The sequence below is a fragment of the Pollachius pollachius genome (assembly GCF_949987615.1).
Source record: "Pollachius pollachius genome assembly, chromosome: 7".
NCBI lineage: Eukaryota > Metazoa > Chordata > Actinopteri > Gadiformes > Gadidae > Pollachius > Pollachius pollachius.
The window spans coordinates 12161334-12233422 of NC_136940.1; the positions used below are offsets into that span (position 1 = coordinate 12161334).

The 72089-nt window shown below is 41.8% G+C and overlaps 3 protein-coding genes across 8 annotated transcripts; 2 read left to right on the forward strand and 1 right to left on the reverse strand.

Annotated features, from left to right (window-relative positions):
- Window positions 1-22342: 22342 nt before the first annotated feature.
- exoc1 (exocyst complex component 1) lies at window positions 22343-33954 on the forward strand. Of its 3 annotated transcripts, none has more exons than XM_079740540.1 (19): window positions 22343-22389; window positions 23009-23140; window positions 23328-23458; window positions 23643-23802; window positions 24839-25026; window positions 25867-26094; window positions 26324-26456; window positions 26584-26693; window positions 27864-28013; window positions 28242-28350; window positions 28954-28998; window positions 29400-29563; window positions 29663-29776; window positions 31406-31485; window positions 31734-31962; window positions 32382-32565; window positions 32665-32864; window positions 33163-33357; window positions 33440-33954. In XM_079740540.1, the coding sequence occupies exons 2-19, from the start codon at window positions 23017-23019 to the stop codon at window positions 33527-33529; spliced, it is 2634 nt and encodes an 877-aa protein (XP_079596666.1). In that variant the 5' UTR covers window positions 22343-22389; window positions 23009-23016; the 3' UTR covers window positions 33530-33954. The 3 variants fall into 3 exon arrangements, with proteins under 3 accessions (XP_079596666.1, XP_079596664.1, XP_079596665.1); XM_079740538.1 differs by having other exon boundaries at window positions 33469-33954; XM_079740539.1 differs by lacking the exon at window positions 28954-28998 and having other exon boundaries at window positions 33469-33954.
- On the forward strand, window positions 33900-52866 carry cep135 (centrosomal protein 135). Of its 4 annotated transcripts, XM_079740536.1 has the most exons (26): window positions 33900-34023; window positions 34506-34627; window positions 34741-34931; window positions 36400-36567; window positions 37130-37271; window positions 37550-37634; window positions 37802-37930; window positions 39665-39880; window positions 40316-40381; window positions 40529-40679; window positions 40846-41075; window positions 43982-44134; window positions 44406-44546; window positions 44870-44947; window positions 45122-45273; window positions 46024-46139; window positions 46429-46583; window positions 46675-46730; window positions 48448-48616; window positions 48824-48934; window positions 49255-49440; window positions 49734-49943; window positions 50211-50413; window positions 51404-51508; window positions 52282-52425; window positions 52519-52866. In XM_079740536.1, exons 1-26 carry the CDS (start codon window positions 33928-33930, stop codon window positions 52538-52540), a joined length of 3597 nt encoding a protein of 1198 aa, XP_079596662.1. In that variant the 5' UTR covers window positions 33900-33927; the 3' UTR covers window positions 52541-52866. The 4 variants fall into 4 exon arrangements, with proteins under 4 accessions (XP_079596662.1, XP_079596660.1, XP_079596663.1 ...); XM_079740534.1 differs by having other exon boundaries at window positions 52282-52866; XM_079740537.1 differs by lacking the exon at window positions 52519-52866 and having other exon boundaries at window positions 51409-51508; window positions 52282-52421.
- Window positions 52867-53016: 150 nt separating this feature from the next.
- Window positions 53017-55331, reverse strand: chst14 (carbohydrate (N-acetylgalactosamine 4-0) sulfotransferase 14). The gene is made up of 2 exons (XM_079740541.1): window positions 54904-55331; window positions 53017-54397 (listed from the first exon to the last, which is right to left on the reverse strand). Exons 1-2 carry the CDS (start codon window positions 55189-55191, stop codon window positions 53567-53569), a joined length of 1119 nt encoding a protein of 372 aa, XP_079596667.1. The 5' UTR covers window positions 55192-55331; the 3' UTR covers window positions 53017-53566.
- Between the last annotated feature and the right edge of the window lie 16758 nt (window positions 55332-72089).

Here is a 72089-nt window from a genome sequence, read left to right on the forward strand (position 1 = left end):
TTCCACCTTGGATCTGCAGGCCTTCCTAATATGTCCCCGCTTGCCACAATTATGACAGTGTTCTGTAGCAAATTTGCATTCCACATTTAAACCGTTGCACGATTTCACTCGGCTTCCCTGTAAGCTCTTCATAAGTTTTATCCTTGTGCGTTTGGGGGCAAACTAAACTTCTTAACAAACTAAAAGTGGCTTCACCACTCCACTGCTTTCCGTTTGTCTGAGAAACACCATCAAAAGGAGTTAACGTTCCGATCACCGCTGCCATTGTTGTAACCGTAGGCTGAGGTTCGGCGCTCTCGTACCCCTCATCTGAATTCACTGAGTCTGCCACTTTGCAGTTCTTTTGACGTCTGGTCTTAATTAACCGGCTTTAATCCTCGATGCCAATTGTTTGATATCCTAGTGCCAAGGATTCACCACACGTTTTAAGGTTCTTAACTGTCTTAATTCAACACTGAACACACGCATAAAGGGTAGAACAAGCTCATGGCTAACTTCTTACTCAGCGTATTGTTTTCTACTGGCTTGTCTTAACTCCCGCACGACAGCTCCCTGTAAAGGATACTTAAATGTATGCTTTCACATTTACATTACAGTGACCAAGGTGGGCAAAGTTGTCAAAGAGGTATGACGGCATGAACATTCAACTTCCTGTGAGAGCTCTTACACAAACAAGTAGCTATTCATTCACCCAGGTAAGAGACTCCGAGTTCAAATCCGTCAACCACCTGTCCTTGATGGTTACATCAGCACAACACACACTACTCCATCTAAGCGGAAGGCGGTAGGCTATCTGGTAAATGTTGACTCCGAAACGGGGACTCTGATCTGTAGGCCTACTTTGTAGTTTTCTTTTTGCTCCAGATCAGGTATGGATACAGTAAAATGGCAACAGGTCTTGGGTTGAAAATAATAATAATATTAATTATTCATTTAATTTATATAGCTCCTTTTTTTCTGGAACCTCAAAGCGCTTACAGCAGTGGCGTATCCAGGGGTGTGCCTGGGACAGCCAAGCGTGGTCCTGGCACACAGACATTTTCAGAATGAAATCATTACCATCTCGCCATCACTCTTTATTTTGGCCTTAGAACCTCTAGTATGTGCTATCCGAGCAGAGAGGAAAATCATTGGTATCCAGATTGGGGGTCATGATTTTAAAGCTAATCAATTTGCTGATGATTTGTTATTAACTTTATCACAACCACATAAGTCAATCCCGCAAGTGATGAAATTATTTGAGGTTTTTGGGAAGTTTTCAGGGTATAAGGTGAATTTTAATAAGAGTGAAGCCATCCCATTAAATCCTATGACCTACTCTTCACACCTTGGTTCAGCCCCCATTCAATGGAAGCCACGAGGTATGAGATATCTATGAATCAACATTAAGACTCCCATAGAGGACATATTTGATATAAATGGCCCTCTCCTCCTCAAAACCATTTGGGAGGACATTAAGAGATGGACAGTTCTTCCCATTTCATTATGGGGCAGAGAAGAAGTGCTGAAAATTAATATTTTACCAAGATTATTATTTCTTATATCAGCAATTCCTCTTAAATTCCCACTTTACTGGTTCAAAGAAATTAATAAATGATTCACTGATTTCTTGTGGAGTAATAAAAACCAAGAATCAGCAACAAAAGATTATCCAGATCGAGGAAAGGAGGTGGATTGGGAATCCCAGATGTTTATTCTTATTATCTTGCTTATAATGCTAGGTTTCCTTTGTTGCTGGCCTATACAGGCCAGAGTGAGTAAGGGAGTTGGAAATGGGTTGAGGAAACAATTTTAGCCAACTAAGACAAATCTTTCTTCCTAATCGCTTTATGGTATTACCCCAAAACCAATTTGAAAATAGCCAATCCTCTTATTATATTTTCCTGTAAGGTAGTAAAGATTATACAGAAGCGTCTCCCTTTCAATGGAGCATCATGCCCTATATGGAGTAACCCCGTATTAAAAGCGGGTGGAAAAACATTAACAAATCATGGCAACATAGAGGTATAAACCAAGTGGGTCAGATAGTGATAGATGGGTATATGGTACCCATTAATGTATTAAAAACACAATATGATTTTAAAGATGTCGACATTTTTGCATATATACAATTAAAATCAATTTTGGGGTTACTTATTTCAAAAGAACACAGAGTACAGGATTTAGATCTGGGCAAAAAACTGAGGGAGATTGCATCAGGGAGGAGAACAGTGTCAAGATTATACGAGTTGTTGACCATTGCATCCTTTGACAGCCCATCATCTATTCAACACAAGTGGGAGCAGGACTTGGGCATACCCCTGAGTAATGCACAGTGGGATAAACTTACCAAACACACAAGTCTTTTCCAAATGTGTAAGATATAAAATTCTTCAAATAAGAATCTTGCACAGGGCATATATAACACCAAGCAGATTAAAGAAAATGGACAAGTCCCTCTCCCATTGTGTTGGCATGATTGCGAAGAGGCAGGAACATTGATACATCTAATGTGGCATTGCCCCTCAGTAGAGAGTTTTTGGAAAGATGTGATCTGTAACTTGTCTTATATTCTGAAAGTGAAAATAGCACTCTGCCCACTAATTTGCCTTTTAGGCAGTAGAGTAGAAAATATCGAGTCAACTCTTTATAGCTTTAGCCTTTTTGTCAGTTAAATGAACTGACAAAAACTCCCATCATGCTGGGTTTCACCCAGCATGATGGGAGTGGGGGGAGCTGCGATTCTCCTGAAGTCCACCACCATGTCCACTGTGTTCCACGCGTTGAGCTCCAGGTTGTTGCAGCTGCACCAGCTCTGTAGCCGCTCAATCTCCCTCCTGTATGCAGACTCGTCCCCCCTGGAGATGAGGCCCACCAGGGTGGTGTCGTCTGCAAACTTCAGGAGCTTGACCAACGGTTGGAGGGAGCTGTTGGTGTACAGGGAAAACAGGGCGGGAGACAGGAAGCAGTCCTGCGGGGAGCCAGTGCTTGTGGACCTGGAGCTGGAAATGCTTTTCCCCAGCTTTACCCGCTGAGACCTGTTGGTCAGGAAGTCGGTAATCCACTTACAGGTAGAGACCGGCACCTGCAGCAGGGATAGCTGGCACTCCAGGGTGTGAGGAATGATGGTATTGAAGGCCCAGCTAAAGTCCACAAATAGCATCTCTGTGACAGAGAGGGGGTGTGAGGAAGAGGGAGAGAGGGGATGGAGGGGAGGGGGTGGTGGGGGAGTTGCAGGGGGATCGATGGACCTGCTGGGATGCAGGGGTGGTTGTGGCCCGGGGGTGTGGAGGGAGTGATCCGGGGGAAACTCCTTCTCGAATCTGCAGTAGAACTCATTGAGCTTGTTGGCAAGGGGAGGCTGTCGGGTGCCTGCGGGGCTTTGGTTTGTAGTGGTGATCTTCTTGAGGCCTTTCCAGACGGAGGTGGGATTCCCTTCAAAAAGCTGTTGCTGCAGTCTCTCCGCGTGTTTTTCCTCCTTCACCGCTTTGGCGAACTTGTACTTGGCCTGCTTGAACAGATCACCGTCCCCCCCGCGCCTGGCCGCCTCCTTCTCCTGCCTCAGCCGCTTGACTTTGGGTGAGAACCATTATTGTACGACTTCCTCAAGCGGAGGGGGACACACACCTCCTCACAGAAGCCAATGAACGATACCACAGTATCTGTGATTTCATCCAGGTTGTTTACAGCCTCTGGCCACACCCACTCAAAGTCCTGGTCACAGCCTGCCCACTCCAACCAGGCGTGTAGTCGCTCACATGCTTCACCGGACCACACTCTGAACCGTTTCACTACAGGTTTTGAGAGTTTCAATCTCTGCCTATAGCGGGGGATCAGGGGAATTAGATTGGGTCACTGTTGCCCAGTGCAGCACGTCGGACAGAATGGTAGGCCTGTCAGAATGTGTAGTAGCAGTGATCAAGGGTGTTCTCTCCACGGGTGGTGCATGTGACTTGCTGCCTGTGCTACCTTTAAGTTGCCCAAGACCTTATTTAAACACTTCATCATGTATTTCAAGTACCCCCTTCAGCTGTAATGGAGGTGCTGTCTCCACCTTGTTCACCCTCCCATGGCCAGCTCCTGTAGCCAGCTTCGCCCTAGTAGGTTAGGTCCTTCACCTTCGACTAACACCATGGGTAATGTCTTTGCTGTGCTTTCTCTCTGCAACTGCACTTGTGCCATGCCCAGCACTCAGAGCCTCTCACCTGTGTCAGTTTATAGTTTAAGTGAACAAGGTTTCAGTTCTGACATGGGTGTTTTCTTCCACAGCTGCCTGTATTGCTGATTGCTCACTATTGTCACCCCACAGCCAGTGCCCATTTCAAATGTTAACTTCATTCCATCGATGTTCAATGTGCGAGTGATGGGAGCCAACTTGGTTTATTCCTGCGACATGCTGTAGTAGATGGTGTGAGTGCTACTGTCATCCGAGTCACTCTCTCTCTGTACTCTTAGCAAATGTGTTTGCCGTGCCGTCCGATAGCCTCTGCCATCGCCTTTTTATCCTTGTGCATTGCCTTCTGTATATTTGGAATTTCCACCTTGGATCTGCAGGCCTTCCTAATATGTCCCCGCTTGCCACAATTATGACAGTGTTCTGTAGCAAATTTGCATTCCACATTTAAACCGTTGCACGATTTCACTCGGCTTCCCTGTAAGCTCTTCATAAGTTTTATCCTTGTGCGTTTGGGGGCAAACTAAACTTCTTAACAAACTAAAAGTGGCTTCACCACTCCACTGCTTTCCGTTTGTCTGAGAAACACCATCAAAAGGAGTTAACGTTCCGATCACCGCTGCCATTGTTGTAACCGTAGGCTGAGGTTCGGCGCTCTCGTACCCCTCATCTGAATTCACTGAGTCTGCCACTTTGCAGTTCTTTTGACGTCTGGTCTTAATTAACCGGCTTTAATCCTCGATGCCAATTGTTTGATATCCTAGTGCCAAGGATTCACCACACGTTTTAAGGTTCTTAACTGTCTTAATTCAACACTGAACACACGCATAAAGGGTAGAACAAGCTCATGGCTAACTTCTTACTCAGCGTATTGTTTTCTACTGGCTTGTCTTAACTCCCGCACGACAGCTCCCTGTAAAGGATACTTAAATGTATGCTTTCACATTTACATTACAGTGACCAAGGTGGGCAAAGTTGTCAAAGAGGTATGACGGCATGAACATTCAACTTCCTGTGAGAGCTCTTACACAAACAAGTAGCTATTCATTCACCCAGGTAAGAGACTCCGAGTTCAAATCCGTCAACCACCTGTCCTTGATGGTTACATCAGCACAACACACACTACTCCATCTAAGCGGAAGGCGGTAGGCTATCTGGTAAATGTTGACTCCGAAACGGGGACTCTGATCTGTAGGCCTACTTTGTAGTTTTCTTTTTGCTCCAGATCAGGTATGGATACAGTAAAATGGCAACAGGTCTTGGGTTGAAAATAATAATAATATTAATTATTCATTTAATTTATATAGCTCCTTTTTTTCTGGAACCTCAAAGCGCTTACAGCAGTGGCGTATCCAGGGGTGTGCCTGGGACAGCCAAGCGTGGTCCTGGCACACAGACATTTTCAGAATGAAATCATTACCATCTCGCCATCACTCTTTATTTTGGCCTTAGAACCTCTAGTATGTGCTATCCGAGCAGAGAGGAAAATCATTGGTATCCAGATTGGGGGTCATGATTTTAAAGCTAATCAATTTGCTGATGATTTGTTATTAACTTTATCACAACCACATAAGTCAATCCCGCAAGTGATGAAATTATTTGAGGTTTTTGGGAAGTTTTCAGGGTATAAGGTGAATTTTAATAAGAGTGAAGCCATCCCATTAAATCCTATGACCTACTCTTCACACCTTGGTTCAGCCCCCATTCAATGGAAGCCACGAGGTATGAGATATCTATGAATCAACATTAAGACTCCCATAGAGGACATATTTGATATAAATGGCCCTCTCCTCCTCAAAACCATTTGGGAGGACATTAAGAGATGGACAGTTCTTCCCATTTCATTATGGGGCAGAGAAGAAGTGCTGAAAATTAATATTTTACCAAGATTATTATTTCTTATATCAGCAATTCCTCTTAAATTCCCACTTTACTGGTTCAAAGAAATTAATAAATGATTCACTGATTTCTTGTGGAGTAATAAAAACCAAGAATCAGCAACAAAAGATTATCCAGATCGAGGAAAGGAGGTGGATTGGGAATCCCAGATGTTTATTCTTATTATCTTGCTTATAATGCTAGGTTTCCTTTGTTGCTGGCCTATACAGGCCAGAGTGAGTAAGGGAGTTGGAAATGGGTTGAGGAAACAATTTTAGCCAACTAAGACAAATCTTTCTTCCTAATCGCTTTATGGTATTACCCCAAAACCAATTTGAAAATAGCCAATCCTCTTATTATATTTTCCTGTAAGGTAGTAAAGATTATACAGAAGCGTCTCCCTTTCAATGGAGCATCATGCCCTATATGGAGTAACCCCGTATTAAAAGCGGGTGGAAAAACATTAACAAATCATGGCAACATAGAGGTATAAACCAAGTGGGTCAGATAGTGATAGATGGGTATATGGTACCCATTAATGTATTAAAAACACAATATGATTTTAAAGATGTCGACATTTTTGCATATATACAATTAAAATCAATTTTGGGGTTACTTATTTCAAAAGAACACAGAGTACAGGATTTAGATCTGGGCAAAAAACTGAGGGAGATTGCATCAGGGAGGAGAACAGTGTCAAGATTATACGAGTTGTTGACCATTGCATCCTTTGACAGCCCATCATCTATTCAACACAAGTGGGAGCAGGACTTGGGCATACCCCTGAGTAATGCACAGTGGGATAAACTTACCAAACACACAAGTCTTTTCCAAATGTGTAAGATATAAAATTCTTCAAATAAGAATCTTGCACAGGGCATATATAACACCAAGCAGATTAAAGAAAATGGACAAGTCCCTCTCCCATTGTGTTGGCATGATTGCGAAGAGGCAGGAACATTGATACATCTAATGTGGCATTGCCCCTCAGTAGAGAGTTTTTGGAAAGATGTGATCTGTAACTTGTCTTATATTCTGAAAGTGAAAATAGCACTCTGCCCACTAATTTGCCTTTTAGGCAGTAGAGTAGAAAATATCGAGTCAACTCTTTATAGCTTTAGCCTTTTTGTCAGTTAAATGAATCATTATGATGAATTGGAAAGTACAAAAACCAAATTGCTTCAACACTGACAATTGGTTAAAATACTTTATGGATCTCCTGTCAATGGAACGTGCAACCTCGTTCCTCAATGATCTTGACCGTTGAGATGAAGGTCCATGGATTTTAATAAGACTTTATAAGACTATATTTGAGAAACTGGGCATTTAAATGAATTTATTGAATATTATGGATCTGCCCCCCCCCCCCCCTGTTGTACTGTGTATTGTTTTGTAATGTCCTGTGAGTTTTGTTATCTTGTGATGCATATATATGAGGTTTGTGATTGTTTTGTTTGTTGTTTTGTTTTGTGTTTAAAAAAAAAAAAAAAATGAAACAAGTGCACCAGTGCTGCGTTTAGGATGGTTTGGGGCAGCCTCCAGAGGTTCCTAATGATGGACCATGGTTTGATTGAAAGTGGTTGTCTCTGATCTGGGGTCTGATCAGTTCTCAGCGGTTCTCTATCCATACCTGTTTGTTGTAACATTTGTCATTTATTTTATTTTGTTAATTCATACCATCGTATAAGGTCTCAAATAACCAACCGGGGTCCTTGTACTGCATTTGATAAGAGTCGGCCGAGCCTAATTGAATCAGTGCTCCCGTTATTGCAGCAAGTATCGAGCGCTCCAGACCCTGGCTTCCACCGGACACTTGCAGCAGTTATTCTAACAGTGTTCCAGGAAAATCACTGTGAACTTGAGGCCACCCAAAATCTCACAGGTGCACCTTAATTATAATTTCTGGCTACGCCCCTGGCTTACAGTGAAGGGGGGAACCTCACTAACCACCACCAATGTGTAGCACCCACTTGGGTGATTCACGGCAGCCAATCGGTGCCAGAACGCTCACCACACACCAGCTTGAGGTGGAGAGTGAGGGAATTAATGAATCAGCCAATTAAACAGGGGGATGATTAAGGGGCCAAAATGAATGAGCCTGGTTGGACAGTTCTTAGCCGGTAGGTTTGGACCTGAAAACACTGTCCACCTGTATCACGTTGTTGTAATGCAATATCACCTATTTGAGAAGTTCGCAAAATCTTTTGAATACTGTAGCTAATCTGCACTCCAGTCCAGTTGATTTCAGTCCAGTTGCCATGTTTTTCCTTCGCAGTCACTTTTGGATACAGCATCTGATAAAGGATCGTAAATTAAATAGATGACTGATAATTTTAGATCAGGAAAAACATTTTGTTCCCGTGAAGACCTGATTTCTGTAAAGAAGATCATTATCTTTATAGGTCCCAGCTTTAGTTAAAATGGGTTCCAGGTTTCATGAGGCAACAGCAATTAAACATATTTACACAAAACAATCTATGATGCAATACATCTTAAATCATATTAAAAGGGCCACACCAAATGCCATTGTGATAGAATCTCAAACATTTCAGATTCCATTAGACAATAGAATGACTGTCAAGCTTCAGCCACCAATGTAAATGTCATTGTAGATTACACAGATGCAATCACCCTCCCAAGACAATGGCGGTTCCGTTGTAGAAAGCTATCTTGTTGTCAAATGACATCTGCATGTTGTTCTTAATGCATGTCACTGGGGCTCCCTCACCTGCATAGTGGTCCCCTTGATAGAGCCACCTCCGCCCCCGGAGAACAGCTTTCATATGGAGATGGTTGGCGTCACATCCACAACAGTTTTTGGATCAGATTGAATTGATGATTCAAATAAATTTTCTTTCTGACCAAATCTGCTATAACTTTCCTATTTCTGTGTCAACACGTTATCCTCTAAAAGCTGTATGTGAAATTGCACCAACAAAACCTTTGACATTCATGAAATATATAAATATATAGACAGGAAGTATTTGCAGGAAAATAGAGGATGATTCATGACTAAAGGCTAGATCAACACGTGGTAAAAAGAATGTGTGTGTGCGTACGTGTGTGCGTATGTCTGTGTTTGTGTCTATGAAAGTGTGTGTCTTTGCAACCATATATATATATATATATATATATATAAAGCTGCTGCCATAGTCAGTATATCTACATCTGCCATGACAAACATATTCATTGTTTGGGATCGCAACTACTTTATTGTACGTATATGTCAGTGAATTATCTAGTGGTGTTGATATAAATGTTACTGATTGAAGAAGTGAATAGGATGAGGTAAATGAGCAGATTAAAAATAAAGTTACTGTCTCTCATCTGTTTTCAACATGTATTCCAAATCTGTGGTAGTACAGAGTGTGCTGTACTAGTCATATCACAAATATTCAAACTAAATGTATTTAATAAACCCTCATTCTGCTGCTTCCGATATATTCATTGTATTTTATCTCAAAGAATCAGTATCTGCTTTCCAAATGAGATTGTTTTGATTGTACTATATAACATAATCTTATGTTTGAAATAATTCAATGATTACAATGATAACAAGCTACAATACTAAAAACAAAATCAGGAATATTATATATATAATATATAATATATATAATATATAATATAATAAAGTATTGTATAATAGTATAGTCTTTTTCAGTTTTGATTAAGGGATGGTCTAGATTTTATGGCTGACCCGAGAACCTAGAGCCATAGTTTCCTAAGACAAATGTAAGATGGTGAATAGATTGAAGGAATGATGCATGCATGAATGTATAGATGGGTGGAAGGATAGAGGGATTCATGGATTCATGGACAAACGAATTGATGGATGGCTAGACATATATCTCCATGTTAGTGCTCTATACTGCCTTAAAAGTATATAAATATTATACATACTATAATACTATATACTGCATACGATATTTTAAGGTTAAAGTATAATGAAGTTCTTATAACTGTGACCAAGATAATCATAAAAAAGCCCAATATGATGAATATGATTCGTGGATAATTTATACATCTATGTATTACGCAGTACACACGACAGACCTCAAACGTCAAGCAGTCACGCCTTTCTGATGATGAAACGATGAATGTAACCATTGCTGACAGCTCTGAAGGATGTTGACAGTCAATTGCTAAGCTTGAACATTCTCGTCCTCGAGGTAAATGATTCATTCAATGTCTTCCAGGCTTAATCCCATTTGACACAAACCATCACAAGGATTCCGATGTAGAATCTTGGTTTTCAAAGAATCTACGAGACTAAATAAAGACTAGAAAATGCATTTCCTGCAGAAAATGCGGTGAGTGCTGTAGTGCAAAGTGAAGTTGAAAACATTTTTTTTTAATAAAGCCACATAGATTACATAAAGAAACGTCAAATGGCTTTGCTACATTGCTAAAAATGCAGAAATGTAAAATGAATTGAACTGAAGAATCTGAAAGGTCAAATGTATTGCCCTGCACTGCTGGTGTGTGTGTGTGTGTGTGTGTGTGTGTGTTTGTTTTTATCACCTTGTGAGGACATGCGCTTGTAAAACTAGCCAACGTGTTAGGACCATGTGACAAAGTTAGGACCTATACCATGGTTACTGAAGATTACGGTCAGTAATCAGTCTAGTAGGCTTTTCCATTTCATTAACAGCAAATGTTTATGTTGGGCTTTCATGGTATTGGTGTATAACGCCTGTCAATGGTGGTATTGTTATGGTTACATGCCGTTTCTGAAGTCAACAGATTCTCAGATATCATACTAGTTGGCTACATCCCTTGATGCAATGTATGATGCACAGTGGAGGCAACACTCGGCTAGTATGTCGTATATACAGTAGGCTATGTCATTTTGGAAATGGCAATTAAGAATTATTTTTGTTGGCCAAAAAAGCATCCTGGTCATGCTCTTCATGGAAATTCAGAAATATACCACGGTATGAGAAAATGACCCATTGCCCTGATAAAGCCTGTACAGGTAGGTCAAGTCAGGCACATCCCGAGCTCAATCCTCGATGCTATCCCAAACATTTGTCATAATCGCGGTCTTCTATTTATCAAGTTGAGCGTTTGCGCTTTTGTGCGCACTCAATTCTGACAGATTGGGGATTGATAGTAGTCAACTTTATTATCAATATTATTTTTCGCTCGGTGAATGTGAAGGATGTTTGGTTGGATAGTTATGACGAAGAATATTTTAGGTCTCGAAAGAAATATATTAACATGGTTGCTATGATGGTTGCTATGGACGCTGAAACCAGCAGCTTGCATGCCGTTTAAATCATGGCTGTTTCATTGTCTTTGCTGATTGTTATTTTATGTAACTGTGTAATGATGTTATTTTATTTAACAACTTTAAAAAAAACTTTAAGTCCTGTGGGAAAAGATAATACACCGCCGGAAGCCGGGAAGGCCCATGCAAGTGAACGGAGCGTTCCACAGCATTGAGAAGAGCCGTGTAATAAATAAATAAATTTATTTATTTATTTATTGTATACGGAGACCACCAGACTTCCTCGAAGCAACGAGAATGGTCTATTAAATTCAAGATGGGGGTATAGGGATATAGTGCCATACGTCAATATGAATTTCATTCATAGAATTTCCGAGTTGATGGTCAATGGTCAGATACAGGTCTTGTTATAATCATAATTGAATAAAAGCTATGGTCTACTTATAATATTATAACTAAATAAATGTATATTTATACATATAATATATATTTTAATATTTAATTAATTAAATACAATAACGGCTTTAAACATGTCACATGCCTACGTTTTTTGGCCTTTTCTTTTCAATGGGCCTGCGTCCACGTCACGACCACTTTCATGGTTGCTATGGTAGTTGCCAGCCCCCTTCTGCTCCTTACATGGCTCCAAACAATCCCCCAGGAACAGTGCATACTTCCGCAATCCACCAGTGCTCAGCGGCCAAACCTGGTATTGCAGCTGTTTAAGCGGGCTGTGGACGGGTCCCTCGATTCAAGGGGCCCAGAAGCAGATATCTCCGTTCACTCCAATACAAGTGGGGAACAGGAATGTGTCGCCGCAAAAAATGTCTGGATATCAATCAAAGGCTCATAATTATCTTTATACCATGTACTAAACAAATGTTGTTTCGGCCCGGCATCCGACAGAGCTCAGTTAACTTCTCGTGTCCGAGGTTTTTCCTTTTATTTAACATGAATGACGTTGATGGTTTTTAGGCACTGTGTTGACTTTTTACAAATGTTGTTTCGGCCCGGCATCCGACAGAGCTCAGTTAACTTCTCGTGTCCGAGGTTTTTCCTTTTATTTAACATGAATGACGTTGATGGTTTTTAGGCACTGTGTTGACTTTTTATCACTTTAAATCGCCGAGGGATGTGTAGACAGACCTCTTGCTTATGATGCTACAATACTAGACAACGAGAATATTTCTGCATCCGGTACATCATGCACTAGGGCGTGGCTGGCTCCCATGATGCGGAAGCAAATCTCTCCTTGATGTTGCCCTGCGCCATTGAGCAGTTTTCATAGGAATGAATGGGCGCCATTTTTTAATCCGCTGTCCTTTCCTTAATAGGTCCATGGCTCCAAACCACGTTGGTTAAGGGTGGCAACGGAGCTGCCGTCAATTGTGTTGTTTTTGTCGTAAACTAGGGTCCGCTGGTTAGGAAATAGACATATTCCAAGGCTTCCTTCAAAAGGCACCTTGGAATATGTTTCTATTTTCCGCAGTTTAGACTTGTAATTAATAAGTTACTTTTTTAATGAACCTGACTCGTTTTCTTTTAATCGCTGTCTGGTGGCTTGTTACATCACTCTGAGAGATGAGTATGGACAGGTTTTATAGTGACACAGCCTTAAACCTATTCTTGAAAGCAAAACACCAGGCTCATTGATTTAACGAGGCAGGGTTATTTGAAACAATTAATTAAATTAATTGTTCCCCCCCCCCCCCCCCCCCCATATCGATATGGACAATTGTTGCCAGGTCCCAGTGGTGGTGGTGTCATATATATGAAAGAGGGCATTCAAATATACTACAATGATCAATTAGGAGGCCGAAGCCCTAAAGGAAGTGATGCAATAGGTGACTGAGTCGAGGACAAGTAAGCTATAGACCTGGGGTATCTTTTATATCAAAAGCAGAAGATTTAGTCTATTGCTCAGAATGATAACCTGAATGGGAATACTCTAGAAATGTCTTGATATCATCTTTCGCTTAATTAATGAAGGCTTAAAACAACAGTCTCAGTCCGAGAACGTTAAAATATGAATCAATCCATTAGAAGTATGAAAATATCTTCCCGGTGGCGTAACGGGGCAAACAAGGTGTCCTTTGACAACTACGTTTCGAGGCGATTGCAACGGTGCCACATGACCATATTTGAATATGTTTTGGGGTAGTAATTAGCTGTCGATTTTGGAGGCATTTATCAATGACCAGCTATAGATTTGCTTCCCGATGGAGATTTTTGACAAATTACATGTTATTTAGCATGTACACGTTGAGCTGAGTCTAATGAGATCAAGCTTGACCTTGTGCCACACCGAGATCATGTCCTAGACCATAGGTGTACCATGTAAAATACATGTTACCGTTTTGCTAGAGTGGCATGCTTGGTGTCATTGGACTCAGCTCAACGTGTAGATGCTAAATAACATGTCATTTGTCACAAATTTCTATCGGGAAGCTAATCAATAGCTGGTCATTATTGATTAAGGCCTCCAATCTCGACAGTTAATTACTACCATTAAACATCGAATATGCTCATGTGTGGCACCGTTGCAATCGCCTGGAAGCGTAGATGTTGAAGGACACCTTGTTCGCCCTCTTACGCCAACGGGAAGATATTTACATACTTCTGATTGACTAATGAATTGATTCAGCTATTTTAAGAGACCGCTGTTGTGTCAGGCAGTAGCAGTCCAGGTGCAGGGGGGGAAGGGGCCCTTCCCTTGATGGGCCATCAATTAAGGCTGAGCTGAAGGCAGAAATGCACCACAGTATTCTCCACTGCTGAACTCTGACTCACAGGCCCAGTCCAGTGTTACAAATACATAAATTGTATTTATATATTTAATTGTATTATATATATTTATATAATAAATAAATTAAGAGAGAGAGAGATTTTCACACAAGTCATATTCCGAGGTGGAGAAAATAAGTGGTTAATAGGATTATTCTTAGGGTTAAAAAACGTTCAGCAATCACTGTATTACTAGGAGCCTTCCACCAAATAAATGGCTCTTTCGCCAATAAGCCAATCAGAGCTCTCCATGAGCGAGGTGAAAAGTTAATTTCAATTAAGTATGTGTATTACGTCTACCTGCAACTTCAACTTCTTCAACTAGGCGCATGGAGCACTTTACAAGAAGAATGAAGAAATTATGATCTCACAACCAAATGTGTGAAAATAGATATGCTACAGCCCAGCTAAGCAATTTCCTTTTATTTTTGTCCGCATTAGTAGAATTAAAATGCCAGACATGAGGGTCAAAACCCGGGAAAAAGGTTTAGACGTGAATGTTACGATGTCCCGGTTTTAACGGTAGTAACACGCCCGACATCACGGTCAAAATCAATGCCATTTTATCACTGTTACTGAAATAAGTCCCCAATTTAGAGAAAAAAGGTAAAATCCTCTGTTTTTGCAATTCTCCCCAAAGCACGTGGCGTTCTTTTCGTGAGTGGCGGCGCGGTTTGTGTGGGCGTGTTGAGCTCTGTCTGGGCAGATCTGTATCTAGACATTGACCATCGTCTCGGAAATTCTATGAATGAAATTCATATTGACGGTATGGCACTATATCCCTATTCTTGCACACCCATCTTGAATTTAATAGACCATTCTCGTTGCTTCGATGAAGTCTGGTAGTCTCCGTATATAATAAATAAATATATATATATTTATTACATGGCTCTTCTCAATGCTGTGGAACTCTCTGTTCACTTGCATGGGCCTTCCTGACTTCCGTCGGTGCATTATTTTTTCCTTCAGGGCGAAGCATGGACCTGCCCCGTTCGCCCTGTTGGGGCTTACTTCTTACCCGATAATGACCTGCTTAAAGTTTTTTTTTAAAGTTGTTAAATAACATAACATCATTACACGGTAACATAAAATAACATAATCAGCAAAGACAATGGTTGTATAGTCATGATTTAAACGGCATGCAGCGTCCATAGCAACCATCATAGCAACCATGTTATTATATTTCTGTCGAGACCTGAAATATTTTTCTTCAAACCAAACATCCTTCACATTCACTGAGCAAAGATTCTGAAGGTAAAATGCACATTTCTCTCTAAAAATGTTTACATAAACACACTAATGGCGTAACTATACTAAAATATTATATTTTCCACCCAGAATAAAAAGGATGTCCGCCATTTTCACAGAAAAATATCCTTAAAACTATCGAATAGGGCAGATGCACCCGCTCTGAACGTCCAACATCGCCGGGGATGGCATTATATTGTAATGAATTGAACCCCCTCTCCATCTGCAGATGATGCCGAAGGGTACCTTTCCCGTCAGCGACCGACGCCGAAGGGTACCTTTCCCCTCAGCGACCGGCGCCGAAGGGTACCTTTCCTGTCAGCGACCAACGCTAAAGTGCCTTTGCCGAGAGTCGGTTTTTGACGTTCTCGGAGTGAGACTGTGTTGATGTGACATGTACCACATGTACCATTCATACAATATGGAAAAAGGCTGTCATTAACAACCTTACCCACAGGAAAATAAAGATTTTAGACCGGTAGAACTGACACCAATAGTGATGAAATCACTTGAACGCATAATGGTAGGGACCTACGAGGTGAGGTACAACAGCTACTACTACTACTTTAGCTACTACTACTACTTCAGTTACTACTACTTATACTCAACTACTATTTCTTCAGCTACTACCTACTACTTCAGCTACTACTACTACAGCTACTACTACTACTTCAGCTACTACCTACTATTTCAGCTACTACCACTTCAGCTTCTACCTGCTACTTCAGCTTCTACTACTTCAGCTTCTACTTCAGCTACTACTACTTCAGCAACTACTACTACTCCTACTTCAACTACTACTACTCCTACTTCAGCTACTACCTACTACTTCAGCTACTACCTACTACTTCAGCTACTACTACTTCTTCAGCTACTACTTTCAGATTCTTCAGTTCATTTCATTTTACATATCTTAATTTTCAGCAATGCTTTGCGCTTTTCATTCAGCCGTCAGCATTCACACGCGTTTTCTGCAGGAAATGCAATTTCTAGATCATCCTTCATCCTCTTCAATAACTTAAGACATCATAACTTGGTCAAATTCCAACCGTTTACCATCATTCAAACAATTAAACAGATCTACACATTTGTATCTTCAATAATATCTAAGAATTTCGATATAATTTATACTTTTTTCAGATTCACAGTTTTAGTTTTAAACTGTCATATTCAACAGTTGGTCCCATCGAAACCGTCTGCCAATTCTGACACATTACTAAAGATATCGTAAATAAATCATTTTTCAACCGTTTACCATCGTTCAAACAATTAAACAAATCTACACATTTGTATCTTCAATAATATCTAAACAGAATTTCGATATCCTTTATACTTTTTTCAGATTCACAGTTTTAGTTCCAAACCATCATATTCTTCAGTTGGTCCTATTGAAGCCGTCCAGTCAACTTCTGACAATTCAACAAATCGTAACCAAATAATTTTTCAACCGTGTACCTTCGTTCACCAAGTTGTTCAACCATTGAACAAATCTACACACTTGTATCTTCAATAATATCTAAACTAAATTTCAATAGCTTTTATAGTTTTTTCAGAATCCCAGTTTTAGTTTCTTACCGGCATAGTTTTCAGTTAATATCATTGTGCCAGAGCGCGAGGACGTTCAGGCAAACACACACACGCAACCACAGACAGTCCTGCTCATTGCCAGTAGCGTAGTAGGCCATTATTGGTTGATGGCCAACCTAGTATTTCCAAGCTAGTGTGCCTTCATCACCAATGCCATGTTAAGAAGATGTTTTGATTTTAAAGTGTTAATTGCTACGTTTATTTTCAGATTACTTTGTACTATACATGCATACATGCACGCACACACGCAATTGCTCCGCCATTCTCTTAAAGAGACACACACAATTGCTCCGCCATTCTCTTTAGACACACACACACACACACACACAAGTAATGTTTGGAACTCTATTCTACAGATTATATTCTACCTTCAAAATGTTTATCAGATTTCCTAGATTCAGTGTAATGATTCAACCTTCAGCCTCAGCAGTGTAGCGGAGCATTTCAGCGTCAGCAGACGTTAGCAGTATGACTTCAAAACCCTTCAACTCATTCATACTTAATTCTACAGACTTCATTCTGCATTCAAAATGTTCAGCGGATTTCCTAGATTCAGTGTAATGATTCTTCGACGTTCAGCTTCAGCAGCGTAGCGGAGCATTTCAGCGACAGCACAGCAGAAATTAGCAGTATGATTTCAAAACCCTTCAAATCATTCATACTTCATTCTACAGACTTCATTCTACATTCAAAATTTTAAGCAGATTTCCTAGATTCAGTGTAATGATTCTTCAACGTTTAGCTTCAGGAGTGTAGAGGAGCATTTCAGCATCAGCAGACATTAGCAATATGACTTCAAAAGCCTTCAACTCATTCATAGTTCATCCTACAGACTTCATTCTACATTCAAAATGTTCCTCAGATTTCCTAGATTCAGTGTAATGATTCTTCAACATTCAGCTTCAGCAGTGTAGCGGAACATTTCAGCGTCAGCATTCACACCGCAATACCTTCAGGGATTGCAATTCTAGTTGGTGTGAATGCTGCAAGCATTTACATCTTAGAAATGCTACATATTTATTTTTATTGGTGTGAATGCTGAAATCATTCATGTTGATATATGTATGACATATGTATGATTGCATGTAACTGTAGTTACCTGTTCAGAACCAAAAGGAGGCGCTGTTGCGCCATGTCTGTGACCATATAAGGGAATGTCGCAGACATTTTCCCTCTCTCTGCACTTGGCTCTAGGCGAGCGTGCGTCTGTTCGCGGTTCACAAATAAACTACACCAGTTCGGCTAAAGAGAGAAATGTATTAGAATTATTGTTTCGCCGTGAGAGTGTGACTCTGCTAACAATTCACGTCTTAGAAATGCTACATATTTATTATTCTCTTTATTTCGCCACCTTTTTCCGTTCGCGACTCCTTCAACATACTGCAACGTCGAAACATTGTTCAAACATTAAAACGTTCAGCTCCGTTAGTACCATTACGCTATTATTTTCTGTATTCATATTATTCATAATTCCCAAGATATTCAAGTTTATTCACCCAAAATTCCCCCATTCATTCCCATTGGAGAATTCAAAAAACGCTGATTCATCCTTCATCCTCTTCAACAACTTATGACATCATAACTTGGTCAAATTTCAACCGTTTACCATCATTTAAACAATTACACAAATCTACACATTTGTATCTTCAATTATATCTAAACAGAATTTCGATATCATTTATACTTTTTTCAGATTCACAGTTTTAGTTTCAAACCGTCATATTCTTCAGTTGGTCCTATTGAAGCCATCTGGTCAACCTCTGACAATTCAACACATCGTAACCAGTGGCGGTGGGTCAATAGAGGGCGGTAGGGCGCCGCCCCTCCGTGAAATATTCACTTGAATATATTTGCCAACTATTATCAATACGAAATAAATCAACAAAAATACATAGCGTTTATCCTCGTTTAATTGTGTGATAGACTGTACTTGTCACTGCCAGCAACCATTTGCGTCTTGACGTCTATATTTGGGCTAGGCTAGTTATTGGTCATTCAAAATAAAGCCCTCCTCCAAGTCAGGGGCGCCGGCCACGTTGAAGTCAATGTAAGCTTGCTAACTTTTCGGTGTCTATCAAGCAGAGACAGCTTTTCATTGGCGCAAGAAAATTCGCCCTCGGGTTACCCCAGGCCAATGGTATCGCTTTTCTTTGGCTATTTCAGCTACTACTACTACTTCAGCTACTACCTCCTAATTCAGCTTCTACTACTACCACCTACTACTTCAGCTACTACTACTACTACTACTACTACTACTACTACTTCAGCTACTACTACTACTTCAGCTACTACTACTACTTCAGCTTCTACTACTAATACTACTTCGTCTTCTACTACTACATCAGCAATTACTACTACTTCAGCAACTACTACGTTGTAACCCTTGTCCCATGTAGTTAAATAATAAATCTAGAGTGGTTAATACAATAAGACTGGGCCTGGGCTCGTTGTAGGAAATTACAACTTTGATTCATATGTTACTTTTAGATAATTTTAATAAATGACCACCACAACTGTATTTTAAATGTAAAAGTATTCATTCAAATATTTATTCACAAAATGAAATACTAGTTGAATGTATTTTAGGAAAAGAAACAAATAAAATCAGATGCACGGGATTCTCCAATTTACAACAATGCAAACTCAATGTACCACACACAATCAAATTAACAACACACTTTAAATGAGGTTAACCCGTTGCAGGCCTGTTATTTGAAGCTTGTGTGCGGTGGGGCCTAAAAACTGTACTGGCCGCTTCACTCAGCGTTGAGCTCAAAATAAAAGCACGTGCATGTGTAGGTCAGTACTCACGAAATCCAGGGTGTAATTAGTAGGGGCAGAAAGGGTTTGGGGGATGATATTCTCACGAAGATAATGGCAATGGCGGTGGCAATCCAAACACACACGCGGGCAATGGCGGTGGCGAAGTCACAAGGAAGAAAACACAGAAACAGCAGGGCCATCTGCTGGAAACCCCTCTCTCTCCAACGTCCAGCTCCTTTAAGCATATTATCAGATGAGCCACAATATCAAACACTATTTCATATCGAACTAGCATTAGCTTTGCGTTAACTTAAGTCACAATACAAAACTACGATATGCGGGCACATTAGCACAGAATGCTACCGCTAACTAGCACGTCGCTAACCGCGTTACACATCCAGTACTCTTCGTTACTATAACAGTTCGATATAGCACAATGGAGGCATACACATCGTATTCACCTTTTGCAGGTCACAAAGAAGTTTAAATCAGGACCACGAGTAGTCGACCTCACGATAAAACTTAACTGCTTCCCACACTACGATGCCTCCTCTTAGCTCTCAGGTCAGGTCAGGTTTCTTTCTCTACATGTGCTCACTACTCCCCACACTAACCTGCTGCACTAGTCCCGCCCGTTACACGGTGAGACTTTATTCGGATTGGCTTGTGAGGTTTTAATACAACCAAAGGCAAAACAGAAATTAAATGATTTACGTGTGACAGGCAACAGGTTAAGTTAAACATAAACACGGCTTCTTCCTCTTTTATATCCTGAATTCACAAATATTTTAGACTTGATAACTTAAAGACCTTTATATTAATTTATCTTTTAACTGTAAATAGTTTTATTAAACGTATTATATTTATGCTTTTAACCCGCACACATTTTAACCCATTTTATTATTATGAACTCTAATTATTTATGAACATTTAACACAGCATTTTATTATACTGTTAATTATTTTTTATGCTCTGTAACTTATGGTTTTTGTACAGGGCTACACTTCAACTACTACTACTTATACCTCAGCTACTACTACTTCAGCTACTACTTTCAGATTCTTCAGTTCATTTTACATTTTTTCATTTTCAGCAACGCTTTGCGCTTTTCACTCAGCCATCAGCATTCACACACATTTTCTGCCGGAAATGCAATTTCTAGTTCTTTCTATCTTTATTATTCTCTTCAAATTTTGGGACCTATCTCCTTTCTCAATTTTTCACCTAGAGACTCAATTCTAATTGTAAAATATTCGGAATAGCTTGGAATCACTCGCTTCTTTTCAGATTTTTTAAATATTTTATACTTTTATTTAAATATATTCTACTTTTAAAATAATATATATATATTTTTAACATGGGAGTCAATGGGAGGACAGCGGAGCCGTCCTCTGGTACTTCAACTGTTTAAGACGTAACTAAATCAATTTTCAACCGTTTATCTTCGTTCAAACCATTTAACAAATCTACACACTTGTATCTTCAATAATATCTAAACGGAATTTCGATATAAATTAAACTTTCTTCAGAATCACAGTTTTAGTTTCATACCGGCTTCGTTTTCAGTGGGCTCATTGATTTACGTTGACGCTGGAGCGTGAGGACGGTCAGCAGTGTTGCCAGATTGGGCAGTTTCTCCCGCCAGATTGGGCTACTTTTGGAGTACGTTCAGGCAGTGTTGCCAGATTGGACTGTTTTTCCCGCTCTTTTGGGCTACTTTTAATCACGCACCGGCTCGCTATTCTCTTAAAGACTTAAAGACACACACACACACACACATACACACACACACACACACACACACACACACACACACACACACACACACACACACACACACACACACACACACACACACACACACACCAGCAGTGCAGGGCAATACATTTGACCTTTCAGATTCTTCAGTTCAATTCATTTTACATTTCTGCAATTTTAGCAATGCTTTGCGCTTTTCATTCAGCTGTCAATTTATTTGTTTACAACCATTTACATTTCCTTGAATGGTGTGCATGTTTACATTGTTTTCTCCATTTAGACTTTTGAACTTTTGTTCAAATCCCTTCACTTGATTTAAGCCATTTAACGTTTCTTTATGTCTTAATCTATGTGGCTTCATGAAAAAATGTTTTCAACCTCACTTTGGACTACAGCACTGACCGCATTTTCTAGTTATAACTCTAGTTCTATGATTGTAGGCGTAGCCGTCTAGTTTCCCACCTGCTGTTCCCTCCAATTGCTGAAAGAATAACGTGGAAGACGAGCGCTGCTCTGCGCTACTTTATGTACACGGTGCCGTGGGGCATGTGGGCGGTGCCCACGTTGATTGGTGCATAGCTGAAATTTTCAGGGCGCGTGCTCGCGCGCACTGAGCACGCGCACGGGACAAGCCACGCCTACAATCATAGAACTAGAGTCTAGATTATAATAACATAACTATCGTTCATCATGCTACTAATATATAGATTAACAATGCCGCCTGGTGGCAATTATACAAATGTGTATTAATTATATGGTCTTGTTATTTTCACTTACAAAATCCCCCCCAAAAAATCGGACTTCTGATGTAAAATGTCTTATTTTAGTAGTTTACCTATTTTCTTCTATAAGAGGATCGTAAAAAAGCAATTGTATGTTGAAAAATGGGTTGTAGACGGGGTTCGGGTTGGGTCTGCCCCCTCCAGTCGTGTCACGTGACATTTGGCTCGTACAGGAAGTAGTCTGGAGGTGGAGTAGCTGAGGCAAGGTATATGGTTTTATTTTCTAAATCATGTAGTACATTTGACAAAATATATTATCGTTCAGCTTTGTGCAAAAATCGAAAGGTCGGAGTCGGCTCCCCTTATTACGTAAACGCTGGGTGTAGCTAGAAGCTATTATAGCACAAAGCTGGCCCCATTTAAAGGGGTAAGGTTAGTTCAAATGTTGTTTTGGATTGTTCATCAAAATGATATATGTTTTGTCAAAAAGAGTCTAACAGTGATATCATATTTGCACAGTTTATAATACGAATGCATCGAACATCGAAAATACATCGACAGTATTGTTATCTCTCTGTTTTGCCAGACAGCAGCACTGTCCACGGCCACGCATTAAACTAACCGTTTTCCATCAAATATTTAATAGGACGTGTTTAAGGAGAGTCCAACATGAGCACCGCTTGATGAATTATAATGTATGTTGCGATGATGTTGTTTGAGGTGGTTTCACCCTTTTGTAGTACGCAATTTATGCTGACATGGTTAATAACAGTCGTGACTGGTAACCATTTGTATAGGTCTGCCTGTGTAGACCACTCCACCGTTATGTATAACGTATCTTTGTTTGTTACGGCCATATTCAGTAAATGCTTCCTTCCCAAACAGCATTCACAATGACAGCCATCAAACATGCGCTCCAGAGGGACATATTCACACCCAACGACGAGCGTCTCCTCAGTATTGTAAACGTCTGCAAGGCGGGAAAGAAAAAGAAGAATTGCTTCTTGTGTGCAACTGGTACAGTATAAGCACAATATAAATATTATAATATATGAAGAAATGTCTGAGGAACCTAGAATTGCTTTTGAGTTCCTCCACAAATAACAAAGTTGCTCACGAGAACACCTGCTAGTGCTTTTTGCTAACATTGAATTTATGTGGATTAGTCTGTAGCTTTTAAATTGCGTTTCTTCTTCGACATAAGTAACGACAGAGAGGCCTGTCCAGGTCAAAGTTGTAAAGGTAAAGAAGTCTGACAAGGGGGACTTTTACAAGCGGCAGATAACATGGGAGCTGCGGGATCTTGGAGAGGTGGATGCCAAAGATCCAAGCAAGGTAAGGAAATGATAACTGTACTTACCAATACTCCTCATACAGAACAACAAACTGTTGTAATAACCTTGTTGTTCGTAAAACCATATACATGCTTGTCTAACATGTCAAAAGTCTAAACATGCATGCTTAGGTTTGTCCCCCACTTTAAGATTATGCTGGCATACACACTCTGTAACCATTCCAGGAAAATCCAGAATTTGACCTTCATTTTGAGAAGGTGTACCGCTGGGTGGCAAGCAGTGTGGCTGAGAAGAACTCCTTTATCTCTTGTATTTGGAAGCTGAACCAACGCTACCTGAGGAAGAAGGTGGAGTTTGTTAATGTCAGTCCTCAACTATTGGAAGGTATGGAAACACTTACTGACCCTGGGATTATCTGATGAAGTATTTGCTTTTCACTATATACAAATTATGGCAAGCATTTTCCCCTCGGTTCCTGGTCTGTGTGTGTGTCCGCGTGTTGTCCCTTTGTAAGTGTTTCTGGTAATTGCATTCTTAATTACTACCATAAATGGAAACGTTTCCTGGCTGTACATGTTCCATTGCATGTTCAAATATATTTCTTTCCCTCTGTAAATGAATGTATTGTTGTATAGTTTTGCTTAAATATAAATTAGAATCTAGTGTGTTTTGACTGTTTTCTCCTTGAATGCAATACGTAGGCTGTAGAACAAAATCCTTCTGCTTCTTCTTTGTTTTACCCTTAACTCTTCTTTATTCTGACTCTTCTCTTAAAATCTTTCTCTGGCCAGAACTTCCTAAAGCGGAAGGTTGGTAGGACTTACCCCCATCATTCCTCTCTGTTGTATTCCCATCATATCAGACTACCATCACCATTTTAAAAAAACAGAACATCCCTCCTTGCGTACACTGATTTACCAGGAAAAAGCTTGGAATACATTTCATAAAATATATTGTATTGATACATTGGGCTGGAAATTGTAGGGGTTGGTTGATGGACACTGTAGAATAATTCCTTGATTTTGATTCGCTCTTATTCCGTATACTGTAGTCGTCTTCTGCTTGAGTCAATTAATATTGAATTATTTTACAGATTTATTTTAAACCAGACACAGATGTATTCATTTTTTGTCAGGTGCGTTTAGAAATGATGCTGTCAGGAAATCAGGGAATTTGGTTGTTTGGCCTCATTAATTATCTTGACAAATGCCGCCTAAATTAAAAGTTGAACTAATTCACTAATTCAGTGTTATATTTCTACAAGTCATTTAAATCACTAATGATGGTTAATAATTTTGGCAAATTCCCATCACAGAAAGTCCATTGTCCGCTATTGTCTCCTTCCTCTTAGGCTTCATATAAGTATACTATGATTTGTGCTCATTTCTGACACATAGCACATGTGTTTATGATGGGTTAGAGTCTGCGCCGAGAGGTGAGGCCCAGAGTGTGGCTGGCGGAGATGAGGACGCCCTAGACGACTACCAGGAGCTCAACGCCCGAGAAGAGCAGGACATTGAGGGCATGATGGAGGTGTGCGAATATGCCATCTCTAATGCCGAGGGCTTTGCCGAAAAACTCTCCAGGGAACTACAGGTTCTAGACGGGGTAAGTTAGACATGCTCTGGCGCTCTGGTCTTAACAGTGGCTCTTGGTAAACTCGTGATAAATATTTATTATAGCTATTATAGTTACGTATTGGAGTTGACTTCAAATCTGATTTGAAGTCAACTCCAATCAAGTCCCTCCCTTTTTACAGCGTTGTTTAGGTTTTGTAGCTAGACACTGATCTTATTGTCATGCCCTGGTGCCATCTTATTCTCTGTCTTTTGGAAGAAAAAAACCTTGTAGTCAATAGCCCACCTTTACTCAAGCCAGGAATGTTGCTGTTATTGTGCCTGGCCTTCTCTGGAAGGCCACCTCACATGGAATAATGAGGCATGGAATGTGTTTCCATTGTTCAAGCCAGCAGTGTGAGTGCGCCCTTACAGTTAGTTCCAGTGCTGCATCAAGGGTTGCTTCATTGCTCACACAAATGTAACTTTATGCATCAACATGGTGTATACGATGAACTTTTCTTCCATTTAAAGAGTGGTATAAATGTGAACTGCTGGAAAAAGCCCCTCGACACATAATTTTTTAACCACAACGCATATGTTATATGACACACAAGACGTTGACACTGTTGTGTTTAGCATCCTGCCTCTGATTCCGGAATGCTGACATGTTATATAAAACCACACACAAGGCCAGCATATTCCTAATCTTTTTAAGGGCAATATTTTGGGATCTCTGTGTGAGTGGCTGTTGACTTGATGTCTGCTATATCACTTCTTTAGCACCTAATTTATATTGTCATAAACTGCATAATCTTGAGAAAGAGATCAAATGGGTACTCCCACAGGCAATCATGCTAAGCTCATTGTTCTGTAACCTATGTACTGGCAGGCCAACATCCAGTCTATCATGGCATCCGAGAAGCAGGTGAACATCCTGATGCAGCTGCTGGACCAGGCACTGTCCGAGGTGGACAACATCGAGGATAAGCTGAGCAGCTACGAGGAGATGCTGCAGAGCGTCAAGGAGCAGATGGACCAGATCTCACAGAGCAACCGTCTGATCCAGATCAGCAACACAAATAATAGGAAGCTGCTGGACGAGATCCAGTTCCTTGTGGTATGGGGAGGAATAAAATAAAAAACTATATAAATATATCTAAAGATTGAAGCAAGCTACCCAAATCTGTTATGGGTGCAGACAAAAGCCCAGGTAGGCGTGAAAACGACCCAGGAAGTGTGTTATATATCCCCTTGAAGTAAACGGTGGGACATTTTTTTGTTTTGTGGCAAAGCTTGTACACATTCTTGAGGCAATGTCTCACTATAGTGTCTTCTTCCATTTTCAGAACTACATGGATCTGTCCAAGGGCCACATCCGGGCCCTGCAGGAGGGAGACCTGTCCTCCCCTAAAGGGATTGAGGCCTGCATCAATGCATCTGAGGCTCTGCTGCAATGCATGAACGTGGCTCTCCGACCAGGTCGGTTTTAAAAATAAACGATAAATAGCATTTTTAACAGAATAGAACCTAAAATAAAAGTAACAATGCAACTTAATTGGGTGTACAGTCTTCAAGTTGACCTCTGTCTGTCTTATTTCTGTTGTAGGTCATGACCAGCTGCTGGCAGTGAAGCAGCAGCAGCACCTGTTCAGCGACCTGAGAGACACCTTCGCTCGTCGCCTCACCAACCACCTCAACAACGTGTTTGTCCATCAGGTAACCCTCCACCCATAAACGACCCAGTTCCTCCACCTGAACCTTTGGACGCTCTTATATTAATATATTATTATACTACAGAATTAGCATGGCACTTGATATATATTTATGTGAAAGAGATGTCTTGTCATGAATGGATATATGTATTTGTCCCTTAAGGGCTTTGTGGAAAACTGGTCATTACCAAACAATGACGACCTCTCTCTCTCTCTCTCTCTCTCTCTCTCTCTCTCTCTCTCTCTCTCTCTCTCTCTCTCTCTCTCTCTCTCTCTCTCTCTCTCTCTCTCTCTCTCTCTCTCTCTCTCTCTCTCTCTCTCTCTCTCTCTCTCTCTCTCTCTCTCTCTCTCTCTCATATATATATCATAAACTTCCTGGGTAGATCTGACCCTTTCCTGTGCTTTCCATTCCCCCTTCCTGTTTTTGCTGTTTTGGACTTTGTGGCAGTGCGCTCTGTCCCTGTGTTAGTTTAACTACTTCAGTCTCTTCAAAATGACCATCCCTCAGTTCTATAGGTCCTGCTGTCTGTCACTTCCAGTGAGTACTATCACGGTAGCCCTCACGCGCCCCCCACAGTCCTCCTTACATTCATCCTCTAACATTGCATCCCACCTAGCCATTCAAGTAACTCTCTTTTCCTGCAGTACTAGCTGCACAACATTGGATGCAATGGATATGCCACCTAATGGCTCTGTACACCCACCTCTCTTGCAAAAGCCAGAGTCACAAACCCATCTGTCTTCTCTTCTCATCCAAGGACTGGTCATTACTTGCAGCTTTCTGTGTTGTGTTTTCCAAAAATGTGAAAAAGGCCTTTGCAGTGCAAAGGTGCGGGGACATGGAAAATCTGTCTGTCTAGTCTGTTATTTCTGCATGTCTGCAGCTGCAGATGAGACACCACATCAACATGCTAGAAGAAAGTTCAGAAATTCTCCAACTTGTTAAAAAGTGTTGTTTTCTAAATCAAATAGTCGTCTCACTAACATATGACCTGATGTATTTATGGTTTCGAGACTTATGCACCCTATATCAAAATGAACGTGCAGGGAAAACAAAAAGTCCCCATGTATGATGGATACACTCTAATCAAAACTGGTGTGCGAATTTATATTGGACTCTGCTGGATACTTAATACTCGGATAAAAAATAAAGTATATTGTTCTGTTGTCACAGGGCCATGACCAGAGCTCCACTTTGTCCCAGCACACGGTGGACCTCAGCCTGCCGAAACACAGCCTACTGCACAGGGACCTGCTGCGCTACGCCAAGCTGATGGAGTGGCTGAAGAACACGCAGAGGGAGAAGTACGAGGGCTTGTCCATGGTCAGTCTGTCTCAAGAAATACCTGCATGTTAGCGGCACATTGTCTTATTATTTAATCTTATGGTCATGATCAGGGTTTCTTATTCTAATACAATCTTTTTATAATTAATAATTAACTTAATTAATATTATAAATGACTACAACAAGGACGACATTATTCAAGAGGGATATATGTATGTGGCATCCAGTAAATGCTACAGGTTAACACCTTTTTTTATATCTTTATAGACCTATGTGGAATACATGACCAGATTGTATGAGCGAGAAATCAAAGATTTCTTTGAGGTGGCCAAGATAAAGATGGCTGGCACAAGCAAGGAGGCCAAGGGCAAGTTTGGTAAGATCAGCGTAATTAGTTTATTTTATTTTGAGTTTCTTACAGAATTGTCCTGAACACAAACATGTGTTTTCTGTAATATTAGCTGTATAACTTGGTGTGGTCAGCATATATGTCTCATGAAGATGAAAAACAGTAAATTAATGCTTCTTGCCTTAACAAATAGGCCTATATCTGAGTATTTTCTGTAACTGCAAAAAATAATAACCTAACTTCTTCCACTCTCTTTGTCCAGTCTCTGCAAGATGATTGCGATGTAGCTCCAACTCAAAGATCTCTTGCATATAATGTTCTTTGTTCTTTGTGCTTTCTTATTTAGAAAGGCAGTGTAATAATCTATTTTAAAAATATCACTTGTCAGTGGTTTGTTAGCATTGTATAAAGGAGGACTCGGCTTGCCTTTGGTTTTGCTCAACACAAGTACTCTGCTTTCTCTGTTAAATGTCACCTTCCCTGTGAAAACTTTGTGACTAGTGGCTAGTGCTTGTCTAGAAGACCCTGTACGTCTAACCTGTACCTAGTGGCTCACTTACCTTGTGCTGCATGTTTTTAAGCCCTAACCTGTCTTTGTCTCTGATGCCTGCCTTTCTAACTGACCTCCAGCCACGCTTCCGCGAAAAGAGAGTGCACTCAAACAGGAACCCGAGAGTAAGTATCCCCCCTGCACAGGGAAGTTCCACCTGCTTCTTATGCCATCTGCTCCTCTCTGCTAAAGGTGTTACTTTGCCCAAGATCTTTTGCTTCCCTCTTTAGATAACTCCTGAATGAAAATGTCCTGTTACATGCTAACTAGGCCATTAGCCCAGTGCTATTTTACCCCAAAAAAGCTGTTTACATTGTTATACAATTAAGTTCCATCATAGATATGACTCAGAATAACAGAATAACGAATTACTAACGGACCGATTCATTTTACTTATTGGTGGATGGTTGGATGTTCTTGGTGTGGTGTCCATGGTCACTTCTGAGGTGTGGTGTGCTCTTTATCCAAAATAACTATTTTAATTAAGGAACACAATTTGAGTCTGGCCTTCCTTGTGCTGTCCCAGGCCTGCATGGCAGCTCTGGCAAGCTAACGGGATCTACATCTAGCCTAAACAAGCTGGCGGTGCAGGGCTCCAACAGCCGGCGCTCCCAGTCGTCCTCGCTGCTCGACATGGGCAACATGTCTGCCTCCGACCTGGACGTGGCCGACCGAACCAAGTTTGACAAGGTGACACTTCAGTGGTTCTAGTGCACCGATCAGCCTGTGGTTCTTTTCTTGGGATGATCCTGGGAATACGTTTGCATTAAACTGTCATCCTGTTGCCAGATCTTTGAGCAAGTCCTCAGTGAGCTAGAGCCTCTGTGTCTGGCAGAACAAGACTTTATCAGCAAGTTCTTCAAGCTGCAGCAGCATGCCACCGTCCAGCCGCCCCTGGCTCAGGTACAACTGACAGCTTCGAAGTGGCTCCAAAAAGGGAATCTTGCATTACACAACAGCACTGACAAATGACTATCACCAATTGATTAGAGTCAGAGGGATTTGCAGCAAATGATGATGATATGATGACGAACAGTGGCGTGTTGTGCTGTTGAGGCATTTTCATAAACAACCAAGATAGCTGATGGGTCAAACATTTCCTTGCTCTGATTGGTTGAAGGTCCATCCAATGCGTCCAGAGGCAGTTAGTGCCCATTGATGACGCCCCTTGAAATAAAAAATGAACTGCGAGACAAAACACTTCACAAGCTGGAAACAGCAAATACTTTAAGTGGATGATGGTGCCGGTTATTGCCGGTTAAGATTAGTGTGTTCTGTTAGTTTGTTGAGGTTTTTGTTAGTATGTATAAAAGGAAATAATTTGAAAAATATATATTTGTTGTTTCTTAATTTGTTATTTTTAAAAGAGTATCGACGACAATAGTTCATAGTTAGCCTAGTAAGTATTCTTGCGTGCATGGAACGGGATGCGACTTCATGACGTTCTGATCAACAGGGCGTTCCCACTAGACCACATTGCCTAAGCTTATGGAAAAGATGTACAAGAATTTCAAAAGCTGCTATGACTTTGTCAGCAGAGCTCCCCGGGGAGTAGTTCTCGAGTGTTTCATGAGGTCCCTTGTGTCAATTGTCTCAGTTTTCTGAAAGCCTCGTAATAGAGCAGTGTGCTACCAGAAGTAAAAATCCCATTAATTTCCTCCATAGAGGTTTTGATGAAAAGCCATAATGTCGTAACCATCAAAAGTATACTTGCCATGCTCCGATGTCAAACGATGGTATATGCTCCTATAGAAGCCACAAGTTAAAGACGTAAACTTCTAGTTTTGAACATGTTTTATCGGCGATGTCATTTGAAACCACCTACTACTACTACTACTACTACAATACACACAATCCTAAAGTGTAACAGCTCTTTAATAGTTGGAGCTTGCTGTTAACATGGAAACGTTTACCCTCACCAGCGAAAGTCAAGTCGTAGATGACTGCTGCCACTGAACTCGATCGCTTACCACTGAATTTGATCGCTTTTACAGTCAGCAACCATGATTTCCCTTCGATTATTCGAAAGTGAGAGAGTTGTTGTAAGAACTGTAGAGGAAATTAGCTGTGCATGCAAGGAAAAATATGTTGATATAGAATATCTAAGTAAAAATATAATATAGCACAAGCAGTGCTTTTTAGTAATTTTGGTAGTATAAAAGCTATGAATACATAATGTTGAATGAATACTTAACTGGAATACGAGCCCCGAATCAAATGTTTTATGGTCACGACTACCTTGACGAACGATTGTCTTGGTTCCAGGCTTATAACTCTTTTTTTATAACGATTTTCTGAAAAGTCAATGGAGTAAGTGAATCGGAAATTACTACCGGAACCAGAGCTGTTAAAAAGAGGGCAGTCACTGTTGCGCTCTATTCCCATCCATGTATCCACTTGTCACAATGAAATTGAAATACAACCATACATGAGATGAGACGCACGATAATCTGCAATAGCATTCATTTGCTGTCATTTTAATATACTGATTGGCTACATGCATTCATTGAGATCTGTCATGTGTCTCCACAGCCAGAAACAGAAGAAACGGATGGAGCGATTACATCTAAAGTGACACCTCAAAACGAACCTAGACCCTCCTTATCATCAGAGTGAGTTGTCTTTAGGGTTTCCTGAACCTTTTACCAAACACAAAAATACTCAATGCTCAACATAAACTAAACCGATGCATCCCGGCAGTACCAAACGCAAAAGTACATGGCCTTCCCTAACCCAATGACATTCCACACTTACTAACCCAGCGCTGTTGTACATCCCCATTCCCAAGCTAAAACAACCCAACTGTGATAGTAGACCTTTTGTGTCTATCATCCTAAGACAATGTTTACTGTCCACCCAGGAAAGACTTGGTGCGGATGATGATGAACAAGATCTTCCAGAGCATCGAGATGGAGCTTAACAGTCTGATCGCGCTAGGGGACAAGATCGACAGCTTCCACTCTCTGTACATGCTGGTGAAGATGAGCCACCACGTGTGGACGGCAGAGAACGTGGACCCGGCCTCGTACCTCAGCACCACGCTGGGAAATGTGCTGGTCACCGTCAAGAGGAACTTTGACAAATGCATTGTGAGGGTTACTCAACTCCTGTAGTGTGTGTGTGTGTGTGTGTGTGTGTGTGTGTATGTGTGTATGTGTGTGTGTGAGAGACAAGGTTTACACCTTGAGCTATCTGCATTGTTTGACCCACATTCAAACTTCCAAGTCTAGACCCTCCCTAAAGTCATACTGGTAAATAAATCATTTACCAGAATCATAAATCATTGGTGGTGAGTAGAGTTTGTCTGGCCCCCTCTTTCTTAAAAAAGAGTAATGCCGGCCCCCTATTTTTGGTTAACACTGGCTGGCCAAGTTCATGAGTATTGGAACGTCATTGGTAGGAATGTTGTTTTGGCCATAGTTTAGTAGTTAATTGTGAAATTATTTACTTGAACTTTGGGATACACCGGCTTATGAGTATCATGAAAATAATCCATCTCTTCTCCCAGTCTGGTCAGATCAAACAGATGGAGGAAGTGAAGATCTCCAAGAAAAGCAAAGTGGGGATACTTACTTTTGTCACAGGCTTTGAGGAGTTTGCCGAGCTGGCCGAAACAATCTTCCGGAACGCTGAGCGGCGGGGAGATCTGGACAAGGCTTATGTCAAGCTGATCAGAGCTGTCTTCATGAATGGTGAGACAAAATCACAAAACTCGTCATTGACTGCTTCTAGCTGGTGTGTCAAAAGAGGAGACAGGGAATATCGGCTTTTTTATTGGTGTCTGTCTCAAGTTGAAAAGGTGGCCAATGAGAGCCAGAAGACGCCACGGGATGTTGTGATGATGGAGAATTTCCACCACATCTTCTCTACGCTCTCCCGCTTGAAAATCTCCTGCCTGGAGGCAGAGAGGAGGGAAGCCAAGCACAAGTATACCGAGCACCTGCAGTCCTACGTCATCAACTCTCTTGGTCAGCCTCTGGAGAAGCTCAATGTAAGGAGGGTCTATGTTGCTATTATGACCATATGCTCACTGTGTGATGTAGGGACTAGGGTGTTGGTTAATGGTTCAATCCCCAATGCCTACCTTCTGCATCCTTGAGCAAGACGCCTTATCCCTACATGCTCCAAAATTAGCCTTTTCCAAATTACTGCAAGTACCTTTGGTTGAAAGCTAATGCTTAATGTATGAATATAAATAATAACTAATAAAGTGTTTAATAAATTGGTACAAAAAGCTTATATCACTACAATCAACACTTTAATTATATTCTGTTTGATCCTATTTACAGCATTTCTTTGAAGGAGTTGAGGCACGTGTGGCACAGGGTGTGCGTGAGGAGGAGGTGAGCTACCAGCTCGCTTTTAACAAACAGGAACTGCGTAAAGTTATCAAAGAGTATCCAGGCAAGGAGGTGAAGAAGGGCCTGGACAACCTGTACAAAAAAGTAGATAAACACTTGTGTGAAGAAGAGAGCCTGCTGCAGGTGAGAAGGACAAGAGAAAATGTTTAAAGCTCTTATTGCTTCATGAAAACAAAACTGCAACCCAATCTTGTTGATTCTTTAGTGGTTGCAACTCTTTTTTTTCTCCAATAGGTGGTATGGCACTCAATGCAAGATGAGTTCATCCGCCAGTACAAGCACTTTGAGGATTTGATTGGCCGTTGTTATCCCGGATCTGGAATTACAATGGAATTTACCATACAAGACATGCTGGAGTATTTCTCTAGCATCGCACAGTCTCATTAATTTAGCTGCTCTGCATTACTGTTTAGTTTACTAATTTACTAATGCTTCACAATGACAAATAGCAATACACCGCAAATCATTTAAATTCTCGTGCGTATGTCAATACGTGTCTATGTTTTACAGAAGGTGGAAACCAATTTATAGTGTTTTCTGCAAAAGTGCGAAATAGATCCATACATATTTTGTATGCCAATTTTTTTCCCTGCATCTCATTATGCGCATCTTGTAACACATGCATATCATGTATATTTCAATGATGCTTTCTGCATGTGGTTTTTTTCTCCCTTGTAATCAGTTAAGCGAAATATGCACAATAAACCATTGTTACTCCGCCTCTCTGTGCAATGCCAGGATACAAATCACGCCAGCCTTCACTGCTCGTCGTTTCCATGGTGTTTCTGGGTCAGTCGCAGTCGGCGCCCTTTTTAAAACACTTGGCGCGGAAAACAAGCTGTCCGTAGTACTAGTGTTTACAGTGTAACGTCTATCATTTATCATATGCGTGAGGGAAACAACGGATTATGGTGCATGTTAATCCTACCTTCGTCATATGAGAAGTTGGACTGAGTGGATGCTAGCTGTGTACAAGGTGGGGTGGCAGTAGTGGTCATGGAGATGGCATTGCTAATGGTGCTTTGTTTTATCAAAACAGAACTTGGACAGCTGCCACAATAGTAGATGTACGAAGCACTAAGATGTAAAGGTTAAACATTATACTCTAGATACGAGTTCGGAGCTATCGCTGCTAACGACACATCCTGCCGGCTAACTGTTACCACCATGGCGCCTGTTAAACATAGCGAACAAGCGGTACCACCAGATAGATGAAATCGTCTCAGAATTATCATACTGTTTGTTGCTTGCCTGCCTCTGCTATTTGATAGATTACAAAAATGAGCACCACCGCAGAGAGGAAGTTCCTCAGTCTGAGGAGACGTCTGGATCAGTTGGGGTACCGTCAGCCATTGGGCATCGAGACGTTACCACTGGTCGAACAACTATTTAGGTAAGACATGTTTCGCTGGCTATTTCTGAATGAACGAACCCGCCAGTCTGACACGCTTACTAAAATGAAGTACAGATGAGCTTGTTCTAAATAATTTCATTTTGGAATCACAGTGATCTGATACACACAACCGAGAGTTTGCGCAATGCCAAACTTTCTGCTGGGAAAACTGAAAAAAAAGGCAGAGACGTTGACGCTTTACTGGAACCATACAAGACCGACAATGCCCGGGTGGTCAAAGAGAACAACGAGCTTCACCTCGCCCTTCTCACGTTAAAAGAGGAGAAGGACCGTGTTTTTAGAGGTAAGTGTTTTAACTTCGGTCCTACTTTGAGTTGTTGATGCAAATGCATGCCATGTCAACACATTTCTATCCGTACGTCCCAATGTTGAGGGAACCAACTCCTAGGGTGACCACTCCAGACGTTTCCGGGGACAGTACTCGTTTTCAGTGACCTGTCCCCAGCTACTGCAGTCCCCGGAAATGTCCCCGGTTTTCATTGTGACTGAAAGATCCGAAATTGGATTAAGGAAAAAACGAAAAAAAAAAACGAAACGAAAACGTTGCGCACCCTACTACTTGCACAGGCTAAAGCCAGACAGAACAAGCTTCGCTCTGCTCAGAGCAGAATACCCATCTAGAATGCCCATAATTCTGGTATTTTGATTGATGGAATAGCTGCGCGGTAGAATATTTACACTTCGCGAAAGCAACAGGTACGCCATTCTTTCATTGCATTCATGCATCCATTCAGCCAGTTTGTGGGTCACGCCCACTTTTAAATGTAAATTACATTGTCTAAAGATAAATCGGTGTATGGCATGGGACATGCCCCACCCTCCTCATTACTGTGCTGCCCACGCATAACAAATTGGGTTAGGTTAATTTGTAATTTTTGATTTTTAATTTAATTATTTCAAGTTTCGGACCATTCACAATAAGACATTAATATTGTACAACAAGAGGAGATGTATCATGCCAGGTTGTAGCTGTTTGCTATTTTCCACCCACATTAAGGGAAAACTGATTCAACCAACTTAAAAACATACATTTTCTAAAACCATATACCCTCAAGTTGTCATTCAACATGAACTGTGGCATTTTCCATTTAAAAGTCTTCCCCAAATCTTCCGAAAATCACATGGTGTAAGGAGGAGGCCTGAGTATGGGGGAAGTGACTGGCTGATCCCTGTTTATTACAGTTGATTTTATGGACGTTCTTGATCTCAGCCACTTTGATCAGAGGAAAAAATAATTGTTAATCAATTCCTTTGCAATTTAGGAGTAATAGGGTGAGAGAGACTGCTTTATGAAGGGTAAGGGCAGTGTCCCCAATTTAGTTTTTCAAAGACAAAAGCACTACATGCTTTCAAGGTTTTTACACCTCTAAACCGAAAATGTCCCCGGATTTTGTCTCAGAAATCGGGTCACCCAACTCCTGTTTCTGATTTAACCATAATAATAACAGGGACTTGTGTATTAGTACATATGTATGAAGTTTCTGATTCTGTTCTCAACTGCCCTGCCAATACAAATTCCAAGTTCTTTGAGAAGGATCTATTCAATAGAGCCCCCTCTGACATTTGATCAGTGGATACGCTATCTCAAATCCTAAAGCAGGCCTTACATTAATGTAACGTGTTCATAATGTTGTGCTGAATTAATCTGTTGCAGCTGAACCACAAGAGCCATCTAGAAAGTTAAACAATAGTCACATTCACAAAAGTACTCCTTATCCCTATCCCAAACGTAGTATCTCTTTCTTATTTAGAGCTCAAGTCACATGTCCGAAAACTGGAGAATGACACCACTGACCTGAAGTTCCTAAACAACCAGTACGTGCACAAGGTGTGCTGCCTGGAGAAGGACAGTAAGACCAAGTCTGAACGCATTCAGCAGCTACAAGAGAAGAACATGCAAGCTGTGGTACAGACACCAGGTAATACCAGGACCCTGGACCAGTCCTGTTCAAATACAAATACATTTGTTGCGCAAGCTGACACATCACATGTGACAGAATATAAACAGCATGTAAATAACAGTGCCTGCCACACAGGTTAAAGAAAACAAAATAAATCAAAATCAGAGTTAACATTAATTATTGTTGTAATTTATCTACTGCACCTGTAACAACACAGACATACACAAAATAAGCAAAAGATCACATTGGATCTTCGACAGCGCAAGGGCGAGAAGGAATTTCACCCATACAAATACACGAGGGAGGGTCAATCATGTGACCACATTGACAAAATCATGTGGTCACATGACCTTAGGAGATATTTACAATGTGCAGACCCTACTCTTTGATAGTAACCATGGATATGTGTGCCTTCTACTTGGCAGTGCTCCTTAACCACCACACAGTCAATGAATTAATAATTCTGAAAATAAATCTAATTAAGTATTCACAGAATATCTGTGGTTACCTATTGTTATTGGAATTGCATCTTTGCACTTGCACAGAAACACAAACAGAACAGAGTTGTTCCATTTGATAGGTGGGAAGAAGCGCAGCATCCCTTTCAGACGCCAGAGAATGCAGATAGACGAGCTCACACCTCCGCCTGCCACCTCTGCATATCCCGTGCCACAGCCAGACGATCCCTTCATCGCTGACCTGCTGCAGATGGCGGACATGAGGTTGGCTTTTCCACATCTTTCACCATCTTTTGTCACACTGCCCTTGAAAGGTTCAGAGTTCAAATGCCAGTCATTCTCCCTGTAGGCGGTTATGCCGAGACAATACCTCAAAAGAGTCATACGTTGATAAAAGATTAAATTGCTTTGGATGAAAGCGTCAAAGGCTAATAATAGTAAACAGTTAATACTTAGATACCCAGAGGGATGTTTACATCATATAAAACTGTGTTTACACAAGTCATTCTAATAAATAACTTTTGGTTGATTGATATTTCTAGGATTCAGGAGCTCCAGGAAGAAATCATAATGGTCAAACTGGATCTGGAAAAGTCCCAGGACTGTATGGAGCAGCTGAACCAGCAAGTGTGTGTGTGTGTGTGTGTGTGTGTGTGTGTGTGTGTGTGTGTGTGTGTGTGTGTGTGTGTGTGTGTGTGTGTGTGTGTGTGTGTGTGTGTGTGTGTGTGTGTGTGTGTGTGTTGCAATGATCCAAACACTTTTGTGTCTCTTGTATGCCCATCTACTGCTTGTAGATACAAGGGCGTGATAAAGAGGTTGAGCGTCTGAACCGCGCCCTTAGCGGGGGACGCCCTCACGATGTCATCTCCCTAGAGGCCCAGAATGTCAGCAATGAGAAAATGATTGCCCACCTTAACCTTCAGGTCAGTGGAATCTATTTCAATGCACGTGTAATTGCTGCCTGCAGTGACTGAAAAATGACTGCGAGGCAAGTCTTTGCTCTTTCTTGTTTGATATAATACAACCCCAATTCGTTGTGTAAAACTTCAATAAAAACCGAATACAGTGGTTTGCAAGTCCTATATTCAATTGAATGCAGTACAAAGACAAGATATTTAATGTTCAAACTGATAAACTGTATTGTTTTTTGCAAATCACTCACTTGGAATTTGATGCCTGCAACACGTTCCAAAAAAGCTGGGACAGGCGCATGTTTACCACTGTGTTACATCACCTTTCCTTTTAACAACACTCAATAGGTGTTTGGGAACTGAGGACACTAATTGTTGAAGGTTTGTAGGTGGAATTATTTCCCATTCTTGCTTGATGTACATCTTCAGTTGCTCAACAGTCCAGGTTGCTAAAATAAGCAGGGACGTCCCTGACGTAACTGCTTGGACGGCATCATACGTGGCTCCAAAACCTGTATGTACCTTGCAGCATTAATAGTGCCTTCACAGATGTGCAAGTTACCCATACCATGGTCACTAACACATCCCCATACCATCACAGATGCTGGCTTTTAAACTTTGCACTGATAACAATCCGGATGGTCTTTTTCCTCTTTGGGCCGGAGGACACAACGTCCATAATTTCCAAAAACAATTTGAAATGTGGACTCGTCAGACCACAGCACACCTTTCCACTTAGCGGCAGTCCGTCTCCGTTTCGTTTCTGGTTGTTGTTTGTTATATGGCATTCGCTTTGCATGGTAGAGTTTTACCTTGCACTTGTAGATGTAACGACGAACTGTGTTCACTGACAATGGTTTTCTGAAATGTTCCTTAGCCCATGCGGTAATATCCTTTACACATTGTTGTTAGTTTTTAATGCAGTGCCGCCTGAGGGATCGAAGGTCATGGGCGTTCAATGTTGTTTTTCAGCCTTGCCGCTCACATGCAGAGATTTCTCCAGATTCTCTGAATCTTTTGATGATATTATGGACCGTAGATGGTGAAATCCCTAAATTCCTTGCAATTGAATGTTGAGAAACGTTGTTCTTAAACTGTTGGGCTATTTGATCACGCAGTTGTTCACAAAGTGGTGAACCTCTCCCCATCCTTGCTTGTGAATGACTGAGCCTTTCGGGATCCTTTTTTTATACCCAATCATGACACTGACCTGTTTCTTTAAACTGTTCACATGTGGAATGTTCAAAACAGGTGTTTTTTTAGCATTCCTCAACTTTCCCAGTCTTTTGTTGCCCCTGTCCCAGCTTTTTTGGAACGTGTTGCAGGCATCAAATTCAAAATGAGTGAATATTTGCAAAAAAACACAGTTTATCAGTTTGAATATTAAATATATTGTATTTGTGTATTCAATTTAATATAGGTTGAAAAAGATTTGCAAATCTTTATATTCTGTTTTTATTTACGTTTTACACAACGTCCCAACTTCATTGGAATTGGGGTTGTATGAACAATTCTTCAAGGGAAGCAGTGATGTATCAAAAATATATATATATGATATTCCCCTTTACTTTCTTGCTAATGCATATATACATTATATAATAGATCCATGACTCACAATTGAATAATTTACCTATCAACAACTCCTCATTCTGGTTAGAGAGTCCAACTACACACTACCAAACCATGCTCATTGTTCTTCACGGAGCACAGCGACCAAACACGCCGGGTGACCTCTCCTTCCTACAGATAGAGTACCTGCAGGCGGCCAACAGCTCCATGGAGCAGAAGGTGGAGGCAGCGCAGCAGAGGAAGCAGGACGCCTCCAGCGAGTTTGCCGACCTGTCGGTGAAGAACCAGGAGCTGTGCCAGGAGCTCAGCCACATCGACCACCTGGCCAAGCAGCTGGAGATGGACAAGGAGCTGGCTCTGCAGAAGACCCACCAGGAGCTGCAGGAGGCCCAGGTTGGAGGGGGAGGGCCACTGGATGGGATGGAGGGGTTGAAAAGGGAAGGTGGTCATTGGATGTGGACCTAGATGTTGAAGCAGCAGTGTGGTGCTTTTGAAGGGGAATGGGAAATGGTCTTTTATAAAAACTGGGCTTTTTGGTTAGTAATGGCATACTAACAAGTTACCATTAATAAGTAATGGCAACTTGGTTCTTTTGTTAGTAACAAAAGAGTAAATTTTTATTAAATTCCCTTTTCCGTATCCCCCCAAACAGTGTCTTTCTTTGTTGATTATGTGCCAAAGAACGCTAGACTTTTATTTTTTATCGTCATCTGAGCTTTTATTTTACATCGAATCGTGCTAAAGCAATGCCATTTCATGGATAAATTAAATGCCAATCATCATAACGAAAAGCAAAAATACAACATGGGTTCTTTGTTTTCTCATTAGAAGGAAATTCAGAGGCATCAGAACACCATCGAAGACCTCAAGAATGTCATCCAAACAATTAGAAGGGTAGGTATATTCATTTTGTCATTCTGTCTCAATCATTTGCATTCATGCAGAAAGATTTGTTGGTGTTGAGGGCTACTTCGACCAAAATGTAATTCTTAGTTTCAGAGTTTAATTACTAGCCTTACCTTTTATTTAATGGAAATTCAGGATCAATCTGACGGGGACTATGAAAGGAACCGTCTGAGTGACCAGCTGGTAGAAGTACAGCAGCACAGAGACCAGCTGGAAGGTCTGGGGAACTTCATGGAGCAAGACAAAGCCAGGCTTCAGGACAAATTAGAGAAAATGACAGCAAACGGTAGGCTGCTTTTCTCAACCTAAAAACCTGTGCTGTTTGGGGTTTCCGGGGTCTTTATTGGTTTTAAGTTGGATAAAACCAATAAAGACCCAATAGCGATATTTGTTAGCAAAGTGTGTTGCCGTTTGTAACAAGTTTGTCCACTATCCTGCGTTCTGCCCACCAGACAGAGAGCTGGTGCTGGAACTGGAGACCATGCGGGCCAAGCACGGCATCTGCAGGAAGGAGCGCTCTCCGTCCCGCCTGGACGCCTTCGTCAGGAGCTTAGAGGAAGAGAGAGACCACTACCGGATGGTGGCAGAGCACTATAAGAGGGTCCGCCGGCCAGAAAGCCTGAGCCTCAGCCCCATCCGGAGCCAAGGCCGGGAGTCCAGCCCCAACTCCAGGAGGCGAAGGGTAAGTGTGTCTATAGAGGGCTCTTATTTTGATAGAGCTAAGGTTATATATCTATATGATGTTGATGTTTTGATGTGAGACTGATACATTTAATCTGGAATTATCATAAAAGTGCATTACAACTCTGAGTCTTCTCCAACGTAACCTCTGTACCTTCCCAAACTGTGTGCCGCGGCACACTGGTGTGCCGTGAGGCACGTCCAAGTGTGCCGTGGGATTTTGTGACAACCATAGCCTACTGCAATATAGTATACAACTAGACAAAAATAATTATTTTAATTTACTATATACTACTTTGAATGCACTCATTCCATAATACAGAGGCAAACTCTTTATCTAAAAACTATTTAAAAAATCCTCAAAGAGGATCCCACATTTCGCTGTTCGCGCAGTTGCGCAGGTGGGAATTTAATTTAGACTGTGACACATCAAAGGCAGTAGGTCAACACAACATTAAAACATAAACAAGAGGGAAAATGGAGCGCTTTCTCGTGCGGAGCAAACCACCAACCACCAGTGCAGAGACTGCCGAGTCCGACAACCCACCGAAAGAAAAGAGGAAAAAAACTGTCAGCCGACAGTATCATGAAAGTTACCTGTCTTATGGCTTCAGTTGGACCGGGGATGTCAACATTCCTCAGCCGGAGTGCGTCCTCTGTCGGGAGAAGTTAGCTAATGCTAATATGGTCCAAAGCAAGCTGAAGAGGCACTTGGAAACCAAACATCCCTTCCACGCTGAGAGAAACCTGGCCTATTTCAAAAGAGCGCGGGATCTTAACCAGAGGCAGCAAGACCGTTTGTTGGATTGTGTGAAAGTGTCTGAAAAGGCAATGGAGGCTAGTTACATGCTAGCGGAGCTTATTGCAAAGCAAAAGAAGCCTCACACAATAGCGGAGACACTCATCCTCCCTGCTTGCAAAATAATTGCAGGTGTCATGCTGGGTCCAGATGCCGCAAATGAGCGGCATCTGGTCTATCCAAGGTGCCGGCATCTGATAACACAATCAAAAGAAGAATAGATGACATGTCAGAAGACATTGAACAACATTTAACAGAGAAACTGCAGGCGAGCGGCAGATTTTCTCTTCAAATAGATGAATCGACCGACATAAGTGGGGCTGCCCAGCTCCTGGCAAACGTCAGGTATGTTGACGGTGACTCTATTAAAGAGACTTTTTTTCTTCTGTAAAGAAATGGCAAGCCATACAACGGGAGAAGAAATATTCAAGGTAACTGATAACTACTTAAAAGAAAACAATCTGTGCTGGAGTATGTGCGTCAGTCTGTGCACGAATGGTGCGGCATGCATGACGGGGAGAGTGAGAGGCTTTATTGCAAAGGTAAAAGCACAAAATCCACAGATAGTGACCAACCACTGCATTTTGCACCGAGAGGCATTAGTTGCCAAAACCATGCCCCCGGAGTTGACTGAGGTGCTGAATCAGGCTGTGCAGATGGTGAATTACATCAAATCAAGGCCCCTGAAATCTCGCCTTTTCTCCCAGCTGTGCGCTGAAATGGGAGCCGACCACCAAAGCCTGATTCTCCACACAGAGGTACGATGGTTATCTCGGGGGACAGTCTTATCTCGTTTTTACGAGCTTCGGGAAGAGCTTTTGGAATTTTCACGTGAACACGCTGTCCCCCATAAGGACAGGCATCGCGGATGAGAGCTGGTGCGCCAGGCTGGCTTACCTTGCAGACATATTTGGGCATCTTAACGAGTTAAACGCCAAGCTTCAGGGCAGGAATGAAAACATTTTATCATCCACAGACAAGATTCGGGGCTTTATGGGCAAACTGACCCTGTGGCGCGAGGCTTTGGAACAGGGCTCCATGAACATGTTCCCGCTGGCATCAGCTGCGCCACAGGCAGCCAGTGAGCGCGCTATATATGCCGAACACCTTCAGACCTTAAAAGAGAGGTTTGAGCGCTATTTTCCACGTGTGGCGGACATCGAGGACAATGACTGGATCCGAGACCCATTCAACCAGGAGTCCGAGTCCTCAACCAAGAAGCTCACTATGAAGGAGAGAGAGGAGAGCGCAGAGCTCCGTGCGGACCGCACGCTGAAACTGAAATTTAGTGAGCTCACACTCGATCAGTTTTGGTTGGTTTGTGCATCAGAATATCCAACCATCTCCCACCACGCTATCGACCAACTTCTTCATTTCCCCACCACCTACCTGTGTGAGTTGGCGTTCTCCACTCTTGTTTACATGAAGAACAAGACCAGGTCACGGTTCTCTGTTGAGCAGGACTTGCGAGTGGCCCTCTCCTCCGTGCCACCAAGGATTAAAAAAATCTGTGCGCCCCGACAGGCACATGTGTTCCACTGATTTGTTAGTAGGCAGAATATTTACAAAAAAAGCCTGATTCTAAATGTTAGTTATAATTTGTGGGTCAGATTCAGGACCATGCAGCTTTCTCATGGACAGTTCTCTGCTGAATTTCTGTTTCCTTTGCCTCACCTGTCTGGTTGAAATGGGTGCGTTTGATTAAGCCCAATTTGATAAAGTTTAAATATTTTTGTGAAGTATTTTGTTAATAAATATTTCATGAATAGAATAGTTGTCTTTGTCACATCTTATTTGGCATTAGTAAATAATTATAAACTTAACAGGTAAACAGATGATATTAGTGATAACACGTGTTATAAGGCTATTTTGCACAATAGGTGTGCCTTGAAATTTTTATTTGTCCTTTGGTGTGCCTTGGGCACAAAAAGTTTGGGAATCACTGCCTTAGACTGTTCTGATATCCATTTATGTCCCATCCATGATGAATCAATTTCATCTTATCATATTAATAAGAATTGTATTTGTCATGCAGATCACATTCTGAACTATCTCCACCTAACTCATTCAATTGCATTAATGGCCTTTTTATCTTCTCTGTCTCCAAGAGCCCTGGGGAGGCAGAGTTAGTGCGCGTTGCGAAGGAGCGAGACGATCTGAAGAGCATTCTTCTGGGAATCGAGCGGCACATGGAGGACATCCAGACGGACGTACAGGCTCTCCGTGTGGAAAGAGACCAGCTCAAGGCTCAACTCAAGCAGGCAGGAAATACCGAACCTCCCATCTTGGAGTCCTAGTCTGTCTGACCGAGCTATTTATGTTTGGAATAGTAATGTTTACATTACCCATCATCCAACACAGATAGAAAACAAGCTAAAACATTCTGTCAGGAGTGTATTAGTTATTTCAGTGTGGGCATAGCTTTATTTGGTGTTCTGCACCGTTGGCCCTTTGTTGTTATGCGACACATTTAGATGATCAGCATCTACAGTGTGTTTTATAACTTCACTGTGTGTTTGTGCATGGCTTCAGCTGCAGGAGGAGCTAGGGATAGGCCGTAGCGCTGCAGGGGCTCCTGATGACATCTCGCGGCTAAGGCAGGAGAGGGAAAAGGCAGACTCTGAGTTCCAGCTGGTCACCTCAGAGAGAGACGTCCTCATGGAACGCTCTAAGGTCTCCACGCCGTTGCAACCCTCAAATATCAGATGCATTCCCATAATCCCAGATCCTGACAGCATTAGGATGGATTAGGATTTCACATATTTCAATGTGAAATGACTTTTGGCTGCTGTACGTTATTTGGATGGGACTGTCTCAGATGAGTGGAACATGTGTTTTATTATTCATTGTTTAAGATAAGGAATTAGAAATTTCTCAAGGATATTTGGTGTGTTAACAAAATGTGACACATTAATTTTGGTGGTTACTTGCGATTGGGTTAAATTAGATTCATTTTAGTATTTTTGGTTGAGGCTTTCATGTTAATGTTTTTCCAGGTTTCCCAGAGTGCAACTCTGACAGACAGACGGCAGGATGAAAGGAGGATTGAAGAGCTCGAGAATAACATCAAGAGTGTGAGTCTGAGGAGCCATTCAACACCAATCTGCTGCTCAGACATTAGACAATAATAACTTTTCAAGAAATAAATGGTGTATGTGTGACTTGTTGTCTGTGGGCTACCAACAGAAATCTTGACTTTTTAGTGTATGAATACTTTTTCTTTAACGTCACTGTGTTCTACGGTTCAGTTGGAGCAGGAGCGGCGGGAGCTGCGTTCTCAGCTGCTGGTTTTGAAGGAGAACAGGGAGGCTGTGGAGGAGGAGCTCCAGACACGCTCAAGGGCTCTGGTCCACAGTGCAGAGGAGCTGGCCCAACACAGGGCTGAGAGCAGCAATCTCAGGTTGGTGCCAAAGAGGAGAGCACATTCTCCTCATTTAGCATCCATGGAAACACCACTGAAGTTTAAGTAGCATCACCACTGTGTCGCCATAGTTACAGTACCATCAATGCCGTGTCACCATAGTTACGGTAGCACCACTACATTGTCGCTGCAGTAGGGCTGCTCGATTATGCAAAAAATCATAATCATGATTATTTTGGTCAATAGTGAAATCACGATTATTCAAACGATTATTTTTGAGTTTCAAAACATGATTTACTTATTCAGCATGTCCAAAAAACACTTTGTAACTGAGAACTTTTCGCCTTAAAACAATACACAAAATGGTCAAAAAGAAAATGTTCAAATCTAAAATAATGTACAGATATGTATCCAGCTTTTCTGCACTTTCTATAAAACATTTAAGAAAAAAAATAATAACTGAAAATTTGATTATAATAGTTTTGTGATCGTTTGACGCTAAAATCGAAATCGTGATCAAAATTTGAATAATCGCCCAGCCCTACGCTGCAGTAACAGACTCTCTCAAGTGTCCCCCTATGCTGCAATAACAGACTCTCTCAAGTGTCCCCCATTACTGTTTGTGGAGTGTTTGGACAATAATTGCATCATCTTATTTGGTCAACTATAAGTAGAATGTGTACAGTTGCTTAGACAGTTAAATTAGACATTGGGATTGAATGTCCTCACATGTATCTTCTTAAAGCCCACTCTAGTCTGCCCTGTGTTGATGATGTCATGCGTGTCCAGGCTGCTGCAGGAGCAGATGGAGCACTTGCTGTCCGACGTCCAACGAAGACTGTCGGTCAAAACCAATGAGCTCCATGCAACCCAGATGCACATCACACAACTGGAGGAGAGACTAGGTGAGCTTCTGTACATGGATGAACTGAGGGGAGGGGAAGGGATGCAAGAGGCTATTCATATATCTATTCAGAAAAATAAGTTAACTTCAATCCACTTTAATGTGAATTGTGATTCTTATTTAAAAAAAAAAGGCTTAATTACCCTGGTTTCTTTGCATGATTTAGTTGTGTTTTTCGTATAGTGTCAAAATCTGGAGGAATGAATTTGTTATGTAATTTGTTAATAATTTGTAGTAATTAAGTCCCATGTCATAATTAAGTCCCATGTCAATACGTTTCCTCCTCCAAGGGGCGCTGAGTGGCGTGGGCTCCTCCCACAAGGAGGAGGTGGCTGCTCTTCACAAGTCCATCACCGCCTTGGACCAGGAGAAGGACACCCTGCAGGACGAAGTAGACCTCAAGACCGAGAGGCTCGTGAAGCTCCAGGAGGAGCTGGCCAGGAAGGTAGCGGTTTCCTTCCAGTCACAACCTTCTTCCTGCACTTCCCATCTGGTTCATCCGGTCTCATTTCCTAACCTCTATTCCTGTTGCACAGGAAAAGCCCCTGGAGGATCTCAGAATCACAGTCACAAACATGGACAACTCTCTAAGGTAAGTGAAAGTGTTACGACCATTCTAGGGGATAGAGGGGGTAACATGAAGCCAACTTTTTTTAAATTTATTTTCTAACGTTTTGCTTTTGATCCTAATAACCTTGCTTGCAATGTTTATTTTTAGTGGATCCCAATTTTAAGTGTAGCCTGCATGTCAAGCGTATCATGATATGGCAATAGGCGTGGAATTCTGTACAAGCCTACATAGGCTTCGCTCCCGCCTTGCACAGATGTTGTCATTTGTGCTAAACAAATAAACTAAACTCAGGAGTTTTGGTTTAAGTAAACAAAAATATTTATTGTAAAAAGATATCTATTCCAATATAAGCTAAACATCAGGGTGAGCCTTGGCCAAAATAACAAACATAACTGACTATCCTTAAACAAATGTCGTTCTAATTACAAAGAAAAACGTAATTGTATTGAGAGCGTAATTAGAGCGTGGTCTCCACCTGCAGCACCAGCTCTCTGTCTGGTGGGCAGAACGCAGGATAGTGGACAAACTTGTTACACACACTTTGCTCACAAATATCGCTGTGGATTTTTTATTGGTTTTATCGAACTTAAAACCAGAAAAGGGGGTAACGCTTTATATTAAAGGGGTAGTTCGGAATTTTGGACATAGGGCCTGATTCCCAAGTTAGCCTTGGTGTTCTTAATCATTGGACAGTTTTCAACACATTTCATTCAGTCCTTCTAGTTGCAGAGTTTGCTCGTGCTAGGCTAGCACACGGCAACGGGCAATCCTAGCCTACTAATAAAACAGTCTTACTCACTCCACAGTACACCCGAGGCAAATCAACTATAACGCCAGACGGTCGATGTAAATGTCTGTGTTGGTAGAATAATGTTAAAAATAAAACCAACCTTGCATTGCATTGCATTTTGAGGGACTTGCTGTGTCTCAGCAGCAGTGTTATATTCCTGGTAGTAGGCTACGGCAGCGGCGGACTGATACCTAGGTTAAATTCCGCTGCTGCTGAGAAAGTAGTCCCTCAAAATGCGATGATTCATGCGATGCAAGGTTAGTTTTATTTCTAACATTCTATCAACAGACATTTACATCTATAGTTAATAGGTAATAAGACCTTATACTATGCTTATTAACATGAATTGGTGTTAATAAGACTATCTGTAAGTGTTAATAATAACATAATAAACATGTTTATTGTGACATTATAAGACTTTTATTATGTCATTGTTAAACCTCTAATAAGCATTTGCTTTGCATTGTTGCTTTATGAAGGTAAAAACAACTTTATTATTCATTTGTTAGCAGTAAAATATGCTCTATCGAACAATGCTTATTAAGGTTAATAAATCCTTTATTAAACGGCTAATTGACCTGTCGCTAATTCACGCCCCCTGTCATTACCATGACTAACTCGGACAAACAAACTAGACTAGATAACGAAAATATATGGAAAATGTTAGCTGACAGTATATCAAAGCAGGTTTTGGAGAAGTTTTGGGCAAACAAATATTTAATTTCTTCCAGGAGCAATTGAAAGGGTACATTACGTTATGGAGGGGTGTATTCAAAACTTAATATTAAACTTATGTTGAATCCTTTATCCTCTTAAATAATTTTCGTAATTCAGTTATAATACATCAAATTAAACCATAACATTACCCCTCCCACCATTTTGACCCAGGCCTTGGTGTCCCACAAGACAAGTGTGTTTGTGTGTGTGTGTGTGTGTGTGTGCGTGCAGGCAGCTGAAGGGCTGTGTGGGCAGTCGGGACAGGGAATTAGCCAGCCTGAGGAGACAGTTGGACTCAGCTCAGGGGGAGGTGGTTGAGCACGGCCAAGCCAGGGACGTGGTGGTCCGGGAGAACCGGAGGCTGCAGGAGGACCTGGCCACCTTGACCCGGGAGAACCAGGTGCACAACAGGCACCATTTGAATTAAAAGCAGCTCGGATGTCTTGTGTGTCCATGAGTCTTGCATTGAAGTATATTGCACTCTTTCAATATGCTGTCATGGTAGTGCTTTTGATGGCGGAGACGCTGTAAATAAGTTAATAAAAGATGGAAACCTGAGTCCTGTACTATGTTGGTAGTGTCTTGAGGTAGGCTCTGCTGTCCTCAGACCTTGCACGCGGAGATGGAGGAGGCCATGCACGAGAAAGATGAGCTCAAGTCCAGAGTTCTCTCTTACATCTCTGAGGTGGCCAGAATCGAGAAACTGATCACTACCAAGGCAAGTAACCACTGTTGTTCCCAAATGATTCAAGAATAGAGGTATATCTGTGCCTAAATGGCAGAATAGTACTCCATCTATAGTTATTTGTGGCCCATTACTTGCTACTATCAATTATAATGAAAGGGAGGCGAGAACACTTGAGTGTGGGATGTCTATCACACATCACAATGATAATCCTAATATGACCAAAGAAATTAGTGATAACTTCACTATGATATAAAGAATATATCAACAATGATAAAAACATAAAAATCTACGATACAAAGGAAAAAGATGGATCAACAACAATGGCCGTTTGGGTCCCTGCGGGTGTGCAGGAGCAGGAGAGCCAGGATTTGCTAGAGCGGTTCCGCCTGGCACACACAACGCTGGAGGAGCGGGATCAGAAGCTCCAGCAGGCCCAAGGCTTAACCAGCTCCATCCGGCTGGAGCTGCTCTCCTCCGACACAGAGCGCAGACACCTCCGCCAGACCATCAGCCACCAGGAAACAGAGATCCAGCAGGTGAGCAAGCCTACCTCTCACTCACACAAACGCACACATCCTCAAAATGGATATAGGAGGGGATTTAGGACTTAATTCCTGTCATAATTTAATCTATGGTAGAGAGATTAAGTGCCCACTGAAACGTAATGTTTCAGTGTTCCAAAATAATAGGTATTATTATCCTGATGGAGTGCCATAGTACTAACTATACCGAAAGATATGGAAAACATTTTGCTCAGACATAGTAATGACCATGAGATGGATGTGCCAAAAATAGTCTGCTTGATGATCCAACCTGATCCCTCCCCCAGCACATGCACGCCCTGCAGGCCTACGATGCCCAGGTGTCCTCGCTGGCCCGAGGCATGGCCCGCCTGGAGGAGGACCTGAAGGGGGCGCAGGAGGAGAAGGCAGCCCTGCTCTCGGACCTGGCCTCCGTCAGGGAGCTTTGCGTCAAGCTGGACTCTGGCAAAGAGCTGACGGCCTGCCACCTCACCTCCAAAAGCATGGAGCTGGAGCGGGTGGGTCGCACTGCAGGGAGACCAAGCCAGGGCCGTCTCTACACTTACGGGGATACACTCATGACTAGCCTAGCCTTTGATAAAACAGCATTAATACAATAAGCCGTTAGTGTGGACATGACTCAAGGTCATCCGTGTAGATCTACAACCGTGCGGGGTTTCAACTTCCCCTCAATCATTGTTCATTTTTCCACCTCGATAGATATGACAACATGGTTCAACGTGTTTGTGTGTGTGTGTGTGTGTGTGTGTGTGTGTGTTCTGCAGCTGACCGGAGAGCTTGAAGACGTCCGCTCAGAGGGTGAGCTCCTGAAGAAGCAGCTGGCCAGCGAACGGCTAACAGTCCACAACCTGGAGGCTCTACTTTCCAACAATCGGCAGAAGGAGTTCCAGAGCCACTTGAGTGCCAGTGAGAAAGAGTCTGAGTTGAAGGTGCTGCGAGAACGCCTGGCACTGGCTGACAGCAAGACGTAAGGCTGTTCCACTCGTTCACTTCTTTATTATATGGTATGAAGGATTATCCAGTATTTCAAATTGTGTTTAGGAAGATTTATCCAGAAGTTTATTATATGTTATGAAGGATTATCCAGTAGTTTATTATATGGAATAAAGGATTATCCGGTAGTTTATTATATGGAATAAAGGATTATCCGGTAGTTTATTATATGGTGTGTTTAGGATTATCCGGTAATTTATTATATGGTAGAAAGGATTATCCGGTAGTTCATTATATGGTAAGCATGATCTCCAGTTTTTTATGGTTTGTAAGAGTTACTGAACCCACTGAGATTTAAATAAATTAGTTTTTGGTTGAGAGTTTAATGAAAGAGGGGGGGGGTGTTATCCCAATGGTTTGACCCACGCCAACTTTATGATACTTTATCAGTACTGTTGTTGTGTATGTTATATATATTATAAAAATACTATAGGTGTCCGGGAAGCCTAACCCTCACTCAGACACTGTCATTAAATACATCGCTCCTCAGACGGAGCTTCTCCATCCACACACAACATGGTGTTATACTGTAAGTATTCTGAAAAACTCAACTTTCTTTTAGACGCTGCAGTCGACTGCCCATTCAAGGCTGGGTCGTAATGTCTGAGCGCCTTGGAAAAGGCCTTGAGACATCCAAAACAGAACGCTTTCTGCGTTCTCAGCAGAGTGGACCGTTCACACTGTTTTGGGGAGAATGGCCAAAAAATTAAGGATTCTACATATTTTTTCTCTCTGCTTTTATTTCATTAAAAATGATATAAAAGCATAGGTTAATATGTTGACGATCATATGAGACAATTACCACGTTTAAAACAAAAAACAAAAAAAGGTTTTGGGCTCACTGGCTCTTTTAGCATATCGAATGAATAAACCCTGATCTCTGAATGCGATGACTTGCGTATTAGAGCAACATTCTTGTTTATTCGAGATAATTGAAGATTGTTTTTGTGTGTGTGTGTGATAGTGCAGGACATGCCAGGGAGGTGTCTCAGCTCCGAGGGAGAGTGTCTCAGCTTCAGACAGAGATGGACATCCTCAAAAGACAGTTGACTACAGAGCGCTTTGAACGGTGGGGTGCTCCTCGGTAGCCTCTCAGGGCCAGTGTTGAATATATTTCAAGAGAGCAGCATGGATACAGCTCTTGAGAAGGACTACTTGAATGGCATGAAAAACAATTTCACTTAGAGCTGTTGACATTTCTTAAAAATATATATTGCTTATTAGAACCAACCGGATAAATGGTTGATTAAGATCTATTTTTGGTAGGTTCAATGTAAATTTCATGGTGCTATGTGTCCATAATTGATGTTGGTTTTGCTTGAATTGGACACTTCATGTTGCAACATTTTTGAAGAATGGAATATACACAATATGAATGTACAATTCACTTTCAAAAACACCAATGTACGTATCTCTGTCCCGTGCAGATCAAAGTAGTCGGTACCATCTTAACTATTAAAGAAACACTATTTTCAAGGCCTACACTGCCCTGTTGGCAACACTCAAGTGAAACGCCAGATGCTGTTTGTTGGGTTGCTGGTCTGCTTCAAACACATCAGCCATTCATTAGTGACTACTGCTGCTCCCAACAACAGTTGGCCAGGAATAAAAGGCCTCTTAGTACGATGTTAACACTGAGTACGATAGTAACAGGATGAAACAATAACAAACAGTAATAACATGTGGGTAACAAGTTGCTAATGCAGTCTCAAATAAATCGGATCAGTGTAGTGATTGACTACTTATAATTCATTAAGCAAATATATTCCTGGTTGTTTAGATTTGCAGTGATCCATAATGTACATCCTGATGACCTACTTTTACCATCCTCTTTCTCCACAGCGAGAGGGCTGTTCAGGAGATGCGCAGACAGGGAGTTTCTTTCTCGTCGCTGCGTAGCTCCTCTCCCCTCAGCCCACAGCCCCCCTCTCCCGAGCACTCCATCCTTCGAACCCCAGACCGCTCTGCTGAGAAGCTGCCAGAGAAGTCTGTACTTTCTTCTTCTTTTTTCAAAGTAAGATTTACATTTTGGGCACTTAATGAACTAAAGATTTCTGCTTATTCTGTTGTCCTCCACAGAAGTGTGAGCTTTAAGGAGTAGCATACAAGCCAAGCAGAAAAGAGATAAAGGATTTCCCTGGAATTTCTCTTTCCCAAGACACTGCTATGCAACCCGGCATACACACCAGACTGGCTTCAGGATCCAACTGCAGAAGCATCCTGGAAACCTTAGCTCCTACTTCTGCATTAAGTTCCATCCACCAAACTTAAAATCATGATATTTCATGTAACAAAATGATTGCACATAATTTTTGACATGAATTATTTCTCACATAATTTGTGACATGAATTATATCTCACCAAATTTTTGAGTTTGTAAAGTAGTGACTTCGGGCACATCGGTCAAAATGAAAGTTTTTTTTTTCATGTTTACGATCTTCATTCATTGCACCGCAGCCGAACTGACTGGGATGTTCTCTTATGTGGAATCTTAAAGACTGCGTCGGGTTCTCAGACTCTCTGGTAAAGTAAAGACTTGTAGTGGGGGTTATCTCGGCCATGGTTGAGAAGGAATTGGTGGGAAAGGAACTTTGGCTTTAACTCACTGAAGTAAAGACTGAAATGCAACATGGAGGAGAAAGGGATTGTTGCCGTATGCGGACTCCCGGAGGAGCTGCTCTGCCGCCGCTGGAGGAGTCCGCATACGACCGAGAGGTCGGAACAATGGAGTGTCGGAGAAATTACATGGACCCGAAGTGAACTGACAGCGGTCTACTGAAAACATCTTACTCGAATGCCCCCTGAGTTTGTTGTTGCTAGTGACGTAAAGAGGTCAGCCGGTGGCTCTATTAGTTGAAATGGGTACAGTGCCACCTATCGGACCGGGGCATGAAATGCTTCGGCCAATGAATCGATTTTCTCACCGCCATGTATACTCGGACAATTGCAGTTGTCCAATTGAGGAGCATTGTCGAACTATGGCTTTAATCGGATTGAGCTGTGCATTTTAACGTACTGAGTGAAAAGGGTCTAAATACGGCTTGATCCCAAGGATAAAACACTGTACAGCTGAAAGAAACATTCTTTATAGAAAAAATTATTTCAACACTATAGCCCATGTGAAGCGTCAATGTCTGCAGTGCGGATTGGTTGTGTTGGGAAGCGGGTATGTGAACAAGGAGAAGTCTAGAATGTACTTGGGCAGAAGGTCTTTCAGCAGCTTCTGCGGAAGACTGCACAGGTAGTATTGCAGCGTCTCCGCGGTGACTGGCTTGTACCACGGCTGCCTGACTGGGAAGCGGATATGGTCGGGTGCCCCCACACGCCGCAGAACGTACTCAGCGTCGCGCTGCAGGTTCTCGTAGGAGCCGATGAAGTCGTAGGACACGGCGCAGGGCTGGCACAGGTTGTACGCTGGCATCCAGTGCTCGTTCATGCGCTCCACGTCCTCGTCCAGGAGGTACCGCACAAACTCTGCGAAGGTAACGTCGTCCCCCTTGACAGCCGGGCCCTTGGCGCCTTGGCCCCTCCTGTAGCGCTTCACGATTTCCACGCCGTACCTCTTCTGGTACGTCTCGATCTCCCCAAACTTGTTCTTGTATGCCGAGAGCAGGCGCTCCATGGGCTCCCGCACAAACAGGAACTTAAAGTAGTGCTTGAGGCGGTAGCGGATCTCCTCAGGCTTCAGGGAGGAGAGGAAGAGCAGGTCGCTGTGGTGGTCCATCTTCATCTTGACGTCCACATTCCCCAGGGCCCCGCTGAGCACCTTGAGCAGCCTCTTCCAGTTGGAGCATGCCACCTTGGGGACATAGCAGTAGAGGAAGCGGTGCTGGTCGTTAACCAGGACGTGCTGCAGCAGGGTTTTTCTCTGCAACGGGCTCAGGGACCACACATCGTGGGGCATGCTTTTCTGACCACACATGGTTCTGATCGTGCGGTTGCGGATCTCTTGAAGGATCTGAATGTGAACCCACCCCAAACACACACACAAACACAAAAGACTGGATAAGGATTACTGGAATATCTAAATAACAAGAACTGCCACAAGCGCTTTCTTAGTTATTTTCTATTTCTCATGATTTCCATTAGCCTTGGTAAGGTCTGGTTATGGCATATAATGCTGAATCTACATATTTTAAAAGTGTATGTCAGGTTGTACCAGTCTATTGCGACATGATCATTTCCGTAACAACAACGTGCAGTGCTCTAGGAGCGTTGAAGCATTTTTCCTGGGTTCGCAATTAAGAAGGCATTAGTTAAATAGTTCCTGGCTATTTGGATACAAGTACTATTGGATCCAGAAAGTCGTTAGCACCATGGGTAACTTGTTATTCACTAGATAAATAAGGTAATAAAGTTAATAAATAGCTTAACAAAATGACTTGTGCCTCTGGATTCTCCCTGGATGGTCGCTTCACTGGTATCAGAATATCGATATCGGTACGATACATTGCAGACGCATACCTGAAAGTCTGTGTCCACTACCGGGCCTTGTTGTCTGACATGGGCGTTATACTCGGACCGCTGGCCGGTCCCTCGAGGTGGAGGTGTATCCAGACTGTTAAGCATTCCTTTCTCAATCATAAGCAGCAGGCCTCCGGATGCGACGATCACAGCGAACGTCAGCACCGACGGCAAAACGGCAGAACTGTGGCGTACGGAGCTCGACTTTACCGTTTTAAAGTTCATAACTGAACGGCTTCTTGGCCCGTTAGCTCCTTTCATCGCATATTCCTGCTTCCGCGGAAGCATGGTTTCTATCGAGTTGAGCTGTAAAGGAAGAGGTTATATTTTTTGGGGTACAGACTTTTAATTCTAACATGGACCCATAGTTATCGTAAAGACTCCGCACTAGTCTCTTCTACTCTTTTCCTCAAAAAGTTCAGCGCCCGCATGGAATTGTGGGATATGTAGGCTTTGCTTTTCGAGAATGTCCAATAGCAACCAGCTGGCGCCCCGGAGCCGAACACTGGTGTGTCAACAGCAAACAGTCGCCCCCTAGCTGCTCGAAATGGAGTTATCACTCCTAATAATATATTCATGTTATCAACAAGACTCATTAAATTTATCATACATTGTCAATTCAGCCTCTTATATTTTTAAGTTGACTTAACTCTATTGAAACACATTTTATTGACTGTTTATGTTTACTATTTTCCTCAAAATCAAATATATTTTATTTGTATGCTTCAAATAAAAAACTTCAGAAGACAATTTCACTGCAGATTCCATTTATTTAAGAATTCCATTTGAATTCTAACAACCTCCCTAGAAGTGGGATTAATCAAAATCAAAGAAATAAAAACCATTTCTTCAATAAATAAATAAAAGATGGTACTCTTCCCCCCCTGTTTGCTTGAGTATTAACATGCTGGCAGTACCAACATGAGATTTGGAAAACAGACTTCTTATTCACATCATCAGCAATTCATTTTTAAGGCTTAGCAGTCTAGGAGGTAACCGCTTCAGGTCATCCAAACCCATTATATTTTTTTGAATGAAATTAAATGTGTAGGACAATTGCTTTGGATAATCGAGATGAAGCGCATAAATTAAGCCAAACAGCAAAATGAACGCCTCTGTCAACTCCGCTATATCACACACAACAGTATGTCCCTCAAAAACTATAGAATGGATAGCACGACCAAACTTCACAAGGGAGTCTGTGTCACTTGAGACAGTGAGAATAGCTACAGCTGCATCCGAGAGGTTAGGCAGGTCAATTTCTTCTGCCTGAAGAACATGAAAGTAATTAGTTAATGAGTAGAGTAGTCAATGAAAAACAATACATGTGTATTTAATATTATTGATCGATATACCAGTGCATGAAAAGGTCAGGTAAAATTCCCAAATATGACATTCTTGGGGGATTTCTGTAGAATGATTTCATTGCTATTCTGGTGACTAGGAAGATGGTTGTGGTTGTTGTCTTTTGGTTGCAAGGTAGTATCAGAGAGGGTTAAATAGAATGACACACAGTTGAATCCAAAAACATACATTCCTGTTCTTAAAAAATCCAGCAGCATCTTCCCGCAGGAAGATGGGAAGGGACCGCAGAGTAATTGTCCGTCTGCTGTTGACATCGACATCTTCCTTGAAAGACGAGAGGGATGTGGGGTAATGGGAAGACCAATCAGCAGAATACTAATCCTATGAATATATTAAAAAATACTAAAGAACAAATTATCATGAGGTAAGAAGTGTTACATACAAGGAGATCATAGGTCCTAAAGATGTTCCTTAGCAATTCAGAAATGTTGCCAGTGTAGGCAGCTTTTTCACGGTACATTAACATTAGCCGTGGCATATACTAATGCAGAATAAAATGTAATAATAATAATAATAATAGATCAGTTTTTTATAGCGCTTTTCTAAGTACTCAAAGACGCTTTACAAATAAGAAAGGAATACATACAGATGGTACAGACAATCAAACAAAAGGGAAAATAAATAAATAAACAACACCACAACAATAGGCAACACATTAAGAGAGCGGGAGAGAGTGGAAGATGGCGGAAGATGATTTGTCAAATGTTGTAGGTGGTCCTGAAGAGATAGGTTTTAAGTTGACTTTTGAATGAACAGAGTGTATCAGAGTTTCGGATGGCCAGAGGGAGGGAGTTCCAAAGGGTAGGGGCGGCGATGGCAAAGGCTCTGAAGTACTCTTTAAATTTGTATTTGTTATTTGTTATTATTTGTTATTGGAATTCTGCACAAATCTGGTCATGATGACATAAAGTAATTATTGCTGCAGCATGGCATCATTCCCCACCATAGGTCAAATTACACTAAATTAGACCACTTCCTGATAGGTGGCTTTAATGCTAAATATTATTGGCCGTAGCGCATGTACGATTTTGATGACTGCTACAGTGACAATAGTTACCCATTTTAAAAAAATAAACTGGTCTGCCAAGCCAACCAACCACAATCACTCCCATGCTGTTTTAGGCAAGGGTGCTTGCACACTAATGCCTCTGCAGCTTTTGCCAACTGCTCATCACCGGTATAGGCATTGAAGCTAAAAATGACCTCAGCCATTTTTTCTAAAACGTCATGTTTCTGTCCTTTTGTGCGTTTTATGGGTGTTTGTGTGGTATTATATGCCGTGTTACCTGCCTCCAGTATGTGTTCCACATCATAGGAAAATTTTGGAACTGGGAATTCATTGGGCCGTCTCTGAGTGCGTTCCTGAGTCTGGGTAGTGAATTCTGGGGGAGGGGAGTCATTTAAATTGTCTGGTCTTATTATCCTTACCGCAGCCTTTGAGGGCAACTCTGACATCTCTGTCAAGACGCAGAGTTCCCCATCAAAGTCATCATATTCATATTGAAGATTAAAATGGCCTTATAAGTTAAATCTCTCTTGCATAAATAATGTAAATTCCTCTAATGTGGATGGTCTGGTTGGTAAGATGACCTTGTGAGCTGTGTCTGCATTAATTTAGCATGTCTGCATTAAAATGATTTATTCTTGCTTAGATGAATCTCTTTCTACGTGAGATAAATCTTCTTGGTGTCAAGAACAATCTTCCTGAAATATTGTATGCAGAGAGAGGACATGAGTCATTGAAATCATGGAAAGTGTGCACAGAGGTGTTACCTGGGCATAATGTCCTTAAGTGTTAGCGACATAATCTGACTTCCGCTGCCTGCAAATGAAGAACTTCACTGTTGACCAAAATAATTGTGTCAATCTTACAAAGCTGAGGCAGTCCTGCTTCAAAGCCAACTGAAACATATGACCCAGTGAAGAAAGCAGCAGTGTTGCGCCTGAACGCGTTCACTGAACGAATATATTCGTTCATATTTTGGGCGAACTTGAACTGAACGTACTGTATTAGCCCGATGAACGTTACTGTGAACTCGTTCATTCTGGTGTCAGTGAACGGCACGCTCACTCGGTTTAACTTCGTTCAATGGGGGGGTTATTTCTCTATCAACACGGCGGATGCGCGCGCAGATCGCCGTGTTGTTTGACCGGTTGCCATGGTAATCTCTGTGCGGTTCATTTGCAGTTGAGGTGTTGCCAGCTTACTGTTACATTAAACTGCAATCAGAAAAGGTGGTTATATGCTATAGACCCTATAGTATCTGTCATATAAAGGCTGGGACGAATTTCATATTGTAAATATGTACACTTTATTTTGAAATTATAGACCAGCGCGATTCCCATTGAAACGAATGGCGCGGTGATTATTCTTCAAAACGAGAGCTGTTAAATTGTGGAAAATGAATTAAACTGCAATCAGACAAAGCGGTTATATGCTATAGACCCTAGAGTATTTGTGGTATAAAGGCTCAGACGAATTTCGAATTATAAATATGTACAATCCATAACGTTAGCTCTCTGGCTCATAGCTCAGCGGAGTAGAATACCTCCTAGAATCATTGCTTGTTGGCCGGAAACGGAAAAGGGGGCTGGTCACGTTTGGTTGTAGTCTTTTCGCTTGGTTCTCCGTCTCATCAGTAGGGCTAGAACCGAGCGAAAAGACTACAATCAAACGTGAACACCCCCCCTTTCCGTTTCCGCCAACGAGCAATGAGTCTTCCAACAGAAATCAATGGGATTTACAAAATGCGCTAAATGTGCAATAAAACACGATAGAAACTGTATTTCGCTACGATACTTGATTCAACCACTCTATATCATCCTAGACAAACCACAAAGGGGGCTCAATGTTCAAAATACCGGAAAAAATGAAAAGCTCACAGCAACATATTGAAAAAAAGAACTATGAACTAGTTCATTTTTTGGAACTGTGAACTTAGTTCAAAATTTTGAATTATGAACGTCTAACTGAACTAGTTCATTTTAAAATTTGTGAACTGAACTTTGAACTAGTTCACGAAGAAAGTGAACTTTCCCAACACTGGAAAGCAGTACCATCGATTGTGATCTGTTGTGTGCTGCCAACTGTAGGGCTGTGAGTCCTTTCGTTAACAAACTGCTTGGCAACTTCGGGTAATTCAGAAACCAATACAGTGGAAAAGAGTGAGGTGTGTTGATGTGGTTCAAAAAAGGATGGAGAACTGAGATGGTAGGCCATCATGTACTGATGTCTCCTTGCAAGTGTCCAAATAACCTTTTAAAAGTTTTGAGCATCATGGACAACCCGCTTAAAAAAGCGATGTATTCCTTCAAAACGCATTGTCCACAGGTTGACAAGTGGTCCAAAACTTCTGATGAGTTCAGGATAGTGTTCAATGTAATGATGTTTGGGCTTCAGAGTAAACTGTGGAAAGACCTCACTGAGGACCTGCCTGTGATCAGTGATTTTGCCCTGTAAGTAGCAAATAGTTCCTTCTGTGAATGTAGGGGACAGGGACAATTCCACAATGTCTTTCAAATCCATCAACACCTCCCAGGCATAATCACCCTCTGGCATCAGACTTCCAACCAGGAAGGGCAGAAGGCGAATCAAAGCAGCATTTTCATGTGCATTGCCACGATAGTCTTTTTTTTTAATACTCTTTGGTATTGGTTTAGGTTTGTCAGACTTGTCAGTGCCTTTGTACGGAAATGTGAGTATTTTTGTGTTTAAAAAGTCAAGAGTAAAATACTTGAGGCGTATCATCTCCTGCAAGCATAATGCCAACTCCACTGGCACAATGCCCTCAAGGAGGTCATGAAGAATATCAGGTGGGAAACCTGTGATGGGGTGAAAATGTCTCAGGCTTTGTCGAAAGACACAATCTGCCTTCAACCCTCACTCAGGTGTGCCATCACAACACAATACATTCTGGACATTCAAGTCATGGTTAGTTATGGTTCTCAGATTGAAAGTTCCCTCTGCCACCTCATGACTCTGAATCACATTTTCTGTGGCCACACACCACCTACATATATGCCCTGCTCTGAAGGACTTGACAAAGCCTGCAAGTGCATGTGCAGCCAGGTTATCAGCAGCAACACAGAGAATGGTGCCTTTGATACAATTCCCAAGAGCCTCTACGAATACAATATCTTTAATTAGTGGACCAAGTACTCGATCATAGCCATAACTCTCGACATCAGATACTTTACAAAGGACTGCAAGCTGTATCGCATGTAGAGCTGATCGATATTTGGTTGGTAGATCAGCAAAAACCCAGTAAACTGCACAAAATTTGTGGATTTTCCTAGAAGTACCTAATGGGTTGGCGATTTCTAGGTCATCAATGTATAGCAAGAGAGGTGTTTTAAGGTCCCCTGGCATTGATAGAAAGGTGTTTTCTTGAAAGTAAGATTTTTACTGAAAATTTACTGCCATGTCTTTGCAGTACATCTCCAATTACCTGCCTGAGAAGAGGTCTGGATAAGAAAAAAATCTCTCCTAATTGGTCCACCATCTCCTGTGTGGCCATCTCTGACACATGCATAGCATGCATTTTCAAAAATACAGTGTTTAAATTATTATGCAGCTGATCTTTCAACTGGTTAGTATCACACTGACTATCGTCAACATCCAAACCATTAACCGATTGGGAAGGGCCCTCATCGATTGGCTCTGCACTATGTTGACCCTGAGAACTCTCACCATATGCATGTGCCACATCATCAAACTGTACATTTACATCATGTCTATGTGCTCTACTCTTGTGTGCACTGAATGAAGAGTACACATTAGTCCTATAACCACAGCCTTTGTAGGGACATGCATCCATTTCGTTGGTTCTCAATGGCCTCTTAAATGGGCAAATAGTGTTCTCTCTGAGAAATGTTCTTTTAAATGACACAGGCGACATGTAAACAAATATTAACTCCTTCACACTCCTGATATGCAACCTCCTGCTCTGTCTTTCTATGACATTGTGAGAGATGAATTTTCAGTGCATTGATAGACTGGAATGTGCAAATGCATGAGTGGTGTATGCATGGTAATGCATACACCTGACCCTTGAAAACTGACTGTGACCCTTGAAAACTGACACTGTGATTTAACCGATAATGGCAAAGTAACTCAGCCTGTGTATCGGAAGAAGCGTCACATAACCTGCATAGCCAACCTATTTTGAAAATGCCACAGAAAATAAGTCTAAGGTGTCATCCCTTCTCTGATACAAAAACATCAGCCCTACCCTTTGTGCATCCCTGTGGAGAGATGCAAAGGGATAAGATTAGGCTAAGCGCTTAAATTCACACTGGTAAATAAATGCTTACAAAATATCACTAAAACTTACAATAATATAGGCTACACATTGGCTACATTGTGACACTAGTCACAATCTAAGGGCAATGTGGGCAAGTCAATTATCACTTACCATGACGTGATGGTGGCTCCTTGGACATAACTGAAAACATGTCACAGATCCATCTGGTCCTGCAGAGAAAATGATTATGATCACTATCATTTCACTTTTGCGCAAAAGTCAGTCAGACAGTCATCTCAGGTCTATCAGAGTCAGATGTTGACATCGATCAAGCTTCTTTCGCACCATCGGTTCGGAGCTACAACTTGACCTTCTACCCGTGTTGACAAAACTGTGGAAAAGACGTTAATATACCACAGATGCTATCGCTGCAGTGTTCCTTTAATTACATCTAGCAGCTAATGCGAACCATGCATATGGTAGCTAGGTAATGTTTAAAATCACACTGCCTGTGTGTGTGTGTGTGTGTGTGTGTGTGTGTGTGTGTGTGTGTGTGTGTGTGTGTGTGTGTGTGTGTGTGTGTGTGTGTGTGTGTCATGTCTTTGATTTCCAAACGTTGTGTAAGTTATGAAACATTGCTTTGGTGTCAGGTGTTTCAGTTCAACTCGTGACCATGTCAACTGGTGACCATCAGCCGAATGCGTCGCTTGTAGTCGTGGCTACGGCAGCTGTTGAAAAGATTCGTAGCTGTCCTTGCGATGCCTCTTTTATTGTTTTCAATAAAATGTCAAAAACATACCCATCTCATTCGTATTGGGAGTCCAATTGGAGGAAACATGTCACGTAGAACAATTTTAAGCCAAAATAAATGTGGGGGCGGGGGGGGGGGGGGGGGGAGAACAACATTTCAAGAATGAGATTCCATCCCATTGTGCCGTTTTCTCTATCATTTCGGTATCATTTCGGTCATATTTTTATTTGTTTGTATTGGTTTGTGTAGGTTATTATCAGTGTTGGGACAGTTACTCAGAAAAAGTTGTTAGTTAATTATTACTAGTTAATTCTGTAAATTGTAATGAGACTTTACTAGTTACTGCATTTGAAAAGTAGCTTCACTACTTATTACTTTACTTTCCCGTTTCTTCATTTACTGTAGATACATGGACAAACATCATAGCCCTATCATCACGTTTATTGGACCCGTTGCTAGGATACTTTGTTTGTGTTTTATGTTTGGGTCTCTTGAGATTCGTTACGTTTTTTTTATGTGGCGTTACCGTTGGAAGTTACCTTTGGTTACTATTCCTAGCGTTCTGAATTGATCACAGATAGTTGGTTGAATAAACCATGGATTATACACCGTCTCGTATGTGGGAACATTACATGATATGAACGAGGTTGCACGTCATTATTACGTGAGACGTAATTGCAATCCACTCTTGAAAGAAATGAGTTTGGGGGTCAGTTCTACTCATATACGAAGAGCTAATCTAGTCTAAATGATCAATAACTTGGAAACTAGTTGAGTGAACTTAAAACTTTTGTGGTGCCTGAACAATATGTCAGTTCTGAGTGCAGGGCCCCGTTCCCGAAAGCATCATTAGCCTATTAGTGGATCGTGAAGTGCGTCATACGAGCATCATACAGTTTTCACACCGTTTCCCGAAAGCATCGTTGGTAACGAACGTCGTGAAAACGCTCGTAGCTAACGAGGACTCCAGGGGTACTCATCGGATGCTAAGAGCATCGTTAGCCTACTATAGCCTCAGTGGCGTCACCAGCGGACATCCCGTGTATTGGATGCGTTTTATTAAGACACATCCAATACCACGGAATGCCCAGCTTTCACAGCACAACTGAATTTCGCAACCAAAAACAGTGGTTACCGCCGATATATTACTCATAGACTACTGTTAGATATAAACAGCAAAGATAGAGACATGTTAGAAGTCAACAACAACATAATTTATTGCAGCAATTTAAAATTCCAAAAATACACGCGCGGCCGAAATGTACCGATCAAACGCCACGTCACAAGTCATATAATAAAATCAAATGATTCCATTGCTCTTGTTTGGGAGGTCGCTTTTGAGCTGCACTTGCTGTCTCCCTCTGATTTTAATTCAACCATCGTGGTTAAAATGTCCTCATATTGATCAATGATAGAAGACATAGGCTACTGTAGACATACATCATGCTGAGACCAGCGGGTGTCGGAGAATTTCGGCAGGCGTTTTTTGTTGTGATTGTTTGCATTAAGCACGGTATATAGTATAAGTATAATATTCAGAATGAATAACTTGTTTGTTTTCTTTATTAATTTCATTTGCCAGCAAGATAGTATCATGTCTTAATCATCTGTAATTTACCCCCCCCCTCCCCGCCCGCCCACCGACTACTTGGTATTACCCAACCCGTTTTCTCTACCAAACCAAACTATTTTGCGCAGTCGCTGGAATGAATAGTTGGAGAAAGACAGGTTCATGCTAACTGAATGTGAAAAGGACACTGAAAGACAACCAGAGAACAATTTTTCATTGTTGGTCGACACCAGCCAAAAAGAGTAAAAATCCTGACGAAAAGGAGGTAAATACCCCTATTGTTATACCATGGTCAGGGGGAATACTCGATTCTGATTGACTGCAAGATGTGCATTAACCCCTGATATACGGACACCTGCTAATTAGTTCCAGACAAATTGTCTGTTCAGCCTTCAAAATGAGAGCTGGTAAATTGTGCAAAATGCATTAAGCTGTAATCAGAAAACGTGGTTATATGCTATAGACCCTATAGTATCAGTGGTATAAAGGCTGGGATGAATTTAAAATGTTTAATATGTACACTTTATGTTGAAAGTATAGACCTTCACGATTCCCATTGAAACGAATGGCGCGGTGATTCCGTCTTCAAAACGAGAGCTGGTAAATTGTGAAGAATTAATTCAACTGTAATCACACAACGCGGTTTTATGCTATAGACCAGGGGTCTCAAACTCAACTTACCTGGGGGCCGCTGGAGGTAGAGTCTGGGTCAGGCTTGGCCATATCAAGTATTCCACAAAAAAAAGTAGCACAACTGACCCAATCTAAGTTAATGATCGGGCTATAATAAGATCATGTTGGCTATGTAATCTCTGACAACAGGGGACATTTCATAGGTGTTGGTGGAAAACCGGGACATTTAAGCGTCCTTTGGCTTTTGTCAGGACTCAGGACATGCAACTCCAAATTGGGACTGTCCCGGCAAAACCGGGACATCTGGTCACCCTATCACAAGTGATAAAAAAGCGTGGCAGGCGACTCAGCAAAAATGTGCGTTTGACAACAACGCGCAGGCCGCACTAACACTAAACTTAACAGAATATCATCCCGCGGGCCTCAATTGGCCCCCGGGCCGCGAGTTTGGAACCCTTGCTATAGACCCTAGAGTATGTGTGTGATACGCTTAGCTGGTCCCTGGTCCCTTTGAGAGGTGGACTTTCGGGTACGGTACTGTACTGTAGTGTGTGCGCAAACCGTGCCCGAGCACGGACCTCAAACGTGACGTCAAATGTTTACTCCAAGATAGTAAACATTTTACTTAATTTGAGATGTTTCAGTTCAATAACAATATCAACAATATCTATAGTCTGCTAGTAGTACTATAGTTACTGGCAGAATAGACGTCAGTATAGCATCCTGTTTCTTTCTTTCAAATACTTGGTATGGTATGTGTGTTAAGTTGCAGCCTAATATGTTGCAACATACCTTAAAATGTGATTTACAGATAGGCCTGCTTTTGTATTTACATGCTTTTGTTTGGATTGTTAGTTTGATTGTTTAGATTTGTTAGTTTGAACTGGTGATGCCCACCAATCTGTGAAATCAGTTTGCCATGTTCAGAATAGAGGTGCAAGCTGCACTCCAGTGTGCCTCCCTGTATTGTGTGATGTATTGAGAGTTGAATTGTGTGCGTGATACATTTGCTGCATGTAGGTGCCAATACAGTTATGCAATTGATTAATCTTTAAGTTCTTGCGTTTTTTTTCATAAGATAGTGAACACACACACAAAATCAATTAAGTGGAAGCTGCCACTGCTGGCTAGTGCTTAAACACTGAATTTAACTACAGTACTGTGTCATTATAGCATAAATAGTCAAAAAGTACCCAAAATCAGTAAAAGTATTGCAATGTATTTCTAATACAAGAACGGCAAATTGGCATGTTACCTTTTAGACAAGAAAATGATTCAATAAATAAATAAACAAATAAATAAATGAATATGCCGCGCAATGGTAGACCCAAAGTTACGCCCTTGTCCTGCGCATATTGTTGGGCAGCATGAAGTAGGCTATAGGTCTTTTTACACTGCCAATCCGGTTCGGTCGCAGCTTGGCACGCCCGGCGATTTCACCTTCTTATCTCAAGGTTCCTGTGTAAAACCCAGGGGGTCAAACCCCCCGTTCGTAACGGCGCGGGCTTTCTTGATTCACTGGGGAAGGCGGGGCTGGGCACGGAGTCTCTGACCCTTAGAATTTGTATTATTGCATACTCCCGAATGTTTTAATTTTTTTTATGAATGAAGACACCCGCATGCAACAATGAGTTCACGTCTAAGTGTAGACTACAAACGTGATTAACTGTGGTCAGGGATGTTCGTTACTGTCTAGACAGGGTCCAATAAATAGTGAACTTCATCACAGCCTCACCGAAGCGCCTACAGTGCTTAATGCAAACAATCGCAACAAAAAACGCCTGCAGAAATTCTCCGACACCCGCTGGTCTGAGCATGATGCATGTCTACAGTAGCCTATGTCTTCTATTATTGATCAATATGAGGACATTTTAAGCACGATGGTTGAATTAAAATCAGAGGGAGACAGCAAGTGCAGCTCAAAAGCGACCTCCCACACAAGAGCAATGGAATCATTTGATTTTATTATATGCCTTGTGACGTGGCGTTTGATCGGTACATTTCGGCTGCGCATGTATTTTTGGAATTTTAAATTGCTGCAATAAATTATGTTGTTGTTGACTTTTAACATGTCTCTATCTTTGCTGTTTATATCTAACAGTAGTCTATGAGTAATATATCGGCGGTAACTACTGTTTTTGGTCGCGAAATTGCGCCAGCTGGGCATTCCTTGGTATTGGATGTGTTTAAATAAAACGCATCCAATACACTGAATGTCCGCTGGTGACGCCACTGAGGCTATAGTAGGCTAACGATGCTCTTAGCGTCCTACGAGTACCCCTGGAGTCCTCGTTTGCGACGAGCATTTTCACGACGTTCGTTACCAACGATGCTTTTCGGGAAACGGTGTGAAAACTGTACGATGCTCGTTCGACGCACTTCACGATCCACTTAGGCTAACAATGCTTTCGGGAAACGGGGCCCAGCTCTGCAATTTTATTGAGTTTAGAACACTGTTGGGGAATACATTGTGCATATTAAGAATGTTATTATAATAATGCACATTGGCTACTCCACGAGACAAATATGGATGGGCGTGTCCAATCTTATTCAAGCCATGCAGCAGGAACATGCAGTTAGCCAATTGGCCTGTGTTAGATCAAACAGGCTACTACTACTACTACTACTTATAATAATAATAATAATAATAATAATAATAATAATAATAATAATAATAATAATAATAATAATAGTAACAAATACTTTATTGCATAGAAAAAAATATGAACATTTAAATAGACTCACATAAATAAATAATACGACTAAGAATAATTAGGCCACCACCACTTGGGTCTAAAATGGGGAGTGACCGTTGACATGGTGATTGTATCTTCATCGCTCTCTACCAAACACTCACGTCTCACGTCTAGTGAATCCCGGTTATCATCAATTCAATGTCCCCGTTAAAGATAACAATCGATTTGATCGTGATTGGAACCTTTAGGCAAATTCTCTCTAGGCTTCTGCTCGTGCAGCCACACCCTCCGCTCTCACGTGCATGCAGCTGTGAAACATCGCTCTGTAGCCGATGGTGCTCGTGGTGCCACTGCCTCCTCGTGTATGCGTGCGTTTTCTTCGCGAGCACCCGCAGCATCAGCAACACAAGAGACCTTAGTGTATGTGCGTGTGTGTGTGTGTGTGTATGTGTGTGCGTGCGTGTGTTTGCTGCGAGTGTGTATGTGTTTGTGTGTGAACGGAGCGTTATACGGGCAACCCGGGTTGATCGGTTGAAGCGTCATCGTCGCGTTAAAGGTTGTGGAATTATTCTTGTTTCCTTCGATATGGCGATGGTTTTCTTTTGATAATTATTAGCGGACACATTTTCACCACTAGCCGATGACCTTGTTCAGCTTACCTTTAATTTGCATGACCTGCATAGAGCTTGCTCCATCCTTCACAGATGGATCCTTCTGTGTGTGTGTGGTGTGTGTGTGTGTGTGTGTGTGTGTGTGTGTGTGTGTGTGTGTGTGTGTGTGTGTGTGTGTGTGTGTGTGTGTGCGTGTGTGTGTTTGCTGTGCTGTGTATGTGCTATGTAGTTTCTAGGGCTTGTCTTTTTGATCGGATTGTAAAATGCTCAAACGCTGATGACGACAATAGCATATACCAAATAATTAATTGTATCGTAAAACATGCTTTAGTTGAATGCTCGGTGATCTATTTGTGTTGAAATAGGCTGTACACATGTATCCAAAAGACCGGATTCTTTGTTCTCCGTGCGCCTTTTCGTTTGCAATTAATGCTCATTATTTCATATTTATCTCCAATCTGTCGTTGTGCATACCTTCCTCAATACGTCTTATTACCTCGACCTACCATTGTAGCTTATTCACAATTTCTGACCATAGCAGTTCTGGATGGATTTTACCCATCTATCTCTGTGAATGTGTCAGGTGAAAACGATGGGTCTTGTCGTCACTCTGCTGGCAATATACGGCTGGAGACAGAAATTATTGTTATCGTTCCCCGTCAATCGCTAACCATGTCTTGCTTTCACCCACACTGTATTTGCTGTCAATGTCATTGTTCTAACATATTCAGAGTAGCCTAGGAGAGAAGCAAAGGAATCGTCATATTGTCCCATAATGAATTACCAGGCTTGGATAAAATGCAGTTGCTGCAGTCGTGATGTTGGGTTCTGCCAACTGGTTTTGGGTTGTGTAAACTGGTTTTGGATTGTGTCAAATGGATTTTAGTTGTTTAAACTGGTATTGGGTTCTCTAAGCTGTATGTTTGCCTTCATTTCGAGTTGTCTCTATGGTAAATCTATATACTCACTTAAGTTTGAAAGTCTAAAAGCAATCATATACGAAAATTGAATCCATTGTCTCGTTGTCTTTTAAATGACTTATGTGTCGCGCAAGATTTCAATATATATATAATATAGATGGAAAACATCTTTGGTTGCCTAAACTGACACATTGTTAAGTGTTGGAAGAACAAGACAATAATTTAGTTAAATGACTCGATTTATCTACTGTGGACGGTAGAATAACACCTACAACCTGAGGCTACACATTTGTTTTCCTCAGTCCTTTTCCATTAACCCTAGTTAAGTTGTAACATTACTGCACCTATTTTAATCTCTCATATCAAAAGTCTTTGTATTCTAAATCAATTGGGTGAAATTCTGTCATTCATTCCCATGTATCCCATGGATGTCATGGAAAGGCAGTTCCTACGATTCCATCTGTACTTTATAAGTTTCCTTAGTGAGTCAAAACTTTGATGTGGCCCACTTTAACTTGCATAATGTTCAACTAGTTCCAACACAGCATCATCTCCCATCGGTAACTTGTGTGGGTAGGTATGTATGCGTGCTTGTTGTGCGGCGGGCTCAGCAAAGCTTTCTATTTATACTCTGCAGTCTGTCTTTGAAGTGCGTCTCTGTAATGTAAGAGAGAGGCAGCCTGCAGGTTGGTAGAAGCCAGTCATTAGCATATCCCTGTGAGGTGGCCTTGTGTGTTCCCAGCTCAACCCCAGTCGCTGGGGACGGAAGTGGAGGGGAAGGCCGGTGGTCACTCAAATATTTTCTGCCATTGTACATGGGGGCCATGGGATAAAAGATATGTTGATATTTCATATTGAAATGCTGATTGAAGAGGGATCCCTGAATAGTAGGTAAAGTCTGTATTTGTAGAGACTTTAACACAGATAAATCTGGTGTCCAAAATATGCAAGTCTTTTTTATTAATATGAAGCAATGGTACACAGACAGCTGTGATGCTGTGCATTACAAAGCATTATAATCACCCGTGCACATGAATCCAGGGCTTGGTTAACAATGGAAGCTTTTGTGCAAAGCAGCCAGTTAAACATGGTGAATAGTGAATGCCACTCTGTTCTCCCCCTGCTCGGGTTATCTTGCCACACAACAAAGTGTCACTCTGTGTTTCTTCAGTCGATACAGAACACCATCAGAGACACATCACCTCGATACACACATTGTCAGACCACTACACCTGACCCTGGTTGCGTGGTACCGTACGCTAAGGGGAGTGCACGTGGATTTTAATTACCCATATCATCTATATTTGCGTCTTTATATTAGGTCTAGACATATGAAACCATGCATGGAAAATAAGTTGATGATCCCTTCTCACCCTAAATATATTGTTTAGGGTGCAAACAAATCACATTTTTACTTTTTTTTGCTGATCTTTCTCTCACTCATCTGCATTTCTCTGGCTCTAACTCATGGTCATTCTCTCACTCTCACACACACACACAGACACACACACACACACACACACACACACACACACACACACACGATGGAGCCTACAATGCACGTGACACCTGACTCCAGGTAATGTCCTAGTTCCACGGTGACAGCCGCCCAGCTGAAACCGAAACACATACACACATACACACACACACTCTAATAGATCCACGCTCTATACTCAACTGATCGCAAAAGGTACGAAAAATTTACTTTTACATACCAACAGCATCTTATTTACATCTCTGTCAATTATTTTTTCTTAACATGTTTTACACTAGCCATACTCTCAAGCTATTGTGTTTCTCATTTGTATATTCATTATGTAATGTCATTATGCATGTCTGTCTGGCTCAATTGTTGTTCAAAAAGGTTGATTAGAAAGAGAACCACTTTGCGATGCCATCCAAAGTTAATTAGAATGTGTTTGTAATAGCCCATTATCTGCATGAGAGGATCATGTTCCAAATAAAAGTAGAAAGAGCTTCTCTCCGAGTGTACATTTACCAATAAAATATCATCTAGCCTTGGAAAAGTAGACATGTTCATGGGCGATGACCGATTCTTTCCGTAACAGACAAACACAACACATCACAAACACAAAGCTGGATATATCGATTGCTACACTAGTCGTCTCGGGGAGGATTGAAAGCTAGTGGCTGATAACGTCCAGCACCAGAATGTATGTTTGTGAATATGACCATTGATCAACACAAATGACTACCATTGGTCAAGATTAGGATTATCCGAAATGGTAACACTGCGGTGGAGTCAGTGGAATGTTATTGCTGTTTGTTTGTTCAAGTGTATAGACTGAATTGGCCAGCTTGCAAGAATTGACAAGTTTGCAAGCATTCCTAAGGACCAGAAAGGGTGTCTGAAGAAGAGAGAGAGGGCATGGGTCACGCAGGACGGTAGATGAGATGAGTGGTGAAGGGTTATCTCGTAGAGGCTTTATAGATTGTGTTGAGAGCCAAGGTTTATATCAGCAGAAGTTACTGTATAGAGTGTGGAGCATTGGGGTCATGACCTAAGCCCTCGTCTCGCTCCACCACACTTCCTGATTGCGTCCATCTGTTGTTTGGATTAATCTCGCTCACGCGGTTACCCACCATTGCTTAGCTCACCTTTCTTCATAATTACCCCCCCGCCCCACCCCATTCGCTCTTGTGAATGCGCCCCATGCATATCAAACCTCACAAACAAAACTCTCTGTTTTGTCTCTGTTTTGTCTCTTTTGTCCCCCGCCCCTCCTCTTCATGAAGGCCGCAGAGACGTCCGTCCGGGTAAAACCAGCGTTTGTGTAAAAAAAACAAAAACATAAGCGGGGGACAGATCAATGCTCCCTAAGGTCTTGCTGCAGTGGTGCACAGCTCTCTCTAGCTGTGCCCCACGGCTAGGTAAACTGTTACGCAGCCGCAACCACGTCCGTCTGCTTAGTCAGAAAGCCTGTAACGCCACCTCTTAAGGATATTGCACTCCACTGACTCCCCCATGCTTGAACCCGGTTAGCTACGCCACCAGGTCTTTGGGCCTGCCCGCCCTGCGTCTCCCTGGGGATGCGGTGCTGCTGAACTAGCCATACTGTTGTCCAGTAAGCCAGGGTGACAGTGCGGCCTCTCCTCTGCTGTCTTCTTTAGCCATTGCACACATACACAGTCACAAACACCAACACAAACACACACACACACGCACACACACACACACACACACACACACACACACACACACACACACACACACAAGGACATAACCCCAGCAGACATAAAGGCTGGCAGGGCAGCATGCATGGGTTTATACGTTATGTTACACGTGTGTGTTAATAAGCTCCTGATGACCCACACGGTGGTGCAAAAATTAACCTCTGTCCCAAAGATGATGAACGGCATTGTAAACAGTCTAACA

Bases quoted from the DNA above. Each gene is read 5' to 3' on its own strand.
- exoc1 (XM_079740538.1), top strand. From the start codon at position 23,017: ATGACAGCCATCAAACATGCGCTCCAGAGGGACATATTCACACCCAAC. The intron at 29,777-31,405 runs GTACAACTGACA...GTGTCTCCACAG, and splicing joins TCCAGCCGCCCCTGGCTCAG to CCAGAAACAGAAGAAACGGA. The intron at 31,963-32,381 runs GTGAGGGTTACT...CTCTTCTCCCAG, and splicing joins GGAACTTTGACAAATGCATT to TCTGGTCAGATCAAACAGAT.
- cep135 (XM_079740534.1), top strand. From the start codon at position 33,928: ATGCACAATAAACCATTGTTACTCCGCCTCTCTGTGCAATGCCAGGAT. The intron at 34,932-36,399 runs GTAAGTGTTTTA...TTTCTTATTTAG, and splicing joins GAAGGACCGTGTTTTTAGAG to AGCTCAAGTCACATGTCCGA. The intron at 46,140-46,428 runs GTGAGCTTCTGT...TCCTCCTCCAAG, and splicing joins ACAACTGGAGGAGAGACTAG to GGGCGCTGAGTGGCGTGGGC.
- chst14 (XM_079740541.1), bottom strand. From the start codon at position 55,191: ATGCTTCCGCGGAAGCAGGAATATGCGATGAAAGGAGCTAACGGGCCA. The intron at 54,398-54,903 runs GTATGCGTCTGC...GTTCACATTCAG, and splicing joins TAGTGGACACAGACTTTCAG to ATCCTTCAAGAGATCCGCAA.